General features: G+C 30.7%; 2 protein-coding genes across 2 annotated transcripts; one reads left to right on the top strand and one right to left on the bottom strand.

Moving 5' to 3' along the window:
* The first annotated feature begins 21,663 nt into the window (after positions 1-21,663).
* On the top strand, positions 21,664-57,489 carry LOC119689441 (mediator of RNA polymerase II transcription subunit 3). The gene is made up of 5 exons (XM_038104272.1): positions 21,664-21,879; positions 51,684-52,103; positions 53,410-53,610; positions 55,917-56,634; positions 56,720-57,489. The coding sequence occupies exons 1-5, from the start codon at positions 21,841-21,843 to the stop codon at positions 57,178-57,180; spliced, it is 1,839 nt and encodes a 612-aa protein (XP_037960200.1). The 5' UTR covers positions 21,664-21,840; the 3' UTR covers positions 57,181-57,489.
* Positions 57,490-67,905: 10,416 nt separating this feature from the next.
* LOC119688379 lies at positions 67,906-69,780 on the bottom strand. The gene has a single exon (XM_038103057.1). The coding sequence runs from the start codon at positions 69,778-69,780 to the stop codon at positions 67,906-67,908; it is 1,875 nt and encodes a 624-aa protein (XP_037958985.1).
* Between the last annotated feature and the right edge of the window lie 2,309 nt (positions 69,781-72,089).

Here is a 72,089-nt window from a genome sequence, read left to right as displayed (position 1 = left end):
ATAACCTATAACCTAACGGGTTAGGTTATTTTCGACCTTTAGCTGTATTTTGGATCATTAAAATCGAGAATATCTTTCACACGGTTGGGTAGCAACAATAAGTAATAATGATTTAGAAAACACAGATGATATTGATTTTTGTTAATAGTGGTACGTTGTCTTTGCTATCAAGTTCGATTTCAATAGTATTAGAATCATTAATGATTGAAATGTGATCTTCACTTTGAGTACAAAGTGAAAGTTGGAGAGGTTCATCTAATTGAAATTGATTAAAAAACTTGTGTATTGCGCTACATGGTCATTTATCGCTATATACACAATAACCGCCATATCCTTTAATTGTGTTTCAGTAAGAATAGGAGGTATTAAAGTTTTCAATATTTAGTATAATGAAATATTCAATATTTCAATATTTAGTGAAGAAATCACTTCGTTCAGATCCAAGCAATTAATGAAGTTATTATGATTATTTATGTGTGCCTTGTTTGTAATTAGTGCCGATCTAATATTTTGTTGAGCTTGAGCTGTTGTTAACTGTTATTCCAGTTTCTTTTTAGCACCTCCGAAATATGATATCCTATGCCTTTATTTACACATTGGAATTTTTGTTACTAGCAGTTGAAAAAATTAGAGCTGAAATCAATGTCACGTTTAGAATCTTAACATAGCTGGTTATCTAAGTGTTTCCATCTGTTAGTTTTATAGTTAATATTAATAAGGGTGATATATTTTTGTGTTTAAATTATTTAGTTCTGGAGATTTAGTGAGTTCCTTGAGAAGTAATGTTTCATACAGACAGAATATGATAGAGCACTGGCTTGAAGACGTGTCACATTTTGTGTCGGTTGAGATAAAGTCCATTTTAGGACTACGGTTCACAGCAAAATCAATAATATCAGGTTTTTTGCCGATATCCTTTAAATATGTATTTCATTGTGTAGTCTTCAACTAGAAAATTGAGGAAGACAATAGACTGTTATAAAAGTCAATTTTTGCCCATTGCTTATTAGAAAAGTTAAGGTGGGTTGCAGGTAGTCCTTAGAATCTAATACACTCTTCACATAGTTCGAATTAATGTTTATTTACTGCTTAACCGTTTTAAGCCGTTTAAAGTAATTTTAACTCTATTTTTAGCCTCGTTTTGAATAATACCGACCAAAACAAGCTTCACAGCAGTTTTTTAAAATGGAATTTATTTTTCTCAAGTGGAACTAAAATTAAGAAGGGAACACGTCTACAGTTCGGAATAAAAATGCGCACACAAATTTTTTTTCTCAAAGCTGAAATAGAAAAAAATCTTGAATTTAAATAATCCCAACAAGGTGAAGGAATAGAATTTCTTGGATTTAAAAAATTAAGTGAAAGTATTCAAATTGTCGTTACAGTTAAAATGAGGCAGGGAATCATAAATAAAAATAAAGGAATGAAAGCTAAATTCGGCCTCCAGATTTGTTAGTATTTTGCAAAACCGAAAACAAAATTCTGCGAGAGAAACGAAACTTTTTAATAGAAAATACTGCCAAAAGGAAACAAGCGAAAATTAAGGAAAGGATAACACTGAACCTGCAGCTGAAGCTGAAGCGGCTACCTACATCCTTTATTTGTATTGGTAAAAGTTATTTGCCTTAATTTTGTCAACACTTTGAAGGAGGAAAGTGTCGTACTACCTTCCAGAACCCCTCAAATTTAAATTTTTTCGCTTTTATTTTTATTTGGATGTTTTTAATTTTGGTACTGCGTTTTTCTACATAGACTAGAATTCCTACACATCGTCCTTTTGATTATATTTTTTATTGCTGTACTTCATATATTCCCAAATTTTTGCACCAAATATAACATTATTTCATACTATTCTTCGCTATTTTACAATTATCATTGACAAACCATGGAGTGCAAATTTTGCTATTTATGGGGTTCATTTTCTATATTTCGTTTTGGGGTTTTTTTTGCGTTATGCAAGGATGTACGGATTGGCGTAGGTGCTTTGTGCTTACAAACTCTTCTGAAGGAAACCTGTGGGGTGCTAGTATTGCTTTGGTTTGCACTTTCATTATACCTTTTAAAATTATAAAGAGCATTTGATGTAATGATGCTTTTGGGGGTTTGTTCCTTTACGCAATCGAACACACTGCAAGTTGCTACGAAAATTAATGGTCCTGGCGAACAGGAGTGTGCGAGAAGAAAAACGGTGCACAAAAACTCAACAAGAAACTGCAGAAGTTTTGACTCATTTCTTGATTTTTCTACTAGTCTTTATTTTTATTTCGGTTTTTTCTTTTGTCTTTTCATTTTATTTGTTTTTTTCTTCATTATGCTTCGTCGCATATGGGTATTTTTATTTTAGTTCCATAGGCAAGTCAAAGAAAAAACAAGACTTCTGCTGTGGTCCGCAATTCCGACAGTAGCAATTGACTATTATGACAAACACTGTCATAGCCATAGCCATAATCATCATGAAATGAACATGATCAATATTCCATAGAATTAGTTGATGGTGTCAAAGTTTTTTGTATACAAAAATAATGAGGAAAACCATAACAACAGACAGAGTCGCCAAAAAAAAATATATTATTCAACCCTGCAAATTAAGCCACACTTATTCTTACCATTCTGCTTTCCTAAAGATTATCCTGTTTAATTCAACTTATGCGCCGTGATATTTGGGAAATAAGCCTTGGCTACTTATTCGGAGGCCCCTTAAAATAATTAACAATTCATTCTATAATTCATTGCAGTATGTATATAGAAAATAAGTTGTAATGTAATATTAGTTTTTAAGAAAATGAAAGTTAAATTACGTGATTACTTCCATGATTCCGCAAGTTACAAAAGATATATGGCTCAACTGATTCTTATAAAAAGTAACCTACAAATTAAAACAAATTAACAATTTTAGATTTAAAACTAATAGAGTAACGTGAGCTCTACAAATTTTCTTCCTTCTGCATCAGGTTGCGGTTGGTTTTGGCAGATTTTCAAGAGATTATGATATATTTACACATTGGTAGTTAGAAGAACGATGGGTAGTTAAGAGACTTACTTAGTTCGCCACTATAAACGAGAGTAGTGCTTGGCCGCGTCCAATAATCCCCTTCAGCCACCTCGATCAGTGGCTTACTGTTATTAGTTGATGGTATCGAGTGTCTTTATATCGTTAATCACTTTGTCCCTTCACCCAAGGTGAAGGTGTGAAATAATATCCACCATCCATAGGTATTTTAAAGACCTTAAAGAAAGTCATAATTTTGAAGAGTTTATGAGTTTTCCACCTGCGGATACCGAATCAAACACCTTTCCAGCTGAAGCATTTTCTTTTCATTCTCACGACATGAAGCCAGCGAAGCTGACGAATTTTTAGGTATACGCTTAATTATATCAATATCGCAGTACGGCTAATACACCTTATCGTTTCATCTAATTCGATACTAGTTACTAACGCGTAAAGAACCATAGATTTTTCTCTCGAATACTCCTAACGCATTCGCATCACTGTTGGTACTTGTCCAAGCCACTGCACCATACAGCAGGACAGGCATTATAAGAGACTTTTTTTGTTTGTTGAGAAAGAGCTTTATTCCGCAATTGCCTACTTAGGCCGAAGTAACAACTGACGTCATTTTTTGCGTTTTCGCTGGTTCGCAAATAAATTCTTCCACAACTTCGAACTTTAAATTGTCACCAGTGACGTGAGTCCCAAGATACTCAGGAGATTTATTCGTTGACAGAAAGTGTTCTATTTTCTCCTCATTTACCACAAGACCCATTTGCTTCGTTTGTTTTTCTAAGTCAAAAGTTAAGATACCAGTGATTATACTAATTTTAGATCTATTGAGACTAAAAAACTTGTTATTTTTGTTATTGACTCAAATCAACTGTTTGGATTGGTTTGGACATTAAAAATCAGCCCCAGCATTCTCCAACAGATTTTATTCTTTGTTTCAAAGCATCGAAACCTCTTAGTCTGACGAGAGAATATCCCACAAAAAGGTTCATGTTTTATAAAGAGAACTAAGGAGCTTTCTCTTGTATACTTGTCCTCACTTGATTTTTAAAACCAGGTATCCATACGAATGCGACTTTATTCGTATAGATACTTTATACAATTTCCAGCTTCCAACTTTTAACTCTGTTAAAAGGTTACCTCGTTCTAGCAGGTTCTAGACTTAGTGTTTTAGTTTTGACTCTGTGGTACACTGATAAATCCGACATCCACAATTTATTTTTCCAAAAGACGGACCCCACATTAATCAATACTGCCTTAAACACTAATTGTAATTGTAATTAATGTAGTTGAATGGCAGAAAAGGTAATGCCTTTAATTTCAAATGGATCAATGTTCCATAAGAAAACAAACATTCATACTAAATACTTTCAACTAATAAATACGCCCGCTGATTGTGTGAATCTTCATCGTTTACAAGATTTAAGATTTCAGTACTGGAGAATCTGATATTACTGGAGTCTGAGACATTTGCTGATAATGTTTTTTTAAGAAATAAAAAAAAAATAAATAAAAAAGTGAATCATCAACATGTTGCACCAACAATATAACCCACAGCAACAATAATATAATATCTAAAAGAAAATTTTAGAGGTGACTGATGCAGCCAATAAAAAAAGTTGATGGGTTATCATTAAGTATCAATAAATTCGAGCATTTGAAGGATTCTTGAAAGGGTTTAAATTGAACTGGTGAAGCAGAAAAATAAGATTCCAAGTACATGCACTGCATAAAGTGAAAAAGATGTAGAAAATAATTATCAGAGTGCAAATATTTTGTTTCACTTTGCATATACACGTTCGTACATTTCTATGTTTCTATTATTGCTAAAGAGGCCAAACTATCTGAAAATGTAGGAAAGAACAAATAAACTTATATTAATAAGTGTATACATACTAGAACACAGAGTACCAGGCTAAAAGCAGGCAAATGTACATACTTACACGGCGGCATCATTTACTCACGAAAACCTATGAGGACAAAACGGAGTTTGCTATTAGGCGGGAGCTTTAACTAAAACACAGACAATGGCAAGAGCACAACAACAATAACAACAACAACAACAGCATTCACAACAGTCACAACAAAAATTTTAATAGTCGTATGGGTTATACAATGAAAGAAGGTATGAAGGCTGTGCTTGATGAGATGACAGTTTGAGTTTTCTTGGGCACTACGTATAGCAATTATACGACTGTAAAAGCACGCATGCACAACATACAACAACTGCAAGCCACGAACAATACAATATGCGTACACACAAGGCAATGTATATTGCTATATCAATATGGGTACATTCGGCACATTCACACACTATAAAATTATGCTTTGGATACACTCAAAAGTACACTTTCTTGGGTAGTATTGGGTGATCACAAACGAGGCTGTATTTGCGAAACTGCATTGCCTCAACGCAACACACCTTACCGTTCTTTATAACTCCTCTATGTGACGCTCTCGTTAGGCTTTGAAAGACATTAAAACCAATACATAACATCTAACCATTCCTAAGCTCTTCTTCTTACAATTCCCATCTAACACCCACATGGTAGAATATTTTTGATAACATCAAGTTCAGTAGGAGAAAAATGGCCAAACGATTTTGATAAATAATTTTAATTATGTATGTAGGTTGCTTGTTTAACAAATATACTCGTAGGCTTAAGTGCACCAACAGTAAGTACCAAAGTAACAACAGTACCTCTTGCTACAGCACTTACTTAAGAAATAGACGCTTTCAATGTGTGCCCCATAAAACTTCTTTATCTTAAACAGAGAGTAAGTACCCAGTAAACCTTATGTTTATTAATTTCATACCGATTTTGGTACGAAAGTTCTGAACTTTTCAAAACTTATAATGAACATCTTCTCAGGGTCATTCAGAGATGGAGTATGTTGAACCAACTTCAAATATCTTACAAGAAAATTTCTTTTGATCGAATTCTGACACTTTCTTATCTCAGAATAATTCGGAGCTAAGTTGAGTTAAGCCAACTTCCGAGTCTCTTACGAAAAAAATTTATTTTTATCGTACTAGGGTAAGATAAAAATAATTCAAAACTGAGATAAGTTAAGCCAACTACCGAGTATCTTACAAGAGAATTTATCCTTATAGAACCCTGACACTTACTTAGCTCAAAATAATTCAGAGCTGAGATAAGTTGAACCTACTTATAAGTTTCAAGTATCATACAAGCAAATTTCTTTTGATCTATTAAATTTTTTTCAAATAAAACATTTTCTTAATATTAATAACACTTGATTTTTTTTAAGTTATAGTTGTAGTTTTAGTTATAACTTAATCAATCTTACTTCTAATTAAATTTCATGAGTTATAAAACCACTTTATCTCTTTTATAAAGTTTTATCTTTTATATAGTTTTTACCTGGTTTTGTTGCGGGACGGGATCAAATGAGTGAATATTGATTTGAATATTACTGTGAGTGTCTCAGCAGAAAGAATATATGTGCCAAAGGTTTTCGTATACCAGCATTGATCATCTGCTTTCTTTCTTGTTCAAGAATAAATTAATACTTACGGAAGACACAATCAATTATGACTTTCACAGAGATGGTTTAAACATAATAACCTCTTCTTGAAAAGATTTCTTACTTTCACGGAAATAAAACGTTTGCTTAGAACGTTTCAAACCTGCGCCAGGTTTGAACTGAAGCCCCCGGACGTCGAAGCCCCGAAGAGTTTCAGCAAAATGCATGTTTCGCAATGCAGTTAGCAGCTATTCGAAACATGTGCTTGTTCAACGTCATTTACGGCATTTAATTTTAATTTGTTGATTTGACAGGTTCCGGATAACTTCATTACTTAATCGTTCGGGTCAACTAATCTTAATTATTCTTCGCAAGCATTTATTCAAAAAAGTTTGTATTTTTGTGTGGATGCTTCTTAAGCATTTTTAGGTCTCGCACCCGTAAATAGATTTTACATTGGACTCAAAACTACGGAGTTTGGTTCTAATCGGTATGTGGCTGGATTTCCAGTTGTCGTTGAGAATGCTAAAGGACGATTTGGTTTTATTAATTCGAGCAGAAACGTTTTGATCAACTGCATTTTTATTAGTGATAACGCTTCCGGCTTTAAACTATACTTCGGTAAAATCATCTGAACAACTTATTTATTATCATTATGCAACGGAGCTTACTATTGAGTGAAAGAAGAAGACTGAGGATACATGATTTACTCCTAGTTAAATTGTATCATACCTCATTTGTGTAATTAAATTATTACTTCTTATGAATATATTTTCGAATACATATTTCCGTAGACAAGTGTGAAAACCACATTTTCTTCTGAACCACCAGAATCCGTAGATAAAGTTTGCTGGGTAGCTTTTGTGCATGCATGTGTTCGCCTGCCTATTCACATACTTTTATATGTACAATACCGAAATTCTGCTGTACAAAAGATCCAATTTCATCAGTGCCTGCAGAGTGAGTTTCTCTATGTCTGCTTGCTTTGCGACTCAGACATGTACTCACAAAACTTACGCCACTACATTTGCATACTTTAAGACTCTGCTTTGTTGCCTATTTGCAGAAAGTCATCCTTAATTTAAAAGAAAATCTCTTCTGGACGCCAATGTAGCAAGAAATCTTGCATTTTACTAAAGATGTTACATAGTTATTGTTTCTGGGTTGCTTCTATAATTGCTATTATTGCTGTAATTTTGTTGTTTCTGATGCAATTGCACAATAGGTTTCTTAGTTACCATGCGTAAGGCATTGGTTATGTGTTCCCATACCCAATATTTTTTACCATTTGAATGGATTGTACAGCCTAAATATTTTTTAGTAATAGCATATCGAATGCATAACACCCCGCAATCATCCAAACTAACTCTAAGCCCATCAACTATTTTGTTGCTACTTCAGCTACAATTTTGAGCAGTTTCGTCCTCAGGACTACATCCTCTGTACATGTATACACGTATACATACCGCTTCTGGGTGCACAAACGGTTGATGCTTTCTTACAATAAAGGCACATGGGCGCGAGTGTGGGGATTTTGTTACTTTAAGCATAATCTTAAGATGCTATTCTATATATATAGACAAATTTTCTTAAAATTTTGCACAAATACTTTGAATAATTACTTCGTATGCATTAATGCATTATGTACAATTTTTGTAGGTACATTTACTTGTATATAAAAGTACAAGTCTGTATGTACCTTGGTTGGTATGTACATTAGACCGTAGCTACCTCATACGATATCATTTGTTGAACTTTGGAGGTACTTATTTGTCCCTGTTTCAATTATATCAAACTGAGGAGGTGACGGTTCTGGCATACATGTATTTGTTGTTGTTGTGTGTGTTGCTTGCCACTACCGCAAAACTATGCTTAATTACAATATCAAAACAAACCGATGATGAAGACCTTCCTGCTGCTGTTGATGTGGTTAAATGTGTTTTTGAACTATCTTAAAGCTTTATAGTCACCTCACCAATCTCAAGGGATTTTCATCAACTACAATTTTAATATAAATTATATTAAAAATGCATTCATTTCAAATTTACTTATTTGATGCAATTCAAGAATAAATATTTGAACACAATACTTAAGTATATTCTAATAAAAAAAAGATTCACTTTGCCTGACTGATTTTGAGAGAAGTGCATATCCTCTATCTGTTGTTTTCACCTTAACACCTCAAAAAATCGCTGGACATTTATCTTGGTTCCGCTAAACTTGGTTAAGTATCAACAAGTTTAGCGGGAAAAATAAATATGAAAACTGCTTTTAGATAAAACACGGAAACATAAATGGTGGAATAAATAAATTTGTTTATAAAACTTCAGTTTATATTGCATATTTCATGTACTAAGCCATTGTACAAAGTTTTAGGTGAGACAACTATTCTTAAGAAATGGATTAATATAATGCAGTATCGCAAATTAAAAAAATACAACTACAAACAATCAGTTATATATAAATTTCACTTCAAATCAAAAGACAAACAATAAATTGGAAGAGGATATAGTAGCCTTAAGTCCTGGCGTAAAAATATGGGATGGTTTTTTAGCTGTATGATAACCTAAAATAATAATATAAGACAAGAATGTAGTTAGAATGAAATTAACAATTTTTTTTTATTATAATCTGGTAAATAATTTCATGACATTTGTTTTTTAAATATGATTTCCGGCATATATACGCCGCGGCTATGAGTTACATGGTTCATTCGGTCAATCCAATTTTTGACTATTTTTTGCAACAAATTGTGACTGTATAACATAAATGAAGAGTTGCTGGTTATTCCTGGTCGGCATAAACAATGACTTACTGTAGACCCATCCCCAGTAAAGTAAACGAAAGGCGTTACTCTTGAGTAGCAAAAACATAGGGGCCAGTTAACAGGAGCACTTCTGGAAATGAAGTTTGTTATCGAATTAATTTCGCAATAAATCGATTGTTAAGCGCGCTGTATGGCAAGTTGCGTCATCTTATTGAAACCAAATGTCGTCGATTCAATCAGCATGACTCGATAGCGCTCGGCATTCACCGAGTATTATCCAGTATTATGGAGAACTAGCAGTAAATAATACTATTGAAATTTATAGATCTTACAGTAACAGTGTTGCCTTGTGGCAGCACTAACTAACCAACCAAGATTAAAGTAATTTGTTTAAACAGTTCAAATGTTACACTTTTAAGGACAATGATGTATATATTTTCCACTCACAAAAATTTATCAATACCCCGAATCTTACTGATCCCATCAAAAAATACATAAAGGATAGAGCCCTGAAATTATTTGCGAAATCTGACAAACTTACTAACACCGTGTTATCAAATCTCAGAATGGTTACAGGCTCCTCGGGGAGATATGCAGATCTGAGGTCAATTATTGCTTAGCCTGATGAAGTGATAAACAATAATCCAGTCAAGGCGCACAGAGGGGTTTTGAAGAAACCTCGCAGTTAATAGAGAGTAAAAGTGCTCAAGTGCACTGCCTCAACTAGCCGCAACATAATAATAAAAATTTATATCACAAGCCATCCAAAAAAAGTTATCGTATTCTTATATTCTTGAAAATCGTATGGTTTCTTTTCTTTTTATGGAAGATTTTGCGAATGCTGTGTGCTATTGTACATATTGGATGTGTTTTTCATAACAGTCCTACGTTTTGAAAAAGGACGTTCCATACTTCTCTCAGTTAGCTAAAATTTAGAAGAGATTATGAATAGTGATGACTATATCTGAAACTTTGTAATTAAGAAAAGTATAAAACAATAAAACGCACGGAACCCTGTTCTATTATAGCAATAATGCACAAAATATAATAATATATCATCCAGCTTCTTATCTTGATTTTATAACAATGTTTCATAGACAACATCACATTGTCATTGTTAATGTCAAGTGATAATTTTTGAAATGAATATTTGTTAACGCTTCTGCTCTAAATACACTATATCCTTGTGCTTGTCTTCAAGATTATAAACATTTTTCTGCTGGTAGTGATCTACTTGTTTTTCTTTTTTTGAGAATGTATTTATTTAAGTCGCTTCCAGGTATTTTTATTTTTGATTATTAGGCTTTTTTATTTTTTTTTTTAACTTTAACAGAATGAATGATTGCTTTTTTGTTAGAAGATAGCTCAGAAAACTAAAGATTGAATGTAAATATTTTATATTACAATTTTTAATCACATTAATTTTTTTGATAACCTCATTTAATCAGGTTTTATTCACAGGTGATCGAGCTTTTTTCCATTTTTCTTGTAACGAACCTTTAGTGAAATTGAAGTTGTTTAATATCCAAAATTCATCAAACATTACATTGTATACAAGATATATCTATAAACCTTGTATTGTATAAATATCAAGGAAGGATGCACGCCCGTGTATGTTCGAACAATTCTGTCCGAGAGTGTTTAGAGGAATATATATTTTGAGACATTCAAGCGTGAAAGCTACTATGAAATAACATGGAGGGAGATTTGTTTTGTCAAATATTGGTAAGAAAAGATCGCAGTCCTCAACAAATCAACAAATTCTTGATCATATCAAAATACCGAAACAACATCTCTGAACATTGCATATTAACATCGTGAGAGTATAGTTCACGTTCAATGAATTTAATTACTATGTCACTTTTATCGAAGATATAATAATTACGACATGAACACTTGATGGCTATCATACAATTAATTAATATTAGATAAATATACTGTGCAATATTAATGCAAAACTCTAACAACAACGTTGATTTGTATTTGGACTATCCAGTAATGTTTATCATCTAAGATCAGATAAAACTGAGTAATTAGAATCTGCACTATTCAACGATTTTGCGAAATCATCGATGCACCTAACCACAATATACAAAAGTTATAGAGAAATTTGAGGTCATACTGAGGTGGAATTTTGTTCAAAATGGGACCGAAAATTCAGGAGTTTTGGAAATTTTTTTGAGAAACAGTGCAACATCTAGAATAAGTTCCCAGTTTATAAAAAACACAATCAAAAATTCAACCATGGTCGAGTACTCCGCTCCGTTGGGCGCTGGTACCCTGTTTATTCCTATCCTAGGTATAATTTATCAATATGGTATACTGTATTGCAGATTTTTTAACTATGTAATATATTGTAACGTACTAATAGATTAATGATCAAAATATTAACAACGAAGCTGGTTTTTGACATAAAATCTATTAAACTTTGGAACTAAAGGAAGTCAAAAAAGTCAAAAAAGTTGCCGAGCTGAAAGTAGAATTAAATATTTAGACCGAAAATTGTTATCGCTATGCACTCAATCCATTAAAGTACAAAGTACAAAAAAAAATTGGTTTCAGACACATACAGGGACTCATATACACCTTTTCATGAATGCAAAAATAAATACCCGCAGCAGAAATAACGTGTCACAGAGGAGAAAGTAGCATAAAAATACATTGAAGTTGGGTGCATAAAAAAACTCACCGCTGCCTATATGTACCATATATGTGCAAATTGATGGGTGTGTTGCGCAAGTATTGTTTTTGTAAAACACGTGCTGGAAATATCCACAAAACTAAATAAAATATAATCACGACTTTGTTGTTGTGATAAAGTGGCCGCAGCTCACTAGCATGAAGGTTCGGCGATTAGCAAAGGCGTATCAAACCATGACGCGATGTTAGGCATTTTAACAAATAAAACAGAAATAATATATGCGAAATTGGAAATAGAATCTACGTAAATAAAATAAATATCCTACGGTTATGCGGCGGCAGGTGGATGCGTCCCTACTTGTAAGTATACAGTTCACCGACAACCTTGTTAAACATACTAGCCAAAGCCAACGCCAAAGCAAGCTTTTATCAAACACCCACACTTGCATCTACGCGTTCCCATATTCCCATATTCAGAAGAACTGCAGCAATAATATCAGCAACAATAAAATAGAAATTGATATCCAAATACAAGCATACAAATCGTCAAAACAACACCCCACCCGCATACTCCAAACTTTCATCCGGTTTTTTTGACAATTAGTAATGCATTTATATATGTTAAAATAAAATGTTGGATTGATGGTAAGGCGGTTGAATGCACAAAATTTTGAAATAAAAATTTAAAACTTACTCAACCCAAATTGCCCTACAAGTGGGCTTCAACGCAACTAAATGCATTAATAAACACAACCTCATTTTTGACAATATTTGCATGGGGACACGCGTGCACATGGGGACTGCTTCCGGTGCGTTTTTTAGTAACTCGTTCGAGGAGGTAACAGAAGGCTCACGAACGCGAATTAAATGAATTTGATGAATATGCAACACATCAACATCAACACATGAACAACTGTCGGAATACTTGACTGAACAAAATTTTTTTCTAATGCGTTTGTTGAAATAGGTGCGTCAAAATTGGTACCGAGAATATCTATAGCTTGCTTCAAAACAAGTTTTATTCATATAAATGATGTGAACATTCATATAAATGATCTGGTTGGTTGGTAACAGTCTCAGGTCATCAGATAACTTTCCATGTACCTACCTCAATTAGCGATTTTCCCCATTTTGCTAACACATTCTTCGCAAGAATCCCTAAAATAGAATCATATAGACTAAATACAATACGTCGAGTTTAAATAATTTAATCGATCTTTCGACTTTACCGATGAATAGTATGATAAGCTGCCAAAGAAATACCTGCCTAAAAACCTATTTCTTCTGGACGCCAAAGTCGCGCATTCACAGAGACAATGTTTAAGGGTTTCTTCATCCTACAGATTTCCACAACCTCTGCAGTGAGGATTATGACGAATACATACCATAGTTCTTCTGCGTGAGTTTCTATACATCAATGACCAGAAAGAACTTCAGTAAGCCTTGCAATCTTTTGATGAGTTACCAAGATCTCGTTTTTTGATGAATTTTCAGTTCTAGTTAGATAATAAGTAATCTATTAATCGACTTTTTCTTCAAAATCTTTTTTCTTTAAAATCAAATGCGATCATTCATTTTGCAGTCCACATTAATAAGCATTGCTTCGGTTATGGCATATGTCAAACAGAATTATTTTCTAAAGTTTTATGTATTCAAATCTACTACAGTGATGTACGTAAAGCAGAGCTATTATCTAAAGCACTATGTATTAAGTTAATAATTTGCATTATTATAACATATATTACAATACAGATCAGTAACATCAAATGTATGATTACTTGTCGCAACGAATATTTTTAATATGTATATAAGGTCCATTCTACGCTTCATGGTTGTGTCAATAAAAGAAACTATCAAATCATTGAAAACTTACATATAACTCTAGAGAGATCATTGCAATCACAAAAACTCTATGTATGGCATCTAACCGGTGGTTTGATAGTGCTGTACTTTTTTATGAAAATGACGAAGATGTATTTTCTATAGTGGAATTTTCCGTAAAACTCGCAAATTATAAATCATAATCTTTTGGTGAAGTTACTGCATATAATGTTATATATCAAATTAATATAACTTCAATATAAATCAATATAACTTAGTTGGTTTAGCTGTTATAGTAAAAAATGTACAGATTAAAATTTTTTTTTTCATAATTTATTGAACCGCTTCCAAAGAAGATTTCTAACAAAATAATCCATTAATGGTGGCGAGTATCCAATCATAATAATATTTTTAAAACATATTTTTCGGAATCGACGAAAAAGACTCACGAATCGAATATAGATTATTTGTTCTACATTTTTAACCATTGTTAAAATCGCCAAACACTCTTACTGCGTTAAACTCAGTAGATATATTGTACGCTTGTTAGCTGTAAGATACAAATACATGACCATAGTATTTTTCTCGACTTTATTAAAAGTCTTTGGGACTTCTTTCATATCCAGAAGCAATTTGTGGAAGACACCTCTTCACTACTCTATCTTTCCAATCATATACCATTAGTAAAAAATTAGTTTATGGACTCCTTTGTTATTTGTTTCATACCTAATTCTTTTTTTTAGATTGTCATTCTTTGCTCTCTGGCCTATTTCGCCATTACTGTGTAACGTTATTCCGTGTCACTATATTCTTTTTTATACTGCAAAAATCAAAACTGTGTAATACTGTAATACTTACTCACTTACTACTGAGAAAAAAAATAAATAAATGATGCTGTTTTTTTTAATAAATGGAGAGTTTTAGTCAATCCGATAAAACAAAAACAAATACTACAAATACAATCGTGAATAATAATATTTCATTTAGTTGGGGAAACTAATGAAGAAGGTCTAGACCCAAAATTAATTCGTGGCGATAATATTTCTTATATTTTACATAAGTCAATGATATTGAAGAAGAATACTATATCTACTTATCAAAAAACAATTCTAATTAGGTTTGTCAAATAAAATCTTAACAATTAATTCTACAAATTTAGTATGATATACTATGTACTTTTATCCAGTATGGTCAAACAACGCTAAAATGCGTATTGAAATATTACAAATTTTACAAAATAAAATCATTAAAATAAAATCTTTAATGGCACTTCTCCCCTCCAAGACTGCATATGCTAGCTGAGATAAAATTAGATTCGGTTAGTATAGAAAGGCTTACAAATAATTTTAATATAAAACATCAAATGTAGGGAACTAGGCACATTTTGGATAGTGATAGATTTAGTTATAGACTAAAGGTTATTTCAATACTTTTCTATTATTATATTTTATTTATTTAAACTCCATAAGTTAAAATACTTAATTAGAACTTTTCAAATTTATCCTTTAATAATTAATTTATTTTTAGATTTTAGTTATTATTTTTAAAATTTATGTTAATTACTAAGTGTACAAATTTATATTATACGGATTAAAACTTGAGCTTGCTAAAAAAGTACTTAGTGCTTGTCGATGAGCATTGCATCGCATATTACTTGTCCACACATATTGATAAACATTTTTTACACACATCCGAAGAGAGAATTGTGTGGACAAGTACAGTAAAAAGCATTACAAAAACAAATAAGCAATATTTGTTATATCATATTGTTTTGCCATTTCACGGTTGTTTGTTCCATTTGGTTTTAGATATTCAAACAGATAAGCAAAAAAAAAAAAAACCAAAGAGCCTGCTTACCAATCGCTGCTGTAGGTACGATGATTCAATTTCTTTATAAATATTTAGTGTATAGTCACACATTTTAATTTATCTATATAGTCTTTTTTATCTATATATTACCTTGTTCTATGAAACTGCTAGGAAGTAACTTTAGCGGAAAATACTGTTGCTTCTACCTACCCAATTTTTTACTGATGTACAGTAATTTTTTACTACGAATTTCTACTATGATATTATCATTCTCTAAATAAAAAGGATTAATCATGCAATGTTGCATTACACAAGATATAGAGTCTTAAGAGAATGCGGATCAATATCTAGTTGAAGAAACCAGCGACGATCACGGTATAGAACTCTACATGGTGTAAAAGCTGTTAACCTCAGCAATGCTCAAAAGAAACATACACGCACATTGAAGAGTTTTTTTTATTAGAAGTAAATACGTCTGAGAAGTCTAAATACGTCTGAGAACAGTTCAGCTGTAATAGTACATACTTAAGTTTCGATCTTTTTATCAGTAGCGTATATGAACTGATTAAGACTGTTACTAGTTATGGAATGAATATATTTCGCAAATAAATAACCTGAACCTCATATCTTTGGTTGGATTGTCGCACAACTATTTCTTTATTACCCAATATTTTAATGAAATTATTTCCCCAGTTTTAGATTTATTTGTTATGGTGCAAACCAAATTCGCTGTTTTTCATATTATATTTAATGCATTACTCACATAGTAAAATTGTATGTTATCGTATATCAGTTCCTGATCTAAAGATAATTTCCTGTAGTAATTTAAAGTGACATACTATAAACATACTATAAATCCTTGCGGCCGATTTTTATATGTGAATTTTTGAGATGAGCCTTAATGTTCCATTAATCTTTATTTTAATCAGGAATGAGATCTTACCTTCTCGATAAAAACATTCAATGTTAGAAAATTTAATATCGCAAAACAATTCATCTAAAAAACTTACGTTTTGGTTTAAGGATAACTTATAATAAATAAATTAAATTTAAGAAATATGCACAATGACAAGGATTTTTCTACGTCGTTAAGTTAGTCAAATATATATGATATGTGAGCACTTGCACATAAAAAAAATTAATTTTTGAAGATACTACCAAAATGTATAAAATAAAATAATATACAGTATGAAATTGAGCACTGTGACTGCCTGCAGAATATTAGGTGGATTTATAAATATCCAGCCTAAGTATATGGAATACCTTTTATATAATACGATTTATCAAGTTCTCCAAAATATACCTCTGTTCCCCATTCTATTTCGTCATTTGATGCAAACTAACCCAGTGACAAATGTAGTAGTCACTGGGAGCCAAATCTGGAGAATACGTTGGGTGAGGTAGCAATTCGTACCTTAATATAGTGTGGTATCCTAGAGAAACAAAATTTTTTTCTTTGATAAATGTGGTCTTTTTTTTTATTACCTCATTGAATCAATCCAATAATATACAATAATAGTCTGATGTTATTGTTTTTCATTTTTCCAAATAGTTTATGAATATTATTCCACTTGTAACCCAAAATACAGAAGTGAAAACTTTTTCGTAGTCGTTTGGAAACTCTACCCCCTGGTGCTATCCATTCTCTGGCTTGTTGTATTATTTTCCCTAAGTTGTAAAGTAATGGATCTATGTTTCATCAGTTATCACTACTTGACGCTCAAAATCAACTAGATTGCTCATAAACATTTTTGAACAATGTTTTAAAATGTTTGGATTTAATTTAATTTTTGGATCATCCAACACAATATCGTGGATTTTTTCAATATTTTTACAGTTGTTACGTCTTTTGGACGGCCCGGACGTTCTTCATCAAAAACACTCATTCACGCACGTTTAAGTTCATCTTTCTAATATTTTATTGTTGTTAACGAAGGCACAAAGTTACAATAAACAGAATCCATTTGAATGCATATTATTCATTCCTTTCAAATTACTGAACGATGTTCAATATTTTAATTATTTGCAAAAAACTGACCAAACATCTGATGAAGTCGAAACATGTACAGCTGTCGTTTAAGATTTGACGATATGTTTTTATTGAATCGCTTTAAATTAAAGCCTAACCATAAGTTTTAAAATAAGTTTTAAAAACTAATAACATTAGATTACAAATTATTTTATATAAATATACTACAATGAGTTATTAAATGATTTGTAAATTATTTAAACGAGCGTCTGAATAAGTAGCCAAGACTTATTTACCAGATATCAAGGCGCATAACTTGAATTAGTCAGTGTGATCTTTAGGAAAGCAGGATGACGGGTCTATCATTCCGTTTCAGTCTAAAGGAAGTTGTTACAGTCATTTGACCGTTCATTACATATGATCATTAGCAAAATTGATTCATTTTGTCATGACGAATATATATATATATATGTCTTATATGATAGCTTGACAAACTTGATGGACGATGTTTCAAGTGCATCAAGTGTAGTGTGAAGCCTGCAACAAAAAATACAATTACTTTGGTCTTATCGTAGGCTAATTTATATAATATTATAATAATATTTATTTTATATATGTATATGTTTTTATATTATATTTTTATTTTATAAATATAAGTTGTAATTTAACGTCATTTTTAAGATAGAAGTGACTATTATATTTAGTAGAAACAAATATATTTTATAATAAGGTTTTTTCGAAAAATAGTGAACTAAAACAACAAAAATTTATTTTCATATTATATTAATTATAATTTTTTATTAATTTTAATATTTTTTGTTATTTATTTTTAATATATAATTCAGCCAAAAACCATACAGCTAATTCGAGTGTTGCCAAATACCCGTCATTTTATTTATGTTTTTAAGAAAGTTTTGCAAAATATAATTTTATAAATTTATAAATTATGTTTTTGACGTAAATTGTAATTATAAATAGCATATAGCATATAGTAAACCGATTTCTTTAAATATTTTGTAAAAACACACCCCACAATCCTTTTTTTGTGAAGGTTGATTTATTGTATTTGTGTGTGTGTGTAAGATATACAATATGAATTAATGTTGTAAATACAATTTATTTTAAATGTGGTTGAGTTTAATTGAAAATTGTGCAATTATGTATAAGAAAAAATTAGCATTTAAAGCTAACTCTATATAACTTGAATTCATTTCCATATCTGATTTTTTATTAAATATTAATAAGAGTATAACTTTAATTTAGTCATTGGCCCGTGCGTTTTATATAAGGCAAAATGTAAAAATATAAAAAAAAATTTGAATATTTATTATTTTATTTTATTTTATTTTAGTTTATTTTTTTTTTCATTGCATCGACAAATATAACTGTGCTAATTCGAATTTGTAATGCGCCTTTTGGGCGCCAGGATGAAAATTTATCAGCACCCTCGCACCAAAAAGGCCAGGCATTCTGCCAACTAAAGAAGCATTGCATAACACACTAATAAAATAAAGCAAATGCATTGTCCGAAATTCGTATCAGTCACCTCCCAATATATTTAAATATTTTTCAAACAACCATGCAGTTTTTAGTAGCGCAGTTAGTAGAGTAGTTAGAGTAGTTAGTAGCTACAGTTCAAGCAGAAACAAACAAATAAAATTGAACGTACAAAAAACGCATATCAATGTACGTGTATTTGTTCGTATTTCAAAATGAAAATTGTTTTCTATGCGGGTGTTTTCGTTTCATTAATGCTCATTCAAACTGCAGAAATTTTTCAAAACGGCACACGCTCTTGACCCTAACTCCAACTTTCGAAAAGGTTTGTATAAATAATACCAACATCATTATCACTGTTCGTTCCACTACTACCGTTGAAACGTCGAAACGCTGAAATGCTGAAACGCTGAAACTAGCACGCGAATGCTGCCACCAGCAGCGCGCTTAAGTTGCCGCTGCACACAGTTGTGGGAGATGTGAAAATATTAGAAGTTGGAAAAACTAAAAAAAAAAAATTATATAAATGTATTTTTGCAAAATTGTTGCAAAGAAGGACTACCAACTACCGACTACCCATTTATTTGTGATGGTTTGCTTGTTTATGATGCATCCCCGTGGGTAAATGTGTGTGCGCTTATATTTTTTATTTTCTATTTATCGCACACGCAATCCTTTGCTTGCTATTCACTCCGTAACATAACCATACTCATACTATACCAAAAAATATAAATGAACAAAAAAAAACATACAAACAAAAAAAAACGCAGAGGCACACACAATCAAATATAAGTATAACGCGAAATAAACAATATACTGCATGGCGCTCTGCCGCCTACCCATATATTTTTTCATTTTCAGCCTCGTTTTTTCATTATTTTTTATGTCCGAAACGCCGACACTGGCCTCTTCTGAAACAAAAAATTAATTTGAATCATACATACATACATATACAACGACACAACACCGACCGACAGTTTTCAATATACGCACACAGCATGGTCTCGTCTTTTTTGACGAACTCCTTTTTTGTTACGGCTACCCTATCTCGCTCTCCAGAGTCCACACCCTCATACCAACCAGTCCACACATTTTGTCTTTTTTGTACGCTACATCAACTATACTATCTTTGGTTTTCATACGATCTCAACCTCTAGTTCAAATACTACATATAAAAATGCTCGCATACGCAAGCACCGCATTCGCTACTCTGCATCAATGTTCAATACCTCTACCATGTGGTGGTCGGGATTCTTGGCTCACATATTTTCGGAATTTTGTTTACCTCGCGCTCTTGTTTACTACAAACCGATTACTGCCCCGCCACGCTTACAACCACTCGTAGTGAACAAATGTGCTTGTGCTCATTTTAATTTGTAGCACAAAACTAAAAAAAAATTCATACAACAACTACAACAATTACAACAACAACAACAAAATTAAAAGCCTAAAAACCACTGCTTCAGCTGTTTGTCATCTGAACTGAACTGAGCTACTGCCAGGCGCCGAAGGCCAACAGCAACAGCAGCAACAGCAGCAGCAGCACCACCACCAACAACAAAAACAACAACAAGTACGTACGCTTCGCTTCGCCTTCTTATGGCTAACACCCACCGGTTTCGTCAGCGCCACATTGTATTCGTGCATGTCTGTCATACTTGCAACATTGTATGTGTACTTGTCTGTCTGTCAATTTGACATTTTGTGCTTATCATCATTTCTCTGTTTTTATCCTTATAGACTTAATCAACATAGTCCTCGCAACAAAATTATATGGCTCAGTTGTTGTGTAGCTATTTACACAGTGCCTTTTAACTTATAGTGGTACCATTCATTGTTGCCTTACTGCCATTAATGCTCACCTGCTTTTCTGGCGCTCTCCGTTAACTTTCACGTGCCTAAGTTACAGTTTAATGCTTTTTTCTCATCCTTCAATCATCGAGTTGTTCGCTGTTCGTTGTTCCTGCACTTACAGTTTCGTTTTCCACACATGCTGCTCGCCCACTCACAGCACAGGCGCAGAGAATATGATTATTCTCTGCTAACGTTTTGTTTTTTATTATGTACTTGCTTCGCATTATTTTGTTGATATCGTCAACTCTGCCAACGAGTGGTTAAGGAAAATTCATATCCAATTGCATATTTGTGTTTTGGTCAGTTAGCAATTGTACTTCGTGGCGTTAGGTTTCCAATATATTAAGGAGAACGCAAGCAGTTACGTTTAGCAATTTTGTTATATAAAAGTAAAATAACGGAACAAATTCATAGATTAGCTTACATATTAAAAATTAATAAAACCGGCATCACCGTCTATCAATAAATTTTATAATTGACAACAGAGCATAAGTGTCACAAAACTGAAGCGTAGAACCACAACAATAACAGTGATTGCCGCCAAATTCAACAAGTTCTTAAAACACACAGTTGGGCTAATACGACAAATTAACTAGCAAGTGCAGTGTATACTATAAAGATTTGAAGTAACTATACAGCTAAAGTTATCTACATAAATAAATATCAAATCATTTGGTACTTCACTTCAAACAGTGATTTCGATAAATTCAAATTAAAAAAGAAATATATATATTTATATATAAAAAATATTAAAAAACTTGTGAACTAACTGTTCAACCAGAAATAGTTGCAAAAAAAAGAATAAATAAATTTAGCCAACAGTAGCACAATTTCTTATATTGAAACTGAACTGTTTTTTATAGTTTGTGTGAAAACCTTTTGTGTATTTCCCCGGAATAACGAAAAATATTCAAAATTCCGAAAAATCCGAGAAAACCCCAAAAACAATCGACACGTACAGCGTCGTCAACGGGAGGTGGTGGCACTACAAAAATGGCTTCAAAAAGAAAAGCATCGGTGCTGCTACACAAGGTAAGTCCAAGATTTCTTAGCTCTTTTATATTTCATAGTAAATAAAATAAAATTGTATTTAGGATTAACATTCTAAAATTTATATCTATTTTATATAGATTACACATTTTCAAACAATAAACAAATCTAGATATAATATTACTTTAGTGGATTATACATTTTCAAACCATAAACAGATCTAGATATAATATTACTTTATATTGGTTTATTTCCCATTCCTAATATAAATTTCCTATTCCTAATATAAAAACAACTTATTCAAAAAATTGTATAAAATCATTCATTCATCATAAATTTGGAATTTACGAGGTGATATCAACAATCAACCACGAAATCACATACATAAATCTTACCATTAGTAAAACTTTTATGCGTGTTTTAAAATTTATAATAAACTTTAACACAGCGTTGTTTTGTAAATTAATTATTATATTTTAATTTTAAACAAAGCCAAAATGTAACTTATTATGCATAGGAAATATTCTAACATTACACATCAGAATTTTCCAGCGCTAAAATTTTATGTATATTTAAATTACAAATTACTTTGTTGATGTCCGTTTATACGACGCAAGTAGGCCGCCACATACTCTCCCTTGAAAAGAGCCGCAGGCTGTGATAAATGACGTTATTTTGCTGCACGTATAGCGTGCTGAACCGTGGCTGCGAAGTGGTATAATAACGCGACGGTGTTTTATAGCTGTATGTTAAATAGCGACTACTCTAAAGCAGGTCTGCACAGACGTGCCTGAGCCCAGGCAAAATACGTTGACTGTGCGCTGTTGACCTATTGGCTGTACAGCTGACTGATGAATCGACAGCCATACAGCGTTACTATTGTAAATAACAATATTATAAATATATTATTATTATAATGTATAATATTAATGAAAATAATAATGATAATAAAAATAATAAAAAATTAATAACAAAAATAATAATAGTAAAAATAAAATAAAGTAAAAACTAATAATAAAAACTAACTTATTAAATAAAAAATAATAATAAAACTAATAATTTTATTTAAAAAAAATTAATAACAAAAATTATAATAGTCAAAATAAAAATAAAATAAAATAAAAACTCACTCATAAGATAAAAAATTATAATAAAACTAATAATTACATTAAAAACAAATAATAACAAAATGAATAATAGTAAAAATTAATAAAAAAAATATATAATAAAATCTAACAATTAAAACTCACTTCATAAAATAAAAAACTATAATAAAAATACACAAATAAAATGTTATTATTAATAATAATAAAAATAAAAATAATAACAATAAAAATAAAAAACATTTGAATTTATTTATCGACATGTTTTTTTATAATGGTTTTCATATATTTTTTAATCCGGCTATGGGTCCCCTTTTATTAAATAATTCAACGTTTAATATTTTTTATTATATTCTATAGTCATCATTAGGATCACGATTAAAAACTATACAAAAAACATAATAAAAATAAAATTAATAACAAAAATAAAAAAAAAAAATTTATAAAAATAATAATGATAATAAAAATAATAATGAAACATTGAAATAAGTATAATAATAAAAAACTAAAATAAGTATAATAATAAAAATAATAATAACAATAACTATAATAATAATGATAAAATAATAATAAAAATAATACTAATAATAAAAAAATAAAAATAACAATAATAATAATGATAATAAAAGTTGATCTCAATCTCAAAAGATATGTGGTCACAGAAATGCAGAAAACAGTATTAATAAATTTGGATTTGAGCTTGGATAAGTGTATAAAACATGGACTACATGGGGTATATGGTCTAAGACTTAAAAAGCATGAATGGCAGTCAATTGACTGTGAGATATTCGAATAATGATAATAATAATAATATAAGTATTAATAACAGAAATAGAAATAAAAAATATATAATAACAAAAATATAACAATAATGAGAATAAACCATAATTCTTTTGATCACAGACTCTGTTTCAATTGTTAGCGGAGTCAGATCTCTAACTTTATTATTCTATCTTATATCTCCGTTTTATTGCCTTTGTCAGAAGTAACTTTTAAAAATAGACGATAACGATAAATCCAAATAAATTTTCTAGCTTATCTTATATTTCCAACTTAGAGACTACTAAATGAAATTTAGAAGACTTTGCTTACATCAACAGGATATGATATATAAAAACAATATACCGTTAGCCTAACAATGGTTAAATCAAAACACGCAGCAGAATCATGTTAGACAACATAACAGTAATATGTAGAGAAAGGATTCAAATAAACAACCAACATTAAAAAGCCTAAACATAAAAAACTTCATAAGCAGACGAATCAACAATAAGATACTGAAACCTAGTTAGAAAAAGACACTATTATTTTTAAGTTGCGAGTGTTTTACTATAAATAGTCCAAATTAAATGATTATAAGATTAGTTATGACATTCCATTCTTATAAAAAAGTCAAAAAATTAAAAACTTTGGAAATTACGTTAAAGGAAAAAGTGTAATAATAAATATACCCGTATATAAGAAGTAATAAACAGCTTTGACCTAAGAAAGGCTGTTTTTTCGGCTGTCTATGCCGTACTTATTTTCTATAACATCACATTGCATAGTGGAATCCTATCTGTGTTATTGCACTTTCTTCCAAGATTTCCTTAGAGTTCCCTTCACGAAGGACATGTTGCCTAGTACTGAGGCCTCTTCTTCTTTAAATAGCCACTGCTAATCTTAGTTTTATTGTAGTTACCTACAATATCTAGCATACGGAGTGAACAGTAAGATTATCTTACTGTCCAAAATTCACTGGATTATCTTTCTGATTACTAGTATAGTTACTATGTTTTTTATTCCTTGGGAAGGATAACAGCGTCTAGCTGTTATTTTAGCACTCTATATCTTCTTTAGTCAGTTGTTGGCGTACTGCATTTTACGACTTTTAAGCTAAATCTTCCAATTATAGTACATTTATTTGCAAAGTCTGGAAATTTTTTTGCTTAAAATAAAGCAGTAACTAAATATTCCAATACATGTAACTTATTGGTGTGTGCAATCTTTTCCGTTGATATTGTTACGTGTTCGGCCACTTTTTAAAACAAATGCTCTTTTCTTGAATATTGTCCGCTTCTAATGGCCACATCATTCTTTGATTATAAAAGTAACTAGCACGACAGTGGTTCTTCTTTTATGCACGTTCTCTTCGAGTACTCTTGTTCTACCGGCTTCACGCTTGTTGGAAACCGGTAAACAGTCTACAGCAGAAATAAGAACGTTTTGTGCTATTGACGGTAGATATTTTCAGATGCATTTACAGAACTCTGAAGTTTTATCCTCTTCTAGACTATCCAAATCGAGAAATTTCTATCTGGACAAAGGGTTTGAGTGCAGTTCCGTAACTGCCTTGCTATTGCGCTTTAAGTTCGATACAGAACTCCGTTTTTGCCCGAAGCTTTTGGACCTGGTATATATTATCGTAAGTGACATATTTTCCTTGTTATTGCAATCAGCAGTTTCATATTGATAAAATACTTTTTTCTAAAAAACCTTGAGGCATGAGTTAATAAGTGTAAAACCATTTTCTCCGTGTAGGCTTTTCATGATCATATGTGTTGCGACATGGATGATCACTGGGTAATTAAGTTTTATTTAAAGGTACATTCTATCCAAGTACATTACATTTTTTCTGCACATTCTGCAGTTTATTTAGCTGTTTTGTATTATTCGTTTTATTTCACTATTGCCGCCACCGATGTAACGCAAAATGAATCTTACGGTTATTTATGCAGAATAAGATGCCCATGCAGAGATTCAGAGAATTCCTTAAGGAAGATGGAGTTCAGAAGTAGAATCTAGCGCTGTAAGGAGTACTCTTAACTGATTCTGTATTACCAATTTAATGCTGACGGATATCGAAAATACTTGGATATAAGCAAAGTTTTAGTAAGACGAAGATGTAAGATTAACTTAGAAACCATTTTTTCTTTGTATTCAAAATTATTATTCAAATTTTATGATTACTTTCAGTATACCATAATAAGGATCTTATAAATCTTTCGATATGTAAGATTAACCTTAAAAAACATTTCATCTTCAACCTCAAGATTTAAATTAAATCTTGGTTGACATTTGATATATTTGATTTCATCATTAATGCCTCCAAAAAACACTGTGTTTTCGTGAGCCAATTCCTACATGATGCAACTTCTTTTTCTTAGCTCAATGCACAGAGAATCGTCTAAGTACAAAGAATTTTCGATACTCTCTGCGTTCGTATAATCCCTAATGCCACTCGTAGAAAATGAACACTTACTTAAAAACGACGTCTATTCGTCTTAGCTCAATAGTTTCTCAGGAATTCTTTAACTTTTAAGCCACATCTTGAAAAACAATATCTGATATGATCCTTAAGAAATCAGATATTCAAACTTCACGCTAATTCAAACTGTTTTTATGGGTTTTTTTATTATACTAAAAATAGTTGTCGAATTTTATTATCCGAAGCAGTAATACCGGTACTTAAACGATCAAATTAAAACTCCATAAATCATCGAAGAACAATTAACGTTGTGTCATTGAAACCACTGTAACTTCTGAATTGAACGTCAGATTTTCACAGGATTCATTCATTACTTTCGGGACTTATTGTTTATAAGTTGCAACCTTGTAAAAATCATATGGAATTCTCAGTAGCGACGCTATCTATAATATACCTATATTACCTTACAAACTTTTACTGATGTTATATGTATATATGCTAATTATATTTTACATTGTCAATGTAGCAGATCAGTAACATAAAGTACTTAGTTCTATTGTCTTTTTATTCCTAATCAAGAAAGTTCACTTTTAAAATCGTTTGATATAATATGTATATATATGTAATTTTCATACTTATTATATATTGAAAACCCATCCTATCTTTGTAATACGATAGAACTTAGTAATTAGCAATAATATAGGAGATAAAAATTAAGTTACATATATCATATTTTGATTCGAAAATTAATCCACTTAATATGTAATAACATTATTAAGTCATGTGATACTTCCCAATTAACATGTCCTACATATAACAAAACCAGATAGTGAAACCTGATTAAAAACGACCGCGTGAATTTTGCAAATTTACTGCTGTTCTCTCCAACCGCTGATGTTTAGGAACCCACGCAGAGAAACAACCAGTGGAATTTTTCAGTTTTATCGCAATCGGCAGCTAAATTTTGAGAAAGAAAACAGGTCTCTAGTAAATAATAGGATCACGTTTTTGACCGTTTCTCAGACTGTTCATTTGTAAGAATAAAAGATTTATTAAATTATCTAAATTCGACTAGATGGATTTAGTTTTTATCTTTTTAAATCTTAAGGTTCTTTGCGAGGAGTAGGGTAGCGAAACGGCGAAAAATCGTTAATTGAGGTCAGCAGATAACTTTCTGCTGCTCTAAACAAGCAACTAACTAACCAACTAACTACAACTAATAGACTTAAGAAGTGAGCTGTTGCGAAAATATAAATTTTTGGTAAGATTTGGTAGCTCATATATCCAGTTTCATATAACAATATTTGCTGTTAGAAGGTTTTGAACAGTAATGAAGAAACAATAACAAACATTTTAATAAATGTATTGAAATTTGACTGATCATACAATGCTGTTTCGATTATTGCCAAGTACTCATCATTAATGATTTGACGAAGTATTCGAATTTTTATTTAATAAGTGTATAGTACTTATATAATTTGTTGAATAGCAAGTACTAGGCTTAGAACTTATGTCTGTCGAATTTGAAACGCTGACTAATCTTGTTTTTCTACAAGTACCCAAGGCTACATAAATTTTCAATGTCCAAGCTCTAAATTTTTTTATTTGTGACTTTATTTGTAAGTGACACTAACCAAAGCACTAACCATTCTTTTATAAATTAGAACGAGTTTATAAACTACAGCTTTATTTGGAAACACAAGTCCAACGAATTTTTTTTTGTTAGTTCCTTTATCTTTTTCAGGAGCACAGGGTCTCAGTGCCACATTTCCATCTCGTATGATTGTTTGCGATTACTTTTAATTCGTTTCACAATTTCTCTAATGCACAAGTCTCGGCATGTAGCGTTGATGTTTTTGGACGTCCTCTTTTTCAAGATCTGACACTAAAGCATTTTGAGCTTCGAAAAGCATTTCGAACTTCCCCAAAGGTTGTAGGTGGTTTTAAACTTTGAGTTTTTTTAAAGATATGGTAATACAATGGACCAATAAGCCTAAGTGCATTCAATAGTGATCGCCGGTATAACCTAACTTAACATGTTGTGAGTCATGTTTCACAACCTTTTGTACGTGGTTTTAAACTCTGTGCTTTTTTATATATACAGTAACACAATAGGCCAATAGACCTAAGTGCATCTCCTAGGGATCGCCGGTATAACCTAACCTAACCTTCTGTTGTGAGCCATATTACACAACGTAAATTCTAAGTTTAGTTTGTGTTGATAACGTTTGCAAGACCTTTCTTAGCTAAGCGTATGTATCCTTCGCTTTGTTTGTGCGGACAAGTATATCCTTTTTGGCGCTATCCTCACCGGATTTTATACTACCCAGATAAGAAAAAGGTAGAACATTGAAAAAAAAAGAAAGAAGATTGATAGAAAAAAAAAAACGAAACAATATTTAGTGCTAATAAATTCAGAATTCAATTTCAAGTTGATTTTATACTCTGCAGTTATTATATCTTCCCGTTTAGTGGAGTTCTGCTTTGGTAAATGAATAAGCTTCTAGCGGCCTAATTAGAATTTAATAAATTTTGGTTGAATTTCGAAAAACGGCATCAACTGAAGCGGCATTTCTGTTGTTAACTTTACTTCGCTTATTGAGTATGTTTTGGAAGCTGTTACCGATGAACACCCTTATTTGAGTGTCACTCAAATGACTTATTACAACTTTTACACAAAATTCCAACCAGACGTATCTATACGCGGTTGTCAAATGTCCTGACACTAACGAATACTTTCTTTGGCATAATATTTATAGATTTTTTAAATAAAAACATAGAGCTAACACCTCTGAAAACCGTTGAACAAATAGCAAATATACATTTCACAAATTACTTATGGTCTTCGGCTAAGAAAATGTCGCACAAGGAACCGAAAGTACTCGAAATAAAGAAAGAAAGCATAGACGAAAAATTATTAATTCCTTTATCATTTGATCCTACCACGCGAAGAGGTGGACAATAAATGCATCCCCCAATTTTCTAAAAACCGAAACACTCCTACATACATACATACATACATACATAAAATGTCTAAGGACATTGCCTTGGCACTTTGTGTGAATGTAGGAGAACACGTCAATTAACTTTTGCAAAAGGGATAAGAGTGCGGGGCATTCAACTGGGTAACTTGGCACACAGAACTATGGTGAGCACAAGCGGACAGGCGAACGTATGCACGTTAGTATGCATTTGTATATGTGCTTTGCTTGTACATACCAAAGAGAACAAACCGTAATTCATTAATCGCAAATAACAAAGAAAAAAGAACGAACGAAGCAAAGAAGCAAAGATTCTTGGGTGGTGTTATTTGTCTTAAATGTAAAGATAAAGAACACACTAAGAGCAAGTATATGGAAGTGTTCGGTACGAAATTTTTCAAGCTTATCGTATGCATACGTTTTGCGAATAGAAATACAATTTTGTCGGTTTGCGCGTGCGAACATCTGCACAAAGTGATGTGCATACATGAAAATGTCTACTATCCTAAGATTATACATATATATCTATATATATATATATATATACATATATTTGTGTGTATATATACAAATAAGTATGTGGCCGAGTTTGCTGCAGATTTTTAAGCTTACTATTTTTGCAGTTTTTCTTAGTGTTCTTAGTATTCTTAGTATGATTGCTTCAGTTTGGGCAAAGTAATAAGGAGTTACTTGGCCAAAAAGAAGATTACATATCACCAAATTGTAGAAGACTTTTGCTTGAAGTAAAGTACACGTGAAATGTATAAGTTTAAATAGAGCAATATACGTTATTAGGTCTAGTAGAAAAGTACTCCAGTAGTTAACTTCACACTACCATTAAAGGAACAGCTTCACTAAACATACTAATAAGTTGCACAAATTTTATTTTAGAAATTTAGTACTTTTGCCAAATTATGTTACTAAGAGCTCTTAAATTCTGCAAACCCTAAAATTTCTTCATTTACTAAAGAATATCAGCAAATATTAATGCAATAAGGGCTGACATTGGTCACATATTCAAACATATGTATGTATCTAGTGAATATATTACCACCTTTTCCCTACATATGCATATATTTGCATATATCAACATATTTTTTCTCATAAAACCGCAAAGAACTCCGCACTTATAACTGCTAAAGCGTTTAAAGCAAGATTTTGCAGATACATATATATATAAATGCATGCAACTTTATATTCTATACATTCAGCCACACAATAGAGAGAGTTAAGATTTTAAATAGCAACATAAATAGACTAGTATTAAATACCGCCAACAAGAAGCGGTGCGTAGGATGTCCTTGAAGTTTTTATTGACTGATGTCAACTTATAGGTACTATTCAACCAGCAATATTTATGTATAAATCTAAACATATACATCTACAAATATACTAGTTTCAAGCGAAACGTTTTTACAAATGCTTTCATTTTTTATAAGTAGTTATTTTTGTATTTTTGTATTTTTTTCTTTTTATACTCCTTCCCTTTTGCTATTCCTTGTTATGACTGCTATATATTAAAATCTTGGATATAAAAAAGTTGCTGTGTCTGTATGATTATGCATTTATATATCATCAGTTAGCGAAACTTAGGTCTTAAAGTAGCTGCGCCTCCAACATACACTTTTCAATATACGTAAATATATAAAAACATACATACATATAAACGTACAAGTTTCTAAAAACTATACTTACTACATACATATAAAATAGACAAAAATATGAATCTACTCACACGCATAGAACAAGTTAAACTACCTTTAACAAACAAGATTCCAATGTTTCTTACACAGCAAACGTTTTCCAATATATTATATACACCCATTCATACATTCCTAATCACACATATTTATACCAGTATGAGTAGTTAGTTACCCACTTAGCGTCTTCACGTACCATACACACACCAAAACCCACCAAACCAAAACCCCAATACCATACACCACACATTTGCAGAACAACAAAGTTTGCCGTAAGAAATTTCTAAGCACTAACATTTATACACACATTTAGTTGAATAGAAATGCTGAAGAAATCAGTCTCAGTCTCAGTCTCAACCTTAGCATTTATTCAAATAACTGGAAACACAAACCTCCCTTCTTCATATGTCCAAGTCAGTTTACCCTCATCGACTCATCCACTTTCACTCATACCATACGAAACGAACAAAACATTTCAAACACCCACACCAAAGGATATAAAGCCAAGTTCTGAGTACATATACGGCACACTATATACAACCATCGCATGCATGTTCGCATATACATTAATGTATTGTGACGCTTGTGACGGTACTGACGCTACTGACGCTCATGACGCTTGTGACGCTTGTATAGACGTATAAATGGACTGACAGATTTTAAATTTTAGCTGGCAAAGACAAGTTGGAGTTTAGTAAAGACGAAAATAAGGCTCAAATATTCCTTTACAGTAGCAACTTCGTCACTCAAATTTAGTTTTTAAGTGATTAAGGTAATCAACGTTAAGAAAAGAAATGTGATGGAACTCTAAGCAAATACTTACTTATGTTATGTTATACACACGTAAATGTATTGTAATAGAGAAATATATAAATTAATAGTACATACATAAGACCCAAACACCGTAATAGTACTCGTACTGTGGTTAGACATATTTTTATTGAAAAATCCACATCAGTCACTAAAGACATTAATTCAAACACTAAAAATGGCCTCGCTACAAAGGGACCGTTTTCTTTTGACGAAAAACACTTTAAATATAAGTATTTGGCAACAAAATTCAAAGAAGATAGGGTTGGATGAGACAACATAACCATGAAGTCCCAGGTTCGAATAAAAAATACAAATTATCAGAATTAAATATAATACATAATTTTGCAAGATTGGCCTTCCATAAAAATTATTTCATAGCAAGAAAGAAAAAAATCGTCTCCATAATTTACTAATTTAATTAAATAGACAATACAAACTGACAGCAAATTTTTAAAAATGGATTAAAATTTATTAAACTCTGAACTACAATAAAAATTGCTAATTAACACCCTAAACATTTTTCTTATGTTTTAATACAAATAAAAGTAATCATTGTTAGGGAAGCCATAACTAGTCTTGTAGTAGATAATATATTAGATGAGAATACATACATACCATCACATCAAGTCAAGCTGCTTTAATGTTTTTAATGCAATCTAATTTCCAATCTCTGAACCAAATGTCCACAGAATTTAATATTTTCTGATATTCCAATAACTCAAATGATCTAATCAGATAAGATTGGTTGGTTGCAGTGGCAGGTCATAAGATAACTTCAAATGTACCTCAATTAGCAATTTTTCGCCGTTTTGTTACCACATTCCTCGCAAGAACCCTAGTATAGGAGAGTAGAGACTAAATCCATCCCACCGAATTTAGGTAATTTAACAGGTCTTTCATCCTTACCATTGAGCAGTCTGATAAACTATCACAAAAGTATTTTCCTAAGAACCTATATCTTCTGGATGCTAGAGCTGGGCATTCACAGAGAAAATGTATTATTGTTTCTTTCTCCCGCGGGTTTCCACAACTTCTGCAGTGAGAGTTATGGGGAATACGCAGTTTCTCTGCGTGAGTTCGTAACCACCAATGACCAGTAAGAACCGCAATAAGCCTTGCAGTGTTTACGCGATCTTTTATGATGAGTTCCAGAGATTTATTTTTATTATAAGTGGGCCACGTTAACCTGGAAGTTGCACATGACCTTAGTGCTTTCCATCTGTTATTGGCGAGATAAGGTACCTGAGACACTTATTGGAACAACTGCTAGATATAGGCATACCGCTGGCATCATGCCAACATTTTTTGAATACTTTCTGTATTAAGCAAAATAAGATACAAATTGGAAGATTCAATGATATACAAGCATCTATAAAAAAATTAAGCAAATTAATTAACAACAAGTCTGACTATTTTATTGCTGTACGCTGTAAAGTTATCCGTCTTGTGGAAGAATTGTTGATGTGTCACAGACAGATAGAAAATAATGCTGGAAGATTGCCATTTAATGATTACTGTCATATTCGTGTGGAAAGCGAGAAAATTCTCAAATACAAGGATATAGTAGGCAATTGCAACGGAGACGATTTGATCACATGAAAAACCTGAGGTATTCATTGGGACAAATGCAAAATTTGGACATACCGCTGGCATCGTGTAAACAGTTGTTCCTGTATTGAGCAAGTTAAAATATAAAACAGAAAGCTTCAATAATAAAGAAACATCTGGGAGCAAATTAAGTATAATTAAAATTAATTAAAAAAAGTGTGGTGTATGCGCTGTAAGGATATGTTTTTAATGTAGGGTTGTTGATGAATCACAGTGTGTTGGGACACCATATTAGAAGATTTAATCTCACGTTTAATGATTTCTGTTGCATTCGTGGGAAAAACGAAGACAGTTTTTCACACTTGCTTTGTTACTATGCAGCACATGCGCAACGACGATTTATCACACTATAGTCTTATTTTTTAATCTTTAAATCTACATTTAAAAAATAAAAATGGGCTTTGTTGAAGGTTTAATCCTAAGTTATATTCTGTAGTTATTAAATTAATCGTCTTTACAGTTAAAATTTGTACACATGATAGCCATGATCGCTTCAAAATGGATAACCCTTTCCCACTATACTATTGTGGCTTTTGAAATACATGTTACTAAAGGTAACAATTCATCTTTATGATCTCATTCACTCTTCAGGGTTTTATTATTTATTTTCAGCGATTTTTCATTTTGTGAGTCTACAGTATACTTGTCAGTAAACTTTTCTTTATCTTTATCTTCAATATCATGATCGGTCATAAATTTTTTTTTTAATTTTTATATAATTATATTATAATAATAATATATATAATACTATATATAATATTTTATTCATGTCCTCCATAATTTTGACACCATACACCCACATTTATTGCAAAAAATAGTCAAAAATTAGACTGAGCGAATTTATCATGTAACTCGTAGTTGCGTATGAAACGGCGGATATATACCAGAAATCATAATCAAAAAATAAATGCCATGAGATCATGTACCAGATTATAATAAAAAAAATTGCCAACTTCATTCCAACATATGTCTGTCTTGTATTATCATTTTAAGTTCTCGTGCAGTTATAAAACACCCCATACATTTACGAGGAAACTGACACATAAAATTAAAAACAAAACAAAGTAAACCGCATCCGCTAGAGGGCAGCCCTCTTATTAAGAGAAATACAGTTTTATCTAAGTCCAACAAAAATTCATACAAGATATATGATATATGTGGTATGTATGCCATATATTTGGAAGATTTGTTTAAATATAGAAATTAATCGTTATTATAAGTATTGTAGTAAATAATTTAGACGTACGTTTTTTTTTATTATGAATAGTATGTTATTAATAAAATTATTTTTGTTTTTTTACATATTTTTGTCTATGATTATCTATATTTTTCTTTTCGTTTGCATTTTTTTTTTTGTATATTTTGTCTGCTATGCTTAGTTTTGATATACATATAATGGTCAGATTTAATTTTATGTTTTCTTATTATTTTTTCTTTATAGGACAATAATAAACGGAGGTGTCAGTATCAAATTTTTCATATTTACTTTTTACCGGTGATAAAAATTATGTTCAGTATGTGCTAATTTAAATTATGCTCGTATTTAATTAAAAAAGTTTCAGTTAAATTTTTTATAAAAGTCACTTATTATGAGTTGACAAGAAAACTCTACCGTTCTAAAAACAAATCCTTTCTTTTTTTTTGATGGACTTACATATGTTTATTATAGTATATTAAATATATGTTTTGGTTATTTTTCTTACTTTTGCAATATTTTTTTTTATTCAGTTAAATACATCAACTCGTGGGATGACCTCATCGCAACCGCCGGAGTAAATGCCTGTGATGGTTCTAGCTTGAAAAATTAATAGATACATACATATGTGTATAGCAAAAGTTTATATTTTTGTTATTATAAATTTTTGATTTTGGATAAGTAATACAAATATAGTTCCTACATATATGTGTCGGTTATAGTTACCTAATTGCGGTATGGTATATATACCATATATTGGTCATATATGACCAATTTGGAGATATTCAAATTATTACTAATATTTTTTCTAATAGCAAATACTATTTTTTCTAAATTCGAATTCTATAAAAATTTTTAAATACTTTTAAACAGGGATCGAAAATAATAGTTATTTCAAGTTGTCTAAATTGCACCAACTCTTTAATCCCTTTTTTAAGAAATCATAAAAACAAATACATTACATGCAAAACGCGTTTTATTTTTTGTTTTTAAAAATATCAGGCACGCCGTGTGAGTTATATTTTGTTTTCATAAAAAAAAGTAATTCTTGATTTTTATATTTTTAAAGCAAAAATAACAGTGTAAGAATTATTTATGCGTGGAAAAATAAAAGGCATATGATAATAATTACTTTTGACAAATATAATATAAAGCAAATTTAATTATTATTTTTTGAGTTTTGTTTTAAAATGCGAATTTCTTATCAATAATGGTTGATTTTTATTTTTTTAATGATAACTATTACAGTTCCTGCTTTTATATGTAATACCAATAATATTTATAATAAACATAATTTTATATATTATTACAACAATAATTACATATAATAATTTTTTTCTATATAACTACCGATTGTAAGCATTGATGACTGAACACCAACTACTTTTAATTATATTTTTTTAACATGTTTTAATCACTACAGAAATAATTATTTTTTTAAATTAAATAAATAATTTTAACAAATAATTGGTATAATATAATTTTTTTAAGTATTTATTATAATTAGTTTTCTCAATATATTTTATATAATTTTTGTTAATACAGTTTTTTTTAAATAAATTAAAAATGAAAAAATAGAATATTAAATAAATATTATATACATTTTTTTTAATACGTTTACTAAATAGTAAAAATTTCTCAATCATGTCTTAAACTGATATGGAATTCTATACGTTTGATTCTATACATGGTGTATGGATGGAAAAAAAACAAACCAGGTAACTAAACTTATATGACTTAAGCGATATGCAGTCGATTAAGAGAGCTAAAAACTTCAGAAGTCAAATCAGTTCATAAGCAATATAAAAGCTTAAGCTAACTTACAGGTGAAGGAATGACGAGAAATTGCAGTTTTATGTTTATTTGAATTATCTTTGAATTATAATTAATATTATTTTTATTTGTATTTTCTTTATAAATATTTTTTCTTTGTTTTGCTTGTTAAACTATACTTCATTTTTTTAGATTTGTTAATTTTTTTGCTCGAAATCAACACAAATTTTTCTTTCTAAAAGCCATCCTTTGTAGTAAAAGAACTTTTACATGTCGGTGAGCATAACAAGCTTCCCACTGTTCCAGTTACACTTCCGAATATATAAGTTGAAATTGGTTTTTTTTCCGGTAAGTGCAAAGTATCGAAAGACACAGTGTGAGACTTAAACCCACTAAAATCATCTCTTAGGAATGAATGAAGAAGATTTTTACAACAATATAGAAACTCCATTCCAGTATTCAGGGAAGGGAAATGTGAGCGAGAGGCTTAATACCTAGCATTCTAGATTCATCTAAAAGGGAGTTTCATTCTTCTAGCATAGTTTCCTAGTTTGCAGTGACCTTTAAGTGAACCTTACATAAGACTGGTATCTCTAGAGAGCATCTGAATAAAAATATTGGATTTCCTTTTAGTGGAAAGTGTGGCATACAGATGCCTGCATATCATTGAGTCCTTCCATCTTTTATTAAAAATTTTAGCACAGAAAGAACTCAGCAAAAATTTCCATGATGTCAATAAAATGCCCAGATAACTTAAGTGTTCTGAGTAAAGTCCGAAAACACCATTTCTGGGTAGCTCGCAATTGCCGAAAATGTCTCTAAAATACTAACTCACTTTAAACGTTAATTCGCGTTTGATCAAGGAAAGAAGAATAAGTAAATGAAACAGATATTGAGTAAAGTATTTTTTATCATCTGATCGGAATATATTTATGATATTTAAAATTTATATTAATTATTTCAAATTAAAAACGTTTTGTGATTAAAACAAAGTACAAGTAAAAATTTATAGAAAAAAATAAAAAAATTATTATGAAATATAAAATAGAAAACTCAAGTCAGCAAGTTAAAAAAATGGATCAAATAGTCGTAATGAAATCAAACTAAAAGTTTGGACAATTAATAAAATTAAATACACTGAAGAAAGTATTTGACGAATCCAAATATAGAAAGACTTCAGAGCAATATAATTATAGTCATATTAAGATGATAAAATAAATACTTTACATACAGTAAAAAGTCTTTAGGAGCAATATAATTCATGCTATGTCAGAAAGAAACTTAGTTGATTTTATAAATGGAACAATTCAAGAAATTAAGCACAAGGAGAGAGTATAACGAGTATAAGAAAAAGGCATAATTATTAAATTGAAAAAAGCAAATCGGTCCTTAAAACAAACGAAAAGAAAGAATATACCAGGACTGTTGCAATTAACATTACTTATAGAAATGTTCAACCTTCAACGATTTGTGGACCACAAACAATTAAAAATCATCACTAGAAGTCTGACAGAGTACTACTGTAAATTGAACTAACACCTCACAAAATAGAGAATTTACTCTAATGGAAGTTATAGGTTTTTGAAAGAAAATAAAGAGATTGCATGTTCTGGAAGGTTACTCGAAACTGATGTATAAACGAAAATAATATCTAGGCACCTTTTATCGGTTGAATAGTAAGACTGAGTAACATGGATTCAATACTGTAATTTGTCGAGTAGTTGGAGTGAAAGAAAAATTCCAAAATTTTTGGAATGATATAAATATGAACAATATAACACAAGCTTACAAATATATTAACTGAGGGAAGATTTCATAATACAATCTTAAAAATATTTGAACTTCTTAATAATTTATATGCAAAGAACATATTTATATATTATATGAATTTTGTTGATTGCTGTGTTGTTTTATGAATGTCAGTTTCCTAAATACGACTTCAGATTAAAGTCAAAATATTGATTTAAATATAGATTATTGTGAAATAATAATTAAAATTTTTCTTGTTGATTTTTATTTGTAACAATAGCTGAACATAATTGCCAGCACTTATAATAATAATTTTGGTCATAAAGTAATAAATATTTACAAATTCACAAATATATTATATTCAAAAACATATGATTTGAACAGTTTCAGAATTTTCAAATAGGATAATAAAAATTATCCGGGGCCTAACTAAGTTCTATGCATGTGAAAATGTAAATATATGTATTGCAAGAGCAGTCTTTCTGGTTTGTTCAGCTAATCAACCTGCTTCCGAGTAGCACATTTCAAGAAAAAATCAGAAAAAGCTAATACGTATAACTTTAATACATCTCATTCTGACTGACTTTGGTATAAATATGTTACACCCCATTTGCCAGCAAATATAGTTTTAACAAAATTAATTATATTTAAAAACGATTAAACAACTATCAAATTAAAAAATATTTTGCGTTTTGTGATTACTCTTTCTTTATGTATCCACCGATCTATTGTAAAGGTTCATAATAATTTACTTATCACTTTGGTACCATGAATCTCAACACTAGTCCCTTATAGTTAGAGAATTTTTTTTCATCTTACCTCCTAGTTTAGAATATAGCTTTAATATATGTATTATTAACTAATAACTTTCCAATCCATTCTTTTAGAGTTTAGAGTCATTAGAGTCAAAAAAAATTAAAAAAAAATTTTGAATTAATAATAGTTGTGTTTTTTTTTCACCATCATGCATGGTAAATTAATAAAACAGGGTTCGTGCTACGTGGAACCAGTACTGGAACCTTAACATTGGATCAAAGTTAAAGGCAATAATAACAGTAAAGTCGCTGCTGTTAACGAAACACGAGAATAGACGCATAGACTTCACTATCCAGACTTCCATCGACACAACTTCTGTAAGCCACAAAGACCATCTCAAAATTAATTTTTGTCTATTTCTAACATATATACAAACCATACAAAGTTGCTTTTCTATATATAAACTATACAAAGTTGCGTAGTATGGCTTTGATCTGTGCGAGGTAGTTTTAGTTTTTAGTTAGTTATTATTTTGTAACGCAAACGTTTTGTGATATCAATAAATTGAGAAAAAATTCAGTTCCGGATTATAATAAAAAAATGCATAAAATCGCGATACACATAATTCAAAATATGAACACATATATAAAATGTGTAATCCAAAAAATTTTATATACACAGGGACGACATAATCGATAACGACCCTTAATAAGAGCAACTAAAAATCAAAAAAAGGAAGAAAAAAATAAACAAAAATTTGAACTCGATAGAGAGTATACATATATTATATTGCAAGCAGCAATATTCCATTACGAGTTGCATCACTCGGACATACACTTATATGCAGATATTTCAAAATTAAAATATGGACGAAAAATATTTAATAATTAATATAAGTAAATACGTATTTATTTATAAACTATATAACAGCTTCAAAACCACAATAGACCTTGTAATAATAGTATAGGATATATTTTTAAAATCTTTCAATTCGTCTATTATCTTATACCAAATTATGAATTTTTTGATGCCAGATATATTAAGATCTCTTCTAACATCGTTAAAAATATTATATGTCCAGAAAATTTGTTTCGCTATAAAATCCAAACCGAATGATATCGTCCATACTGAACACATACAGACATGATGAACCAAACATCACATGATGCATTGACGTTTTGTAGATGTAAGATTCTTTCGGTAGTAACTCGTCGTCAACAATTGTGCTGGTTGACATATTCACAAAGTGAAAATTGATGTCGTTCACTGAAGAATATTAAATGTGAAATATACCTGCTACAGAATTTCTATTTTCGTTAAAAAAATCTATATTACGAAATGGCAAGAAGTAAAAATGTGATGTCTTAGAAAAAAGTCGTGTTTGACATATATCACTAAAATTGTATTACCGAATTAGCACCACAAAGTACTGTACTGTTTAGTATAGTATAATTTAATATTCTATCCCCCACCAAGCTCCAAAAAAACCTTTTATTATTAATTGATTTTATAAAAATTTCATCAAAATTGAATTCATGTTCGATAGAGCTATCTAAACTGCGCGAAAGTTGTTGAAATCAGTGGGTCTTTGTCTAGTCAAAAATAAAATAAGGACGTTGCTATGTATAAACTGTAAAAGGGATAAAAACTTAACAATAATGGTACATATAGGTGTTATGTCAAGCACAATATGATCGCAGCAGACAAGTCGTTCACTATATACGCTGATCTTAAGCGTATTATTCCTAGCATATGGAACCCGTAATATATTTAATGACTGATTGTGATCTCACCGACCACGTATATTATTTTATAATACAATATCCATAGGGTCTGAAGCTATAACGCAACCGACGTATAGGCGAAAGATAAAAAACGTATGTTAACTTACTATAAAAACAACATCGACGACATTTTATCGATTTACTGTAAGAAAAACCTTTGGCCACAAATAATAAGAATTCAAAGAAGAAACTGAAAGTGCTAATAAATAAATAAACAAATAACATTAATATAAGTGAATAGCAGCAATAGAAACTTGATTATATAGACCTTTGTTGAATACTGATACCGTTCTAAAACATATGTATTCATAATTGCAAATAACCAGAATCCATTTTATATGTATTGGGAGAATTTACTTCTATATATCTCTAAAATTAGAAGGTCACCACATTCAATGAAATATGACAGAATAATGAACCGGAAAAGGTATACCGATGATATCAACACTGGCTATCCACTAATTCTAAAAAACAATATATTCAAAACACAATATTATATTTTTATTTATTTTAAGTGCATTAAGTATACATGTTTTCTATTGCACTATCTTATAAACTAAGTTAAAAATCTAAGAAAAAAAAGCTATTTGGTACAATCCCAAACACAATTGTTAATTTTGGTTCAAATACGAAAGAAATGAACTCTGTGACATTTCATACTTACTAATTGTATCACCCTGTTTAAAGATTTCTCCTCACCTTCTTTTGATATCATGATTGCGGTAGTACCTATGGCTTTTGCTGTTTTTAAATGCATTATTATTGTTAGTATGGTGACCTTTCAGTCTATTAGCAATAATATATTTTCCTTTATTTGTATAAGCGTGTTATTTTTCTCTATTCTTTCTCTGAATTTTTACCAGTTTCTGTATCTTAAAATAATTTTCCTGCTTTTATCCACTAAGATTAACTTTGTGAATAAAATTATAATGAGATCGAGTTTTATGCTTTTATTTATGCAAACCTTAATAGTATGATTCAATTTCTCTAATAGAGTGTCTGTTAAATTTTGATTAACGCTAATAGAACCATACAGAAATGGTCAATTAACATTTATTTTTTTTAATTTATTTATTTTATTTTTGGTATTATTAAAATATTAAAACTCTTTACTGAGAATACTTAATTTAATAGATATATAACATACTTTTTATAAATTTGGACGAATGTTGTCCCTAACTTGAAGTCTAATTTTAATTTCAGACTCATTTCCTTCACTAGCCATAATTTTTTCTTTCAGAGTTGTAAAAAAACAGCATTAAGTCTGGTTCAGACAAATTGGAATCACTTTTAAAATATGTTAAATGCTTTTTTTAACATACATATGTTTTTTATTGTGTTATGTATAATACGATATATTAAAATTGTAAACACTACAATTTAATTAATTTAAATAAAAGAAAACAAAATAGAATAATTAGAAGAGCAATTTCCATTATTTCTATATTATATATTTAAATTAATTAATTTATTTATGTTTTCGAACTTATTAGTAAATGAAATGTTCATATGATTTTAACGAATGACTGCAATATATTCTATTTTGCAACATATTTCTATTAAAAATTCACAATAGACTGGTTTTTGAATTTGGCTGCACTAAAACTTAAGACTTCAAATTTTTTGCGAGTAAAACCTAACTCTGAAGATTTTAAGAGTACTATGGTTGCTTCACATGTTCTATTCTATTCGTAAGTTGCGAGTATTTTTTTTTTTTTGGCTCTAAAAAAAAATTACGGCTATTGTTATTTTCTGACTTAGATTCTGTATTATCCTGGATGCTATCCACCAGATGCGTTCACTTATGATGATGTGGAAAGCAAATGATCTTTATTATTCATTTGTTCCTCAAAATTCGAATATTTATTCCACTATTTTGATGAATCTTATTAAGTCGTTTATGTCTGTCAAATGATCGGTTGTTTTAAGTTGATTTTCTATATCTTTTGATGGTATAGATTTTGAAATTATTGCCGTTGTTGTTGGAGCCCGCTTCACAGTTCGAAGGCCTTATCTGCATTTCAACAAATAATGATTTTGTCAACGAATACGGGATATGCAGTAAATTTAAAATTAAACGGCATCTGGTACAATGTGGAATACAATTACAGAATAAAGTGAAACGTAAATTATAAAAAGTATAGTCAATGTCATTTTTTAATAAGATAAGGTGCAAAACCAGTCACAAATGAAAAAGTCCTAAAATTAAAAAAAAATTTTTGATGCAAAACCAGTCACAAATGAAAAAGTCCTAAAATTAAAAAAAATAATAAAAAACAGAAGTCATCAGCAAGAGGGTAAAACAACATTTCGTTAGAAACAGATAGAGAATAGAATTATTCGAACAGGTAAAGCATCAATTTGCTCGAACAGTTAAAACATCGAATTGCTCGAAAAGTTAGAGCATCGAATTGCTCGAACAGTTATAGCATCGAATTGCTCGAACACATAAAGCATTTAATTGCTCGAACAATTGGGGCATAGAATTGCTCGAAGAGTTAGAGCATAGATATGCTCGAACAGTTAAAGCATCGAATTGCTCGAATAGTTAGAACATCAAGTTAATCGTGCCGCAATAAAAATAAAGGAAAACGCAACAATCAAATGAATTTTGGAAACTGTTTTATATCAGCTTAAACAATTTCATTGCATTTCTTTGTGCACAAAGTATTTGGTGATCGGATTGAACTTGTGTTGTTTGTGTTTACATGTTGACTTGGGTTGTGTGTGTTCAATTAACTTATTCTAAGTTCACTAAACCTACGACAACTAATATAGCTTTAATGCTTGAGCTACTCGGAGATATTTGAGATACTTTCAAATATTTGAGCTACTCGAACGGCAAATTAGTCTCATTTTATTTTGGTTTTGTTTTCAACAAACACAACATTATATAAAACTTTAAAAATTTTAGTGACACGGTCACCGTGCTCAAGCTGAAATCAACCATACTTCAGACAACTTATGTTCACTAACTTTTATAAATAAACACTAAAACTAAACACTAATAATCACCGTTCTATTGCTGTTCAATCTACAACAACTTATCATTCTTCCTTTATTTTATATACTTATATGGTACTATAAATTAAATCATCATTATATATATGTTAAGTTAAGAGCTGTGTTATAGTACGTGGACTGATAATTATCTGATTTCAAAGCATATTGAGTAGTAACTCACGCTCACACTTCCATGGCAAAATTTAATGAATTACGGTACGAATTGTTTACTCATATACCATATTCTCCAGATTTGGCCCCCAGTGACTATTACCTGTTTCCAAACTTGAAAAGATGGCTCCAGGGAAAGAGATTTGCATCAACTGATGAATTTGAATTGGAAACTTAGGTATAGTTTGGAGGACTTGATAAATCATATCAATTAAATGGTACCCAACTGTTGAAAGATTTTCGGATTCAGTATGTCGAGCTAAAATACGATTATATTAAAGCATCATATATATAGGTATATATATATATGTATATATATATATATGTATATATATATATATATATGTATATATAATAGGTATATTTGGATTTTTCCTGATGAAGACAAAAGCTAATTTGCCTAAATACGTATAGAAATATACAAAAAAATAAATAACGTTCGAAATAAAAGTTTATATTTTTAAAAAAAATAAAACCGACTTTAACATAAAATGTAACTTTCCAAAAAGAGATACGTTTTTATTACTTAGGCCGGGTATTTATCAATCCACCTAGTATGTACTTAGAAAACAAATTAAAAAAATTGAAATTAACTTATTAAAAAATTATGTTTTGTTATGTTAGTAACATTAACTTTGACTGGCAGAGAGAGAACTCTTTTTAGACTTTTAAAATCGTTGCTAACTTTGTGGTTTTGACGTTGGACATCTATGAACATATACATAGGTATGTCCATATTTGACCAAATATTAAAATGCTCAAAGCTGCATATAGTATTTGAAGCATTACGTACCACGCAAGTTGTACTTCCTTTTTTTGGTTTGTTAACAAGTTTTTTCAGCTTATATTTTTTTTTTATTTTTGGAAAATTTATTTTTAAAAACATATCTCAAAGAAACCTACATCACAACTTTTCTTCACAATGTTTTTGAACTAGTCAGATAGTAAAAATGGATGTCGTATACAGACTTTCGTCCCCCACTGTATTTATTCCTCATGTATCTAGCGGAGTGGCAAACGTTGTTTTGCTGTGCCGACAATGAAGAAAAACATCTTATGCTGCAAAGGAGCAGAAAAAATTGCGCAACTTAAAAAGGCACAGCAAGAAGAAAGTAACTTTGAACTGATGAAAACCAACACAAAATGGGCACGTCTCATACCGGTGAATTGACTTGTAACGCATATACTACAGCGCATAATAAGGCACAACATAACGTAAGCAGCAATTGAGCCCAGGCAGACACCCGTCTACATACATACGATTACCCGTCGATGCTGTGCGAGGCTATATTTTGGTATGTACATTTAAGAGTGACGATACCAACAACAGCATTTACGTTGATAATAGCAAACAAATCAAAAACAAAGACTGCAGCGATGATGATGAGGTTTTGTTTTATGGAAACTTTCTCAACCCACGTTTTCCACTTCCATTTACAATGTTTACTTTTGCATATTCTAGACCTCTTAGTGAGGGCACTACTCGCATTCGCAAAACCCCACAATAATACAGCAGTTAAAGTAAGCGATTCGTTTTCTTTTTCTTAGTTTGGTTGGATGTGCTCGAATTTCTAATTTTATATTCGGCGCACATCGTTCTAAGCTTCTGCATACTTGCCGAACTCTTGAGTACTAAAAGCGAAAGTAATGGTGTATCCGTGTGCGAATGAATTCCGATATTGATTTTCTGTTGACTAGGAGGCTATTATACTGAATAAAAATACAAACTGTAATAGACAGACGTAATATACGAATGCACAAAGCAAGAAATATATAGAAATCAATTATATTCGAGTACAAATGTATTTCATCCAAATACAAAAACTATCTTATCCTTTGTTTTGAAACTAAAATAGTTAAGGATAAAACAGAAAAAATTACAACACAAAGTAAATCTGTCTACAGAAGAAAGCTTAAACTTGACTGTAACACAAAACTGGCATGGAAATGGAGCAATGCTTGGTACAGACAAAGTCAAAACCGTTGTCAACTACTGCAATGCTACCTAAAACGCTACTTATAGAACCAATAAAAGGCAGTAAGAAGAAGCGTATAAACCCTGTTAGAATCTGTGATAGAAAGAATACGAAAAGAAGAAATACTAATGAACTTCGAAAGGAAAATAGAGTAAAGAAAACAAATGAAAAAATATACAAAGTCTAGAGAACCACACTTTTTTATAAATTTTTCTTCAAGTTCAACTCAACCAACACAAATGCTATGCTCGGTAAATATTTGCAGTAGTAGTTGGTATTGAGTGACTAAGCCATTTCTAAGATATCCTGGCCAGCAAAAACCGAGAATAATAGTAAAAAAATCTTTGAGTCGATTTTGGAATTACTAACGAATAATGGATTTTACACCTACAGTCAAGAATAGCATATGTTGATATTGGAGTCACAAAGCCATTTATATATAAATAATTTCAAAGTTCTGTACGTTTAAGGAAAAAAATAATATTATTTTTTCTAAACGGATCCATAAAATAAAATAGGTTTGCCAGTATATTTTGAGCAGTCTTTGTGAGTGTCATACTCGAACCGATTAAGAGCTCTTCTCTGGACTGGAGTTCTGGAGTTTGTTCACAAAGCTTTAAAGAGCTTTGTGTAATTAATAGCGATAGGTACAATAGGATTGTTCTGGACACAGTACCGGCTGTTGCACGATTTTACGACAATAGTTAAAAAAACATGTTTTGAACGCGATGAAATGGAGCGAGGTGGAAGTCACCTCAATTAGCTAAAAAAAATTTTTGGTCTCAAATTTTTCGTAATTTGGGTTTGAAGATATTGGAATATTTGCAAATATTAAGCTAATTTTTTTCTAGCAGATGTTTAAGCATTTGTTCAGGTGCCCGAATGGTTAAGGCTGAATTTGAATAATCCTAGATGGTAACGCAACAGATGTTGCAGTGTCTTTTACTTCGGCGAGGCAGACACGATCTACAGGTGCTGTTGGAGCAAGGGCTTTTTCTTGATTGACAATCAAAATTTTTACTATTATAAATTTAAATATTACTGTTTTATTGCATTTGTGTTTTCATGTTGCTGAAGGAACTACTGCAGAGTAAAAGAGTATCTCTTAGTTGTCATCATATGTAGTCTTTTTTATATTCGTGTAAACAGAAATCCAAATTTGATATAACATAGAAATACAATTATTTATTAATTATTGATATCTTTAAAGGCCTATTGTCTCCGCAATAAGTCAACAGATTTATTGTATGGGAAATATTTTTGATAGAAATTTTAAGATTAAGGTGTAAAGTATGTGTAAAGTAAGGTAAGTAAAAAAAAGCGTTTTAATATAACGGTCATAACATTCATTCATAAACATTTATTGTTTATTGTGTTGCCTTTAAATTTGTTTGTGAAGGCAAGCAACATTAACCGTTATATCCATTATAGATCCGTTTTATATTTCTGTTAAAATCACTTAATTTTCCAAATAAAGTGAGAAGAGTACTTAATATAGCAGTAAGAGTTTACAAGAAAAAAGTTTTTCGTAAGTTGGTCCTTTTAAAGTTTACGACGACTACCGCATTCAAATGAACCACGAGCGATATAGGCTACGACTACAACATTGATATAATTTAAGGAATTAATATCTAGCGGCTTCATTGCCTTAGTCATGTCGTGCGAATAAATGTCACTTCCCAGTCAAAAAAATATTTAAAGCAGTAGTATTTGGAGGAAGACGTAGAGATAGATCGTGGCTCCAGTAATGTAATCAATTTAAGGGAGCACTAGCGGGACTTGATGTACCAGGCTGGAGAAGGCGCTTACACAGGGGAGTCGCCTGAAGAAACAATCCGAAACCCGGTTACGGATTGTTATAGCCAAAATAGAAAGTAAGTGAGGAATCTAAATCATGAAATCTCAAAATCTATCATGGAAAATGTTTCTAGGAATAAAAAGTACAATTACTATGAATACTCCTTTCAGAATTTTCAAACCATTGAAGTAATAAACACATGACTACAAATTTGGTATTATAAAAACTGTTTCTACAAAAAAATATTTCGAACTTGCCTTATTTACAGATTCTCTTTTGCTTATTTCTGTTATATTTTTTTTTTTGTAAACTAGTCGGTCGAACAAAAGAAAGTTCATATTCTTCAATAGATATTAAAGAAAGAAAGTATGAATACCACAAAAAACACATCTCACCTGGCCTTAATTAGACAAAATTCATACCAATCATCAGCTTCAAGTACATCGAATCTAATTCAGTACTACGAAATCAGTACTGACAGCCAACTGGGTATTCAAAGATTTATTTTAGTCATTAACGACTTTTGTCGAATTGTGGTTCTATGATTGATGAGAAAACTGTAAGCCACCTCATGTGTCAGTATCCATCTTTCAGGACAATTTCTATACAATTTGCCGTAAAATGTAATGCATATAAAAATCGGCTTATATAGAAGATATATCCTAATTGAAACTGATTCGGCAGTAGTATGTAGATAAACTATGTAGAAAAATATTTCATAAAATTTATGTTCAAAGAAATAAAAGTAATTAATTTTTTTTTGATATTATTTAACTGCAATATTTCGAATAGTACACCGATTAGTATATATTCTTAGTGAAACATTTTCTGAAGCATATTGTCTATCACTACCTAGGAATTGGAATTGTAACAGTTTTGTGAAAGCATACTTTTTTAAACAAGTATTTTTCAAAAATCAGGAAATAAATATACTTTTGAAATTCTAAATTCATATCCCCAAAATAGTATTTTTCAAAGTTATACCATATTTAAAATTTTTATAATATACGCAAAAAATAAAGCTTTTACTGTTTAGGTATTTTAATAGAGCACATTATAGAGCACTGTAACAAGAATTCTTTTAAAACTGAAGCTAAAAATTTAAAAAAGTTTTATGTAAACTTTTTTTTAAGTCTTGTCGTTTAGGTCCATCTTGACGAAAACCCTTAAAGCTTTGTGCTGAAATACCCTTCGAAAATTATCTATCAAGATTTCAATAATGATGTTAATCGCACCTATTGGCAAACTTCAAACAATGTAATGATATACGAAAAATAAATATTAATAATTTAATATTAGCTCACATTCACCAATGAAGCCCATTGGTCTTTAAGTTCTTAAAAATTATAAAAATTATATGATATACGATAGTAGCCATTATACATGATGACATTATTATGCATTATGCTTTTTTCATTAGCATGATAACAAATACTTGAAATTTTTAATAAAGTAAAAGTCATGTTCAGGTTTGAAAGAAAAAATTATAGTTTCAAAAAAGTAGTTGCAAGATATTAGACCCTTGTACCAATCAATCCAAACCGCACAGTTTGTCAAGTAAATACAATTTTTCTACAGGCAGAATTTGCTGAATAGAGTTGTATGTAAAATCAACACCACCATTTTCGATTTTTAATTAAGAAGAAATTGCAGTCTTATTTGTTTGAGGCTATCATATACCGTATTCAAAAAAAAAAAAACTTAGCTCTAATAGTAAAGTTATTATAGGCATACTCTAATATTATGCATATAACAGGTTCCTCAGTGCGTATGAGTGCTGCAGAAATTGTATTAATCGAATTACGAAAGATATTGAAATAAATCGCAAACACAACTATAAGAATTTCTTGTGACATATATGTAAGCTATTTTCTTATACTGACGTGACTTTAAAGAATAAAAACCGTACGATAAAACGTTTATTTATATATTTATGAACATACCAAATCTCCGGTAGTCTTGTGGTTAATCTTTATACCCTTTACCCAACAAAAGGTATACCTATTAGGTTTATCAAAATTTTTGTAACGCATTGAAGGAAACGTCGTACATCCCATGAAGTAAATATATAGTCTAAATAAGCTCGACAAGTACATAAGAGAGAATACACAAAATTATGTTCGTATTGCTTCAGATTTAGATATAACGGATATATAAACTGTCGAATCAGACAAGAGTTTTCGTCTGAAAAATTTTTATTTTTAAATATATCCACTTCAACTTTAAAACTCTAGCATAATTTTTAAAATATAACCTCATTTGTTGGATTTGCTGAAATCGAACCATAAAGCTGCCATATAAATTGAAGAAAGGCATCACATTTTTCTATTTTTGATACAAATATTCAAATAAAATTTGGTGCAGAATGTACCTTTTATGATACAAGGATCACTAATTATATTTTGAGCCTAATAATGAAAAAATACGCACTTGTCGTTGAAAATTGCTTTATTGTTTCTCGAAGTATTCTCCTTTATGATTAATACAGATACACTCGGCATGCGTTCGAACCATTTGTCAAAGCATTTTTCCCAATCTTCTTCATGGTTTTAGACACATCCAAAACATGGTTTTTAAATGCAACAATGGTTTCTGCTTCTTCAGCCGACAAAAATTACCAATTTATTCTTGCTGTTGACATTCGTGAACAAGAAGAAATCAGTGGGTGCCAAATCAGGACTGTACGGCAGATGAGATGATCCGTCAATTCGATTTTTTGAGTGTTCAAACTGTTGAAAAGGTTGTTAGACGAGATGTGTGAACACTCGCATTGTCTTGATGGAGATAGAGAATTTTCCGACGGCGCTTGTTTGTTTTCCGTATTTCACTGAAGACTTCCGGTAAACAAATGGTCCAAATGACCTTTTTACATTCCTGTAATGGTGTTGTTGCCCCATGAACAGTTTTTCTGAAAAAACAAGCAATTATTTTTTTTGTAATGTTTTGAGCATGAACAACTTTTATTGGATTTGGTTAATCTTGAAACACACACACAGTTGACTGCTGTTTATGTTCCGGCTCATACGCATATATATATATATTCATCACCTGTTATAATCTTATATACGTCTATATACAATCCAACGAGAACAAACCTTTCTCACGGCTAAATAATTGTGCTATATTTTATATACGAGTATGTTTGTGGAACTAATGCCTAGAGTTCCTTCAATCTCAATCTCACAGTATGTCGCGTGATGATTATCAGTTTACATTATCAGTTTTTGCACAGCATCAATGTTTTCTAGCACAACAACTGATTTCAAACGACCTTCACGAATATGAACTTCGTCAGTAAGTGAACTGCGACCACGATTAGAATCATTGTACGAGTACCACCATTTCACAGTCGCAAAGGACGGTGCTTTATCCCCAAATGTAGAAGTAAGTTTATCGATGCGCTCTTCTCCTGATACTCGCAATCAACGTGGAATGTCGTAATTAATCATCGTAAACATATTCAAAATATGAATAGTGATCCTCGTATGACAGAATACACAAAGTTTTAACATATCAATTCAATTTTAAATATAGTTGTCATATAAACTGAACAATTGTTTTTAATTGAAAATTCTTTCTTATTATCTAAAATATATACTTTAAATATATAACTTTTTTAATTTAACGAAATAATCAAAAAACCATCAACACCAAAAGCACCTTCAACTTTAATAGTTAATGGTATATTAGCAGCTCTAATTAGCATTCTTTTTTATTATATTATATATTTGTTATTATGCATTATATACATATATGTTATCATATAAATGGGATCTTAATGTAGATTCAAAATTGTCTATAAAATGCATCATCACTTTCTTTCTTTTAAATTTATTTTTTTTCTTCATATTTTCTTTGATTCACGTCAATAAATGTGACTATATACTACATTCTTCTTGAGTTAAGTCAGAAGAAGAGAATATGAGCTATCATATAATAATATTAGGCAACTTGCAGGAAGGTGACAAAAGATGTTGAACGATAATGAACAATATATATAAAATTTATTCACAATATTTATTAACTATAAACAAATCATCTTGCATATTTATAATTCTCACGACAAGTCATAAAAACACTGATTATTGACTTCTGTTGACTTCTCACGTTCTATTCTGTTCTTCACACAATATTTATTGGGCATTATTTACACAAATAAAGTTCAATTTTATTATTATTATATTTTATTGATTTAATTCTATTGAAAGTATAAGACTAAGAGTTTTCTATATTATTTTTTTTTTTTCAGGAAACTTTACCGGCACCAATAGCTACTGAATCGTCGGTTGGCAGTGACAGCAATGCAGATACCGACCCTTATGCTGGTCTAATGAAAGACGCTGATAAACTTAAGCTTATGTTACTTGCTTGGAATTATCAGAACTCAAATGCAGTACGAAATGGTACTGAAGGTCCTGACTTAGGCGTTGTTGGTGGACTATGGGCGCAGTATCAAAATGCTTTAGCACAAAATGCGGCAGCAAGTGGCAAAATAGATACTTCATTGTCACCAGTACCTCGAACTGATATGAATTCACCAATGGAAGGACAAGACGAAACAAATTCATCTGGGCAAAAAGAAGAAGATGAAGGATCTGAAGATGATTCTGATGATAAACTAGACGAAAAACTAGCCACACATGATCCAGAACGACTGAAAGCATTTAATGTGAGTAAAGAAATAATTATTCAAAACAAAAAAAATAGATGAAAAAATCAATTTTACTATTGAATTACCATACATGCTTCCAAGTCGGTCAGTTTCGACTTTAATATATATAGAGTATTAAGTAGATACTTCGTTGACATTTTTCAGATCTTTGTAGTTGTGAATGAGAGAGATTACAGCAAATAGTCGATTATACAATAGAAGTGCTGTACATGATGGAGGAGGTTGTCTTATCCTTTTCTAGACGTGCATTTGAGCTTTGGTCTGTGTAATTTATACAAAAAGCTATTGCTGAAATTCTAAGTATGTATTATATATCATTCTTAATGTTCAAACACTGTCACTCAAGTCAAAAAAAAAAAATTGACAGTCATTTAAGTACATTAAAGTTACTTTTTTAAAAAAAGAGATCTCTTCAAAATGAAATTATTGTTGCAAAATTTTCAAAATTTCTGAGAACTTTATGGAAGTAGTAAACTAAATTGGAAAGTCACATTTCATTTTTTCACACCTTGTCCCTTTCTTTTTTTCAAAGAAAAACGTATGTTACTTCCATATTAAATACAAACAGTCAATTTGCTATGAAACCTTTTGGGCTGCAATAAAAGTCGCAGTTGTCCAAGTTCTATAAGATTATTAATTCAACCTAGCCCTACACACATGCAGTAGCTTTTTTTAATACCAAAGACAAAACTACTACATTATATTGGTAATGGGTATTAATGGGCGTATGAAATTAAACGAATTCTAAGCAATGGGTTTTCGGTATCAAAACCAAGGTCATTCCTTGACAGAAAAAACAATGTCGCACTGAAGAAACTGGAATCCTTTTTCAGTATCAACAGAGAAATAGGCGGGTGAAATAAATCTATTCAAAAATTTTAAATCAAAACATCTCTACTATCTTAGAAATAAAGCAGCTTTGATTTCTGCTTTCGAAGCCTCTTTTATACCATCATTAATTATATGGTACCGTTCCGCAATTTGTTTTCCTGTAGAATAAGACCAAACAATTCTCCCAAGCAGACTAGTTTCAGAACAGTAAACTCGGCAGGACGTCTTCAGAAAAATTAAAGAACTTAGAGATTAATCGATTCATATAATTTAGACTGAATTTTGATTCTGTTAAAATGCAATACATTGGCTACATAAGTAACAATTTTTGAAACAATGATTTAGAAATTTAAAGTAATAGTTGGCATCACTCCACGTGTACTTTAATAGAGATAGCATATACACATTTGCTGATAAAATACAAAATTCATAATATAATAAAGTTTTATATGTTTTTCTATTTTTTTTATAGATGTTTGTACGCTTATTTGTTGATGAAAATCTAGATCGCATCGTTCCAATTTCAAAGCAACCAAAAGAAAAAATTCAAGCAATTATTGACTCCTGTGCCAGGCAGTTTCCAGAATTCAGTGACCGCTCCCGAAAACGTATACGAACGTACTTGAAATCATGCCGAAGAAACAAAAAGACTCGAGATGGTTGGGACAATACAGTAAGTTATAAAAATACCAATGATCTAAATGATCAAAATGACTATATTTTTTTCACAATAGACGAATACATCATAAATAATTTTTAATAACATGTAGCCATACATACATACTACTATACAGTTTAATTTATAAATTAATTAGAATAAATATTTTAAATCTACTACATTTATATGGCAGTTTAAACCCTTAATTATGAATTAAAGAACTACCACTGCTATGGCTACAGGGGATCTAAATTCCAGCTCAAATATCAACTTTCCTTTACTGGTTTTTGAAAAGTTTGTATTCACCACACTATCTAAATATAGACTTAAAAAAATATAAGATTATTTCATTTACTTGAAAATAATCTCCCATCTTCTTTTAATATTGACTATAATTCCATTGATTGCCTACCTTACAATATATTTTTTATGAAACTATATTTTTAATATGTTAATAGTTTGTTTATATTTACTGTTTTTTGATTTATTTTTTTTTATTGCACTACTTTTTTTTGCACTTTTATTTTTATTATTATTTTAAATATTTAACAGTACCATTTTATTTTATTTCATTTTTTTTTCGCGACCATCTCTATGTCAATTTATCAATTTACCAACTTTATACACTTCTTTTGTCACAACTCATAATAAAAATAATTATTTTTATTATTTTATGTTAATAAAACTACAATATTTTCTTGATAAGCGTCTCTTCCACTCCTTTATATTAGTTCCCGTAGATCCTATGAGAAGCAAAGAGCCATTTTTTTTTTGTGGATTTGTTTGTAATCAGATAGTTTCAGGTGAGGAGACATTTGGTCCACTTCAACTAAGTTCGGTGCTGGGATTGCCAGCCGAGCCTTTCACTGCTTTTAACCACAAATATATTATACATATATATGTCTACTATCAACATCAAAATTTGCAAAGATTTTGAAAATCCTAATTATAACGTTTCTAAATAAATGAATAAATATTTTTTTATTTATTATGTATGGATTATTTGGCATATGGAAGTTTTATAATCTTATTTACCCTAATTTTCCGTTTGTTAAAAGTTGAACGGGAATTTAATAGTAATGTAACAGTCAATTGTCTAAATTGTAATAAAAATTTATTTTATATGTCTATATATATGTAAATATATATATATATAAATAAATTTTCTGTGTTGTAATAATTCAGTCCTTAGTTCGAAAAGACTTATTCACACAGACATAACTGAGTCACCGAAGACTGAGTACAGCATACATAAAAGAAGAGCCAAAATACCATTGCAATAAAATATTTTTTGGACTTATTTCTCTCAATATTACTCTGTCTTGAATTTAAATAAAATCTTGAATCAGTAACAGAATATGTCGTGCAATTATAGAATTAGCAAAACATACTATATTTTCTTTCTCTCCTGATTTTTATACACTCTGTTGATATTGTGTCATCGAAACTTGAAGCAATATAATAAACACAATAAGGGGTATTCACGATTCTCCGGTAGAATCGTCCACTTGCTACCCAAGTGCCATAGAAACAGTTAAAAACGGCAACAATCAAATAATTTACTAATTTAATAATTTAATTTAATTTAAATAATTTAATAATTTAAATAATTTAATAGGCTACCACTGTAGCCTATTACGCGATTACCGAGCTTGTTACTCAAGCTCGCGAATGCTCTATATATTTTTTTGTTTATACTATTATTTCAATGCATGGTCATATATGTATATTTTTTTAATTGTAAATATATATATATTTTTCTATCAATTTCAAAGCGAATTTACTTGCTTAATAATAGAATTATTGTTTTGGAACACATTTTTGTTCCATCGTCGAGGTACTATATATTATATAGTACAATAACCAAGTTATTTTAAATCTCTGGTATTATTAGTACTACCAAAGATCTTTGGTTCTTATATTGTATTATCCATTTTAAAGCAAATTAGATAGCTTAATAATAGAATCACTGCTTTATAACAGATTTTGATTTCATCATCGAGGTACAATATATTATATAGCGCATTAACCAAGTTGTTTTAAATCTCTGGTATCCTTAGTACTACCAAAGATCTTTGATTCTTATATTGTGTTATTGCTCATTTAGTAATTTTTTCATTTTTCTTTAGTCCATTGTCCAATACCGACCACTTAAAGGACATGAGGGCATTTTAAAAGTTGCCCTTCTTGTACATGCTTAAACTGATCCGAGAATTATAGACGATCTCTTTCCTATACACAAAATTAAATTGAAATATATTATAATTTAAACAAAAAAATTTTTATACTACGCCTACATACAGCTTAAATTTTCATTTTAGACCCGTCCTACACCTGCACATCTCACATCCGTGCAAGCTGAACAAATTTTGGCAATTGCTTGTGAGAACGAATCAATGAACGCCAAACGTATGCGCATAGGTCTAGAACCCATTACACATGCAATACCAGCCCCAGGTTCAGTAGTGGCGGCTGCTGCAGCCGCTGTTGCTGCCACAAGTTCAGTAACTACAGTAGGTGGTAGTAATTCGACAATGACATCAGTTCAAATGCCAACTGAGGGACTTACTTCAGTTACAGCAACAACTGTACCATTTGCTACTAGCACTAGTTTCGCACGTTCTACAACAAATTCAGAAACAGCTGACCCATTGTCTCTGACGCCGGCTGTTGCTGTGGCGGCCGCAGCAGCTGCTGCAGCTGCCGCTTCATCCAATGCAAGTGGCAGCATAAACTCAGCACGCAGTTCACCACTAGCACTCAGTTCGAATGCAAGTATCGGGGGAAGCACAACAAGTTTAGATATAAAACCCTTGACAAGTGCATTGGCCAATGGAAATACAATAGCCAACGGTATTGCTGCAGCTTCCACAGCAGCTGGTTTAGCTGGACTACCAGCTACAAGTCCACTTTATAGGTCATCGGATTTTGCGTCGCCTTCAGCAGCGGTGCCATTTGTGGCAGCTGCAGCTGCAGCTGTGGCTGGACGTTCAACAACTTACCCCAACTATTTTCCAAGTGTGACCGGATTAGGCAATGGTAAATTAATTTGTCTAAATGTTTTCTTTTTTTTACTAATACTTATGTCCAATGAATTTTAAAGCAACTACTATAAACCTTTCAGCTACACCTACTGATCTCTCAATGAAGAACACGTCTACCAACATATCCTCCAACTCATTTATTAATGTTTCCGGCAACTGTAACAATAATTTACCCACAAATACAGCTTCTGCGTTGAGCAATATCTCAACCAACATTAATAACAATAACACTTTGGTTACCGCCACACAACTGCAACAAATTCAACAACAACAACAGCAGCAGCAGCAGCAGCAACAACAACAACAGCAGCAGCAACAGCAACAACAGCAACTCCAAGCGGGACAGCAGGGTATAGCCACAGCTTCATTGGGGGCTCAAATTGATACGGCTGCAGTGCGCGCACCCCCACTACTAACGCACAAGCTGAGTCCCAATGAAATAACCGCAGCACGTCAAGTGATTTCTGCCTATCGCGAGAGCGCAGCATTTTTGTTGCGCACCGCCGATCAAGTCGAACAATTACTCATACAGCAACAGTAAGTCGCTGGCCATATTGCCAGTTAGTAGAATTAATTTGTGAAATTATGGTTAAAATATGGTAAATTTACTAATATTCGTAAGGTGATTTTGTGTTTTAATTAAAATTTTATGTATTTTTTCTCTTATACATTATACATACTCGCACACATGACAACACATAAACGTTACAGAGTAACAGAACTACACGATGTAAACAAAGCCATAGTTATTTACTACGGATCCTGTGTTTAACACACAGGCTGTTCCTATTTCAATTAATATAAATAATCTAATTAAATTAGTCAAAAACGAATAAAAATAAATTAAAATAATTCAAATGCCAAAAATCTAACAAAAATAGTCACAGTCGTTAAAATTGCAACTTAATGTTTTTAATGCTACAAATTATACGTTATTATAGAGGGTGATCAATTGGCCACCCACAGATAAGATACCATTCTAATAGCAAAAATTCATAACCTAAAGTAATTAATCCACTTAACTTCAACACTCAACTTACAATAAATGTTATTTGAAAATAAACGTTGGTAATCTAGCAGATACAAAACTTGAACTACATGAAATCATTTTCAAGATCTATGCAGACACAAATTTTTGTTTAGATGGATGGATATAACAATTCAAAATATAATTTTTAGTCGAAATTCGAAGTCGAAGTGAAAAAAAATCCTCAAATACTTTAATTAAATACGCAAATACACATGAAAAGCTTTCGAGAACAGTTAAATTACAAAAATAAAACTTCTTATGGGTAAAAAAAATATTAGAAAGACGATCCACTAATTTGAAAAATGTCTCAAAACATCAGGAATTTATCAATATTTATGTAACGACATCCCACAGATATTCCGCATTTCTACTACTGTTTTGGTGACCACCCTTAAGTCTATTCCGAGTCCACGGTTCCAGTCATTACTGCTTCCATTCACTGCTTATTTGTCTATTCCACTTTAAGACATCTTGTAAGCTGCACATTTGTCGTACATCTTCGTTATTTATCATTACTTTGGCACTAGATTAAACTATACAGATATAGCATAAGATGCTCATTTTGGTTGCACTATTGCATCTTGCCGCTATTTGGATATTGACATTAGTTTCGATGTGCACATACTAGGTCTGTTCCACGAGCTACTTGTAGTAAAACTCAAGTAAAACACAAATAAATCACAAACTGAGAGCGTAACAGAAATAAATTAAAAAGTGAGAGCGTAACACAAATAAAGTACCAAATTACGCTCTTTACACAGATTTTCAAGGAACAGCTTTGTGTAAAATCTGATGAAAACACCAGTGCCGCGCAAATAAATAATACAAAAATTTAAATTCAAACCGAAACAACTGATTCATACATCACACAAATTTTACTGGAAATAAAATGTACGAGTAAAGTCTGTATAGCATTTTCAAATTTCGACAGGGATGTTACCCTCTCTCAGATGCTCACTTTTACTCAAAAATTTACTGGTGGAACGCACTGTTACATACAGTGTTACTCAAAGTGACTACGAGTAGCTTGTGGAACAGACCAATTAATGTTTGACCTTATACTTATGTGTGTTGTACCAGATAACATCCCTTAATTATACAGATATAATAATATCCGAATAATACTAATATTTCGTGTATCCACACTTTGGTTTAAGCGCATTAAATAGGTGAGAAATATGCAAGACTAAAAAAAGTTCTATACTTTCAAAAGCTTCAAAATGCAAAGTATATTTAGGCCGTGTGCGAGTTTGAGTAAATTGATGGTAAATTAAAGAAAATAATAAATTATGTCGATATGGCAGCGAATGTTGGTAATACCTAGAATTTCGAGTAGGGTAAATTAAATAAAAATTAGTTAAATTAGGTGTTAACATTGTGTAAATTTTATAAGATGTTTAATAAATAAACAAATAAATTTGAAAACTTTTAACCAAAAATAATAAATAAGTACTTTACCTCAATTTAATCGAACTTGCACACGGCCTTAGTTAAATATTTGCCAAACCCATACACAACTACACAACTAATTTTTTAAATAAAATTAAAGAACATAAAATATAATACTGAATTCACATATGAAACGTTGGCATCCCTTGGTTGATTACCACATTCGTTTGTGATGTGAACAGACATTTTTGCAAACTGATTATGGAAATGGTGTGTTCTCACTCAAAGTAATTTACAAATGTTATTGAGATGTGCACATCCCACCTGCATTCAACGCAATTGCACTTAAGCGTAGACATCCCTAACGTATTTACTTACGAAAAGTAAAAATAAATAGAGTGTACCAGGGTTTAGATAGCAAATTACTTACAATTTCCAAAAAAAAATTTTTAACTCGAAAACTCCATAAGTCGAATCTTTTCTTTGTAAAATGGTACTTCGAGTTATGGAAGTATGATTGTATTTTAAAATTTTTAATTAAATACGGTTAAATCACCAAAATATTCTCAACGAAATTAATTGTATGCCAAATTAGCTACTTACTTGGCTAGATTGTAAGGCTTATACTGCCCAAACCATTACTCCCTTTGTGCCCCAAAAATTACTCATCCACAGTAGATGATTCATGTGGCCGATAACAAGTCCTCAACTTGTTATTTACCATCTTAAATACATTCCTAATTCTTGCGGTCTTGTTGTTTCAATGCCGAGCTTCATCGGTAAAGCGCCATCTAACCCAAAACTACACTTATTATATATTTTTCTATTAAACGTTGTAAAAGTTTTTTAAAAATTTGTTGTTCAATTTCAATAATTATAACTTATATAAATATATATGTAATACGTATATTCGTAGATAATGTGAGAGAAATGTAAATAATAAAATCGAAATCGGTTCGAAATAGTATTGCGCACCAGAGAGAGATGTTGGTAAGTGATAAAGAAAAAGATTTCCCTCAAGCACAAAGAACCCTCTAGCGAGAGTTAAACTGTGTCAAAACCGATTTAAACAAGTTTTATGTGTTTTAACGAAAAGTGCTGTTAAGATCAGATAATCGAATTTAATTTTTTTTACGTTAGAAAAACTTAACGAAATAAACAATGCTATCGACAATATGTGAAAAAAATTTCAAACTTCTAACCAGCGTAAAATCTGTGTTCTCCGCTATAGATAGATATATAGATAAAATAATGGATTTAATCATGCCCTTTTGATTAAAATTAGTGTTAGGTGACTTATAATGTTTAAAAGGTATGTGGAGATTTTGAATATATTTTTTACAGCTAAGCTAAGTTTTATCATACAAAATATGTATGAGAAAACAACGAAACAGTGTTTTATTATTTTTTTTAATTATATATTTTCTTGAAGTGAAGTTTGAAGTGGCTTTACAGACAACACTAATGATCTTTGTAAAAAATTTCGGATAACACTGTATAAATTGCAAGTACAAAAGATATAAATTGGTTGTCATGCAAGACTAAAATATGATTTTTAGATACGTGGTTTCTACGGTATATATAAGTTGACAGAGGAGACAAATTCCTGAAACTCTAGATAAAGAACTTCACCCTTTTATAATATAAAGCAGATGTGAAAATGCAAATATCACTGGAAAGCTTACTGGAAATAACTGAAATTTCAGTGGATACTGTCGTTGAATCCAGCGAGTTGGGCGTGTTAGACCCGACTGACTGTAGTCAGGGTATGGGCCAATGCTATATATGCTACTCAAATAAACAAAGAAGAAATACACACAAAATTTGTATCAATTATTAACACTCCATATATAAGAAAACTGTGAGCTCCACAAAATCTTCGAAGTAAAGAATTTTAAATTAAATATTGTTTACGTCTTCTCTTAAGTATACAAGAAATGTTTGTATAAACAGTTGTCGTCTGGGCAGGGAATTCAATACCGGATAAATTGACATATTTTTATAAAAATGTATCGAAATACAAAAAAATGTGATTATTTTTTTTTTATTTTCCAGATCTTTTCAGAAATTAGTTTAGTGAGTAGAAAGTGCATTAGTCCAAATGATTTGATCAAACACGTAGGTATTGATATTTTGAGGGTTTACTTAATATATGCCGTCCATGTGCCTCGATAAACTGTTCAAATGCTTTCAACCTCGGACTAACCGAATAGTTTGACAATGCATCAATAATGGGTTAGGAATGCATTATCTATTTTTTTACATTGAAACATTATAGTATAAGTTTAAGTAATCATGTTTGCTTTCTCTTTGAGTACACTTTTAATTACAATTTGTTTCCAAATATTCTCACACACATTACTCCTTCTTTGAACAGGATCGGTTTTCGGTATTCCATAGAATGCTATAACATCGGTTGTCATAATCATCGGTCTTTACGCTTATGTTTAAAAAACGATTGTGCCCAGACGAATTATTTTTGATTTGGCAATGCAACTTTATTTTTTTGTTTTCTCTATTTTGAACACCTACTTATAATTTTTCTGAGAAAGAATTAAGGAATTGCGTTTATAACCAATATTTAATTATATATCTTTTATAAACACAATTATCTAGTAGAATTTTAAAGTGTTTCGAAACACTTTTTCCATTATTGTCTATAAAGATTCGTATAATTGAAAAATATTATTTGATTGAATAAAAGTGAAAAAATAAGTTCGAAATATTGAATTTTAATTTTCTTTCGAAAAGAGATTTTTTAGTTTTACACCATTTAAAAATTTTACTGGGTCATCTCTGCTTATGTATTTGAAAAAGTTTGTAGGTGTAATTGATTCAGAATTTTGAGTTCAGCTCTATTTATGCAGGGAAAGCAGAGACAAAATATGGAAACCCTACGAAGAATGTTTTGAGTAGAATTCTTATACTAATTCTTATACGACGGGCTAGACATCGCTGGTTTAAAATGGTGGGGTGTATCATTTTAAGGAATAACGAATCCAAAAATTGGTCTAAATCAAAGAAGTTTATATTCTCTGGTCTAAATATTCCACATAAATTTATACTATGTGAAGAGACTCGAATAGAAGATTTTTTCATTCAAGTTTGCGTTCCAGTTTAATTAAAAAATTTTAAATCGGTTTATTCGGTTTATTTTCGTGCGAATATTTCGAATCATGTTGCAAATAATTTTGTTCATCCTTTTTAAAAACCATAATACTTCTAGATTTTTTGATAACTACTATATATGATTTTTGAACTATCAGTCACAGAAGTTTTTGCAATTAAAAAGCATCGCGTGTGAATAAAAAGGTAGTGAACTGTACAAAACTGAACCGAAATAGGCCAATATATATAGAAGCGCTCGAATAGTAATGAAGATATATGTATATATATTTTCTCCGTTCCCTGTTTTCTGTTCCGTTTGAGTTCCGATTTAGAAACAGGGCCGCTGTTTTTTGTTATATGGTTTGAATCCCTGTTTACGTGTGACTTAACACATTGAGAAGGGTTATTAAAAACAGGACAACTTAATTCCTAATATTCTATAGTTTATATGATCAAAATATAATATATTTATTTTAAGATAAATATATTAATAGAGTAGAAATTTTAAATATATGAGAATGTTTTGTTTTTAATATGTTTTAATTTAAACACACGAACAACAAAATAATTCAATATTTACTAATAAATAATATATGGATGTGTATTTGTAAAAATTTATTAAAGTTTATTAAAATATTAACTCACAATATACAAAAGGATATGTAAGGATATCGACAAAATGAACAACCCCAAAATTATACTTAATCTATTCTACAATAGAACAAACATTGTAATCAAAATCTACAAACATTTACTGTGGAAAGCAGATATATTGAAATGGAAACTAAAATTTGAATTGTAAAACAATATATATAATTATACATTATATTTTAAAAATTTATAAATTAAAAATATTCAATGAAAATTACAAAAGATGTCACAGTTGTCAGGTAAAATGTTGACAGAACGTGAAGTTAATGGTGGTAAACTTTATTGCATAGAAACTAACAATGTATGATGATTTTAACGTCAATCTAATGACAAATTTATGAAAAATTAATTATATGTGAAAAATATAAATAAAGATTATAATGCGTTTTATTATCAGTTTTATGGTGTGTTTTTACTATTGCATAAACCTATGAGGAAGTCTTGCAAAATAACTAATAGTAGTAAAAGGTTTATTTGATGAGAGAAGATACACTCACAGAAAAATATTTTGTTGACTTTAAGATCTTTCGTTGTATTTCTGGAATTATATGAAAAAAAAACCCATTTATAGTATCTACTAAATTGTGTGCAGTTTCAATTCAAAATAAATCTACTATAAAGATCACAAAGTACTCGTATATTGCCATCATCGAATCGTATATAGCTTCTCTGAAATATCTATAAATTACGTGTGTACCAGGGTATTTTCAAAAAATTATCAACTGTATGCTTACAATGATATATTAAAAAAATTGTCATTTACTGTACGTATATATATATATTACGATATTGTAAAAAAATGGAAAAATATTGTATTGTATATAGTAGTCGTACCATAAAACGTTGCTGACGCACAATGATATAGAATTGTTGCTGATTTTATAACACTATTAGTTTCTATAAGTTTATTATAGACCAGGTGCTGAAAAGTAGTGAGAGTACGAAATATGAAGGACTATTCTACCAGCTACTCATAAGGTCTGTTTCACCAGCTACTCGTAGTAAAACTCAAGTAAACCACAAGTAAAGTACAAACAAAGAGCGTAACAGAAAAAAGTTAAAAACTGAGAGTGTAACACAAATAAAGTATCAAATTACGCTCTTTATGCAGATTTTCATGGAACAGCTTTCTGTGAAGTCTGGTTAGAACATTAGTGTCGCGCAAATAAGCAGTACAAAAATTTAAACTCAAATCGAAACAGCTGATTCATACATCAACACAAATTTTACTTGAAATAAAATGTATGTATGTAGCATTTTAAAATTTCGACAGATATGTTACGCCCTCTCAGATGCTCTAATTTACTTGAAAATTTGCTGGTGGAACGCACTTCTGTGTACAGAGTTTTACTCAACGTAGCTCGTGGAACAGACCTATTATAAACCGGGTGCTGAAAAGTAGTGCGAGTACGAGATATGGGTAACGAATTTTAGGAATGGATAGCAATGGCTGCAAACCATTGCAGCCATTGCATTCTTGTTTTGCAATTTAATTTACAAGTTGTTATTTTAGAAGAAATCAGAAGAAAACTCTTAAATGCCTATTAAATTGATGAGGCTATTGAAATTTAACTGCTGGTGATGATATAAAAAGATTAACAAGCTTATATCCTTTCCAAGCTGATGAAACTGTTGCAATTTAAGGTTATCGCTTAATAAAATTTCCTGTGAATAGTAACTCGGTTAGTTTTTTAATTATATTTTCAGAGAATAAAACACGTAAGTAAATAATAAAATATATTTTAATAATTAATTTCAATCAATTACTTTAATAAAAAAATTTTCCCATTTTATTAATATTATTTTTATTCACATTAAAATAGCAATTGAGACAACAGAACAGCTGATTTAAGCGTTGAAAATTTAAGCAAGTGATTATCGAAGTTTAAACAAATTCGAGTTGCTTACATTATGTTATGAAAAAAGTCGTAATACCACCAAATCTAAAATTGTTGCTGTTTTCATTGTTACTTGCAAAATTGATACGGAAAAAAGTGATAAAATTCTATTACACGGTCAAGGTGGTAATTTCGTCACGTCAGTCAAAGCACTATTGCTCCCTAACAATGTCAGAATTTGTGCTTTTCTCAGAAGAGCTGAATATATCCTCTTATTATAGGCTTCCAGATCACTGTACTGTTTTGCAGGCAGAAGTGACTGTCATAAAGGAAGCTTTAGCTTAGCAGAAGTAGTTAATATACTTGAAAAGGACATACATATACTATAGGATAGTCAAGCTGCTTTAAAGTTCTTGAGTTCAGTCTAATTTACATCAAGGACAATTTTTGACTACTACACATCTCTAAATGAGATGTCTACGCAGTTCAATATTTCTCTAATCTGGATTCCCGGTCATAGAAATATTTTCGACAATTGCAAAGCAGATGAGCTAGCCACACGTCGTGCTTCAGGAAACCTCTCGGAACACCTAAGCATTCTGGGTATCTCGTTAACACCATGCAAATTGGATGGGAAGACTCTACGATATGCCGGCACCTGTATGCAATTTGGCCACACACCAATAGAAGAAAATCAAACTCTCTTATAGAGATGTCCCGTAGAGCTATTAGTCCTGCAGTAGGTTGACTTACAGGACATTGTATTCTAGATAACCACGCTAGGAGACTAAAACTCCCTTTCAATCATATCTGCCGCAGTTGTGGTGAGGATGATAAGAGTGACTATCACCTGGTTTGCTTCTGTCCGGCACATGCACGGCGCCACCATAACATTTTAGAGACTTTCTTTTTTGAGGATTTTGGCGAACTTAAGCTTTGCCAAAGATTCTAGATGGTCTAATTGGATCACCAGTATAACGAAATTAACATTACTAAATTAACTATTGATATTCGCTTAGTATATATTCATGGTCATGACCAAAATAATTTAAAATTTACATGATCATTCGTTAATTGACAGTCTGTATAACAAGTGTGTTAATAAACCATATAGCAATACCTTCATGACAGTTCAAAATTGTACTAACTAAGTTAAACGTCGGCGACTGCATTAACCGAAGATGATCTTACGCCTCAAAGTATCTCGCAACAACTATTTTATTATTATTATATTATTATTATAATTGTCGTTATTATTACTATATTTATTGTATTAACTATTCTTACTAAAAATAATCCAATAAAACCAAATTAGGAGAATATATAAATATTTATATAGATATTAAAAATTAAATATGCAGTAAGCATGCAACAAATAATGCCCCTACAAACAGAAAAGTATTGAAATTTAACAATAAAAAACAAAAATATAATTAATTAATTAAATTATTTTACAGCTGGTTTATGATTTCGTTCTAATATAATACAACAAGTAGATTTGTTAATAAAAAACTCTCACAATAAATTAACAAAAAACTTCAGAAAAATGTACGAATATAAAAGTCAAGTACTTTGGATCAGTTGGCTAATAAACACTAACTCTGAGCTTCAAATTTGGCAGGGCACGAGTTTGATTCCTGGTACTTGCATTCTCAAAAAAATTATTTACGAATAATTAAATACAAGGATTATTTTCAAGACCACTGATGATGGGTATTTGACAATACTGGAAACAGCTGTATGATCAGCCAAAAATTCAATAAATTAAAATAATATAAAAAGAATTTTTGTTGCTGTAGTTCACTACTTTTCGAAACACCTCAAAATGAATATAATAATTACCATATTTTCAGATGTAATTCATATGTTATTAGTGTATGAAATTAGTGTATGAAATTTTGTTCTAATAATACCGTAATTATCCATTTCTCCAATGCATATTTTAAACGTATTCGAAATGTTGCAGGTGCTACAGGCCTTGTTACCTATAAGTATAGCTACAAATAAACATTCGCGACTGAAATTCTATTTGAGGTCGACTGTGAGTGAAAATTTAATAAATTGATCAAATTCTCTCAATATCGGAACATTGATATTGATGTTGATCAATTATGTATTAAATGATTTTTTCTCGTTACCTCGGCATGAGAATTTGTTCTTACAACTGATGCCGAATACAAACTTATTTTTTATATTCTATCGCATATGCTGTTAAATAGTAAATATGTAAAATAAAAATAGAAAAGACTTTGAATATGTCCGAACAAATTTCCGAATAAAAATTATCCAGTAATATCTCTTCTGTAACTAGTGTACAGAAAACTAATTGATGGAATTTTATTTTTATTACTTCCAAAAAAAACTTTAATATCAGGTATACTATTTGTAAACTTTATTCTCTCTCCGTGGTAAATTACAACTTTCCTTACACATTATGAATTGGGTCAAGGACATCTTATATCTCATCTATCTCATCTATCATTTATCATTTATCTTTTAACTCCATTTTTCATCGTTGACAATTCTTTGAATTTACTGTATGGTTGAATGTTAAGCTCGAAAACCAAGCTTGTATGAGCACTATTTTATTTATAGATCTGGTTCTATTATATTTCTGCCGTCGGCACACAAGATAATTACTTGTAGGTGAATTTTTCGCTACCTTACTTTTCTAACGAAACCATTACTTTATCATTAAAAACTTCCTTTTATATTAATTTTATCAAGTGATAATTTCGTATTGAAATTGCTACTACCAACCTGGTAAATTTAATCAATTTGTAGAGTATTAAAGTAATATCCACTATATTTTAAGGGAGAGTTCTAAGTGGTTGTTCAGTATATACTCTAAACCATTTAACGGCTCTTCCCTGATACATACGAGAATGCAAAAGTACGTGACTTTTAATGGTTGTCAACTTCGCGGAGCAATTTTACCACACAATAATCTCTGAGTCTCCTCCAAGTAAAAATATTATAGATTATAGTGTTATAGATGAGTTCTTTTAATGTTCAAATACCAATTTTCTAAGAACTATTATAACATTTACATAAAAATCAATATAATATAACGTTAATAGAATGATAACGTAGAAATGCTTAAAAGTTATCTTAACTAGATAATACATTATATCAGTAAGTCTTAACATTGGATAAGACTTATGATATTATAATAAAAATCATAATCTCACACTTATGTATTAAAGTATTATATATTATTTACTTTTAATACCTTTTGGATATTAATATATTAAGAGGGCATAGATAACGCTAATGTTTTTTGAAATGGCGTGGGCTGGAGGTGAATAATTTGTATAGGCAGTGCTATAGGAGCATGCACAAAATATTCTGGATTATTATTAGCACTTTCAGCTAATGGTTCATCTGGTACGTGAATTTGAAATGGTTTGCCTATGGGCGCGTTAATGCTCTCCAATGTAGACTGTTCATAAACGCCATTATTTCCCTTTTGAGTGATTTTAGACTTTTTGGATTGTTGTTGGTACAACTGTGCTGAACGGATGAGATTTGTGGCTTTGTTATGTGCATGACGTACTGCTTCCGTTTGTTTATGTTGATTTATATTAAAATTTGTGTTGAAATTTGTTGCGTAGCTGGCTAAGTCCCCGCCTTCATGTTTTTGTTGTTGGTCATTGAATTTTTTATACCCACTTTGTTCATGTTCATTATAATGTTTATGATGCTCATATTCAGAATTGACGGCATAATCCTTATGGTGCTCGTGAGGATCACCATGTTGATATTCATGTTGTGGTAATTCGAACTTATATGGTTCCTGTGTGTGCACATACACCGGCACTTTTTTCTCAACTTCCACTTTGTATGGTACAGCTATTTTCTTTTCAACTTCAATTTTATAAGGTACTGGAATTTTTTTCTCTACAGCAATTGGAACTTTTACTTCTACTGGATACGGTACTGGCTTCACAACTGGGTAAGGTTTAGGAACATGTACAATTTTACTCACAATTTTTTCAACAGCATATGGTTTTGGTACATGGACTATTTTTTCAACTGGAACATGTACCACTTTCTCAATAATCTTTTCTACTGGATACGGCTTCGGAACGTGGATTATTTTTTCAACTATCTTTTCTACTGGAACGTGCACTACTTTTTCTACGGGATAAGGAATTTTTTTCTCAACAATTTTCTCTACTATCTTTTCCACTGGAACATGCACTACTTTCTCTACCGGATATGGTACCTTTTTTTCGATAATTTTTTCCACTGGATATGGTTTAGGCACGTGCACAACTTTCTCTACTGGCACCTTAACAACTGTTTCAACTATTTTTTCCACTGGATATGGCTTAGGTACATGAACAATCTTCTCAATGATTTTTTCTACAGGAACATGAACAATTTTTTCAACCGGATAGGGCTCTGGTACTTTTTTAATTATTTCTTTTATATGATTATGATGATGATGGTGATGGTGGTGTTTTATTTTAATTTTTTCGTGCTCTTCGTGGTTGACATGATGTACTTCCTCATTGTTTCCTTCGTCACCTGTTTCTTCGAATTTATGCTGTTCAACCGGAGATTTGATATGTTCATCGGCTTGATGAGTCTGAAGCTCGGCGCTGTGATACTGTTCCTGATGTGGTCCATCAACCATATGCTCATGTGATTCTTCAAATGTATGGTACACCTTAGGTTCGTCACTTTGATGGTGTTGATGATAAATACCACTATCGCCGTGGGTATGTTTTTTGTGCCGTTGTTGTGTCTTACTTTGGAATATTTTGATGGTTTTCTTCTTTTGATATTGCTTTAACGGTTGGTATTGTGATTGTGATTGTGATTGTGACACAGTTCCTGCTTGCTCCTGTGGCTGTACCTGACTTCGATAATGTTTTTGGGATCCTCGTTTATCTCGCGTTGTCTTGTCATACGGCACAGTGTTATGTTTGAAATGACTAACTTTATTTGTTTGCTCAGCATGTGAATCCTTGTCAACAATTGAGTTTTTTTTCTTTTCATAATCGTGATTATGTACACTGTACTCATTGGTATTGCTCTTTTTATCTGTACTGCCCTTGTGTTTTGCAGTTGTATATCGGGGATTAATCAGAAGCAATATTAATACCGGTAAAAGCATAAACTGTAAGATAAAAGAAACAAATATACATTATTAATGTAGATATCGGTCAATTGCTTTCTTGAATAACTAAACTAGGAATGGTCTATTTGTCACTGTAATATAATGAGAAGATTTACTATGTTGTTCAATAAGTCCAGTAAGTGATATGGGTCTATTAAAATCACTGTAATATAATGAGAAGATTTAGTATGTTGTTCAATAAGTCCAGTAAGTGATATAGGTCAATAGTTTGACTAACCATTTGACATCATTTCATATTTTGAAATATTTTTCGAGAATATATCCAAAACTAAATTTCGGTTATTCAATTAATTTTTTTTTTTTTTGCGAGTCATTTGAAGTTGACGCGAGAGTGTACAATGAAGAAAATAAGACATCGTATAGTGATTCAATTTTCTAGAAATTTGCGTCTGCATCAATGGAAATTTGTACAAAAATATTAAATGCAGTAATAGAGTGCACTGCTTCAAAACCAATAAACTTCCGGTAAACCACCGCAAATATTGGGTCCGTAAATGGAAGTTAAATTTTAAAGACTTCCAACTCGGTGTTTCATTTGAATACCATAAACTAATTGAATGATCTAATATATAAATTAAATATTAATTATGATATCCCTGGAAAAAGTCTATAAGTTCAACAAACTTATGAAATCCAGATGTCATTTAATACAATGAAAGTAAAATAAAGGTACTGAACTCGTTTCATGGCAATCGCAGAGTGGAGCTGATAAGATAGTCCTTATACTTTTTTAATAGTCATAGAGAAGAAAATACGTATTGAAAATTGAAGTCGTTTGAACTTCCGTTTGAACCTGAAGTTTATTACTACTAAAAAATAAGATTCAATGCAATAAAAATGCAATTTATGAGTGTGTTATTATAATTTTCTTCCAGTCTAAATTTTTTTTTATGATGTAAGAGAATTTCACTTTAAAGTAGATTTTTTGTGTCAAATTAAAATGCAACAAAGTACTTCCTGTAAATAGTATATCCCATACATTTCTAACTTTAGATTAAGATACGAAAAAAGCATATAAAATTGATATTCCATTTGTAAGATTAAACTATTTCAAGTTGGTTAAAGATGAATATATCTGAGAAAACCTAATGCAACATAAGTTAAAAGTCTTGATATGATCCAGCGCCACCAAATGTTATACATAAAATAAAATCAACACAAATTTATTATCTTTTTGTCATATTATTCAAATAGTATTATTATTCAAACAAAAATTATGGAACTCAAGTTATAGTATCTTAATGCTATATCTTTTCTTAGACCCGCTAAACCTTATAATCCAGAAGTATAAAAACTGACTGCGTAGTTATAGTATCTCAGTGCTATATCTTTTATTCAATCCGGTAAACCTTAGAATCCGAAAGTATGAAAACTGACTCCATTTATAAAGGAAATGGCAACTCCGAATGAAACGTTTGTTATATTTCGATGTAGGAGGAGAGTTGGCTGATGCACTACCAGGGCTTGATATAAATTTTTGTGTTATTGAACGATCGGTTTCTAGCAACTCTCATGTTACGTTTGAACCGAAGACATTTACACTTCAACGTTATGATTTTGGTCAGCTTGAATCTCACAAATTGAATAATTTGTGATAAAGTTAAATATGTGAGAATTGGTTCCCCGATATCAGTGAATTCGTTTCAAATATGATTGATTAGTTAATTAAATACCGCCCTTTTCTAATCATAAACAATATTCTATAATTATGAATCATCAAGAATAACTATAGTACTTTGTAAAACTAAAGCATTTTTATTGGAAGTACTATTTTACAAAAATATTATATTAAAATAAGCTTAAACACTAACAGGTTTCATTATTTACTTATAGTTCAGTACAAATATACTGAATGAGAATTGTAATTGTTTATTGAACTCTTTATATAAGTAAAGAATTGAACATATAATTAAGTGAATTTATTTTAATATAATACAGTTTGTGCTTCACTTTTAACAGTTAAGTCCTCTTTTTCGGTATTGGTGATTAAAGATTAAAAAATATTGGTGGATGTATTGTAGTCTAGCTTATCTAGACTAGACTCTTAGTTGCTGAAATGTTAAGATTGTTAACTTAAACGTTAATATTTTTATTTCGTATTGTGAAGATCACATAAATCGACTTTAATAAGTTCTTATTTATATACTATAAGAAACGTTTCTAAATAAACTGTATATTTTTTTCTAAGAACAAATAGTAATGCATAGGAATATACAAATATTCTTTTGAAAACTTGACAAAACTATTTGCAGTCCGAGTTAAATATTCTCTTCTCCTCATATGCA

This window comes from Teleopsis dalmanni, chromosome X (assembly GCF_002237135.1).
Source record: "Teleopsis dalmanni isolate 2A chromosome X, ASM223713v2, whole genome shotgun sequence".
Lineage (NCBI taxonomy): Eukaryota > Metazoa > Arthropoda > Insecta > Diptera > Diopsidae > Teleopsis > Teleopsis dalmanni.
This window is presented reverse-complemented; position numbering and strand designations above follow the sequence as displayed.

Bases quoted from the DNA above. Each gene is read 5' to 3' on its own strand.
- LOC119689441 (XM_038104272.1), top strand. From the start codon at position 21,841: ATGGCTTCAAAAAGAAAAGCATCGGTGCTGCTACACAAG. The intron at 53,611-55,916 runs GTAAGTTATAAA...TTTTCATTTTAG, and splicing joins GAGATGGTTGGGACAATACA to ACCCGTCCTACACCTGCACA. The intron at 56,635-56,719 runs GTAAATTAATTT...TAAACCTTTCAG, and splicing joins TGTGACCGGATTAGGCAATG to CTACACCTACTGATCTCTCA.
- LOC119688379 (XM_038103057.1), bottom strand. From the start codon at position 69,780: ATGCTTTTACCGGTATTAATATTGCTTCTGATTAATCCCCGATATACA.